Source organism: Cyprinodon tularosa, unplaced genomic scaffold (genome assembly GCF_016077235.1).
Source record: "Cyprinodon tularosa strain WSP-4 unplaced genomic scaffold, ASM1607723v1 ctg252, whole genome shotgun sequence".
Classification (NCBI taxonomy): Eukaryota; Metazoa; Chordata; class Actinopteri; order Cyprinodontiformes; family Cyprinodontidae; genus Cyprinodon; species Cyprinodon tularosa.
The window spans coordinates 5,330-63,267 of record NW_024038939.1 but is presented as its reverse complement, the minus strand read 5'-3'; the positions used below and the strand labels follow the sequence as shown (position 1 = coordinate 63,267).

The 57,938-nt window shown below is 40.0% G+C and overlaps 3 protein-coding genes across 3 annotated transcripts; all 3 read left to right on the top strand.

Moving 5' to 3' along the window:
• The first annotated feature begins 15,195 nt into the window (after positions 1 to 15,195).
• Positions 15,196 to 26,174, top strand: LOC119785616 (adhesion G-protein coupled receptor G1-like). Its single transcript, XM_038288347.1, has 9 exons — positions 15,196 to 15,274; positions 15,368 to 15,509; positions 19,822 to 19,935; positions 21,782 to 21,913; positions 22,034 to 22,079; positions 22,171 to 22,259; positions 25,405 to 25,520; positions 25,735 to 26,003; positions 26,074 to 26,174. The coding sequence occupies exons 1-9, from the start codon at positions 15,222 to 15,224 to the stop codon at positions 26,172 to 26,174; spliced, it is 1,062 nt and encodes a 353-aa protein (XP_038144275.1). The 5' UTR covers positions 15,196 to 15,221.
• A 542-nt stretch (positions 26,175 to 26,716) lies between these two features.
• On the top strand, positions 26,717 to 30,768 carry LOC119785615 (adhesion G-protein coupled receptor G2-like). The gene is made up of 3 exons (XM_038288346.1): positions 26,717 to 26,838; positions 28,836 to 28,989; positions 30,665 to 30,768. Exons 1-3 carry the CDS (start codon positions 26,737 to 26,739, stop codon positions 30,760 to 30,762), a joined length of 354 nt encoding a protein of 117 aa, XP_038144274.1. The 5' UTR covers positions 26,717 to 26,736; the 3' UTR covers positions 30,763 to 30,768.
• Positions 30,769 to 40,903: 10,135 nt separating this feature from the next.
• On the top strand, positions 40,904 to 55,782 carry LOC119785612 (adhesion G-protein coupled receptor G1-like; the record flags this gene model as incomplete). Its single annotated transcript, XM_038288344.1, has 12 exons — positions 40,904 to 40,986; positions 45,570 to 45,703; positions 45,812 to 45,887; positions 45,976 to 46,135; positions 46,747 to 46,866; positions 49,303 to 49,428; positions 49,556 to 49,601; positions 49,853 to 49,944; positions 51,345 to 51,460; positions 52,314 to 52,582; positions 52,675 to 52,771; positions 55,653 to 55,782. Coding segments are annotated over exons 1-12 (1,374 nt in total), but the record flags the coding sequence as incomplete, so codon positions are not given.
• Positions 55,783 to 57,938: the final 2,156 nt, after the last annotated feature.

Below are 57,938 nucleotides of genomic sequence, written 5' to 3'. Positions count from 1 at the left end.
AGTTGAGGTGAGCAGATTCTGCTATTAGGTCTGTTCTAGAAGATATAGACAGCAAATTAATTTTAAAAGAGGAACAGAGAAACGCGATCAAGGCTCATCTTCTTATTCTAGGCGTGCAACTGCACGCTTTGATTTTTGTTGACAACAACTATGCGTCGCTTAACATACGTCACGCACTCCGTTGCTCTTATTGGTTGTAGGTCTATCCAATTGAGTGCAGAGGCATTTTTTTTTCCTGGTTCGTTCGAAACACGCCCCATAATCACAGCTCTATGGAGCAGCATCAGACTCATTCTGACTAGAATTGAGTAGGACTACGTCAGGCTACCAAAATGTATCACTGGTGGGATTTTTTGTTCTGACCTGTTAGGATGGTTCACTGCTGTTATTGGCTTTGGAACAAAACACGCTTCTTTCTCCCTGTTCTTTTTTAGTTGTTATGTGGACTCCACCATCCACCATCTGTATTTTATTTTACATGGAAAATCTGTTCATTGGTTTATTTGTCAATAGAAATTGGATTGGATTCTGTGTACTAACAGAGTACCAACACATTTCTGTGCTTAAATCTCACTGATCAGACAGAAACCCAAACTTATCCAGTAAAGAGATATGAAAACTCTCAAGACTTCAACTAAATTTTTACTGCTGGCTCCCTCCTGCTAAGACCTACAGTAGTAGCCATTCAAAATTTACCCACTTTACTTCATGGGCCCTTGGCTGGTCCCCTACAATTCCTTTTTAAACATCAATCTTTATACTAAAATATTCTTTCTGTCATGATTTGTGGACATTAAGACCAAAAAATAGCTCCATCTCCCTGTAATTCAATGAAAGGGTGGAGTCAGAGTAAAAAATATGCACGCCCAGGAGAAGGAAGGGGACACTCCAGTGGCTGGAAGTTGGAGGGGAAGTTGGTGGGAGTTTCAGGAGAGTCTGCTGCCATTCAGCTGGCGTCTGACTGGGAAGGGCCATTTTGATTGGCTGCAACTGTAAGGTCAGGTGGGGTCAGCAGGTAGGGGCCATGGTTCTCCGTGGCCTTAGGTATGTGTCAGTTTCACTATAGCTCTGGTGAATTTCAATGGTGAAGTCCTCTGGAAATCTTCAATAATTGTTGTTGATTGCAGATGTGTCTAGTAGTTCCCATTGATTTAGCTTGTAAAGCGGGGAGAATGGCGCTAGGCTTACCGCACCGTGACGTCACTGCTGGAAGATGGCAGGAGGGAGGGGCTACTATATCAAAAATGGCCGCTCCCAGACTCAGCGATCACAACGAAAATTATTACTTTTATTTTTTTACTGATTAGTGCTAAATTCATTAAATTGGTGACCGGACTTCTCCTTTAAGCTCTTTGGAAACCCAGAACGTATTTGTTCTTAACGCATCGTCAGAGGTTTTCGGACGTATTTTTGAAGCATCCGAGTGCCATTTGTGGAATTTACTACTACTCTCAAACCTAAGAATAAAATCTATTTATCAACTTTCTCAATTCAAAGAATCTCTCCTACTCCTCACAATATTTAGGAGACCTACAGACACGTCTAAAGTGGGTAGGAGTTGGCATTGCGGTGAGGGAGATGTGGACGACTTTCTAGAAGCTAAAGATGTTTTTCCTTTGAAGACAAGGCTAATCAAACATTATTATTTGAACAGAACGGGACCTAATATCATCATTAACGACATGCAGAAGAGATTCATGCAGGAAATAAAAGCTGATGCAATTCTCTAGCAGGAAATGGAGACCAAAGCGATGCTCTAACAGGAAATGGAGCATTTCTCATAAAAATAACATATGATAACATCAGTTAGAAAGAAAATTATCAGTGTCAATGCATCACTTATGGTTAGCCACATCTTATAGCGGCATTTACGTGTTGCATGGCTGAACATTAATAAATCATGATAAGACATTATCAATTTGTGGTTGTGTGTTGCAGATGTATAGAAAAAACATAAATAAATAAAAACTTGCCAGTACTAATGCATCATCTTACAGCATGTTGTTCAAAATGATCTCATCTAAGCTCATTTTTGGATTATTTTTAATAGTCCTGTATGTGACGGACTATTAAAAGATGGTAAACATCTCCTTTCCTCAAATTTTCTGAATGCAAAACACATGTTTTCAGTAGGTTACAGGTCTGGAAAAAAAACCTTTCTCAAAAGAGAACAATTATTTTTAGTGATATTTTGTTAAATTGAAGTGTTTCCAATATGTCTACCAGATGTTATTACAATATTTAGATTGTGTAATTCTGCAGATACTGCTGGGCCATAACAGCCATTAATAATCGCTTCTATTCAGCAATTATTAAATTAAATGCACTTAGAAGTTCATAGTCATTCCAAAGAAAGAAAATTAAAAACAATCTACGGGACTTTGTTTCCAAGTTTGAAGACGTTTTGCTTTCCGTTTTAGTTTCCTGGGAAGCGAAACGTCTTCAAACTTGGAAACAAAGTCCAGTAGATTGTATTTAATTTTCTTGTTTGGAGTACTTAGATGTTCAATTTACGGCACCAGGTGCAACCATAACTCCCTCTGCACTGCAAAAAATAGAAATCTAAGTAAGTCATTTTTTCTTAAAGTAAGTGGATTTTTTCTCCAATTGAGGACGAAAGTGAGACACTTTGCCAATGGAACAAGACAATTTACATTTAAAATAAGAAAAAACATTTGCATTGTCTTATTTCAAGTTCATATTATCTTATTATCTTATTTTAAGGGTAAAGATACTAATTTCATTGGCAAATCATCGCATTTAACTACTCAAATTAAGGGTAGATGCACCTGATTTAAGATTTTTTTTTACTTATTTCTAGATCGTTTTTGCAGTGTGAGATCTTATCTTAAACTTTGCTTAAAGTGTGAGTGAGACATTTAATAAATAACTTTTAAGTCCATCTTTTAAGTTTTTTTTTGTTTTGCTTTACCATTAGGAGTGATCTTAGGACTAATTCTAAATAAATAAATAAGATAAATATCTCCCAGGGGATCTGAAGAGTTTAAATGTTTGCTTAGGAGGAAATCCAAGCATTTGATTCAGGTGGGAAAGCAGAGACATGTCTAAAAAGCTGCAGAACAGCAGAACTTAATGAGCGGAATTAATTACCAACAGCTATTTAATTTTTGTTTTGGTAAAACCTCTACTTAAAATAAAATCAGATCTTTATATGTTCTTGCTGCGTAGAAAACTGAAAAAAAAAAAGAAGAAAAAAGCTTTCTTGGTCTAAAATAAAATGCAGCCCATTAATCAGCCTTTCCTGTTTGCTGAAATAAGCAACAGAAACTGCTGTGCTCTGATGTCAGCATAGAAAAAAAAATAAGATGAATGTTTGCATTTGAGCATAAAAATGATCATAGCTTACCTCTGCATGATGCTGAATTCTTCTTACTGTTTTATGTGAACATTTACAGAGTAGAGCAGCAGGAAGACGGACTGGAGCGGAAAGTGGGGGAATTTATCAGTTCTGAGTAAAGGTATTGCTGGAAACCCACCCACAAAGCACATTAACTATTCAGAGTGAAAATGAGGAACATGAAAGACTATCTTTTTATCTCATCCATCATTGTTGCCACAATGGCCCATTCACTGCAGTCATTTTAAAGTCTGCAGGCTGTTCATAATTTGTTTACAGATTCAGGAACCGTTTAGTGAGAACAAGTCTGCTTTTATTTTTGTGGCTGTTTTCTTGTAAGAATGAACTTGTAAAGTGACACATAGTTAGCGTAACATTAGAAGCATGAGCTTTTCAAACAGGAAATCCTGGATCCGCCATCTTTTTATGAAAATAATTAAATTCCTCTTGCCTTAGTTTTGATTAATGTCTTTTTTTTTTAAGAAAAAAATACAATTTCCCTGGGTCAATTTTAAGGTTTGGGCTTTACAACTTCAAAAAACGACAAAACTTTATCATGTCTTAAAAAGGAAGGTATGTGAGGATTTTCTTATATATATTATATTAAGAATAAACAGACAGTTTTCAAGCTAATGACAAGAAATATAGATCTAAAAAGGGCATTAGTGAGTTGGGATTTTTTTAAGTTGGCTATTTTATTGTAAAAGTCGAGTCGATGCATCGTTCTAGATGACATCACATGTTGCAGCTGAAAATAGGGTGACCAAACGTCCGTATTTTACGTCCTGTCCCGGGCGTCCCGGGTTTTTTTTTAGAAAATGAGGAAATGTCCTGATTTTTTAAATTACCTTAATTGGACCATTAAATTTACAGGCACTAGGGCACTGCGCACGGCGCTGCGTGTGACGTAATCCCTGAGCCGCGTCAGTGCGGGCAGCCCTGTTCTTAATCAGAATATAGATAGCTTGGCTGTCAGTACGCCAACAACATGCAAAAGCGCAAATGTATGTTTACCGACGATTTACAAAAGAGTTTCCCCGCTTTCAGAGCGGGTCGAGACAAACGGGAGGCCTTGTGCACAGCGTGCAAAGCAGGCACATATGTCTCGGTGTCCAATGGAGGTGCAAGGGATCTGAAAAGCCACCTGGACACCGAAAGTAAAGATAGTCTATTGATATGTTTGTTCGTTTTTGGTACATTTTGAATAATTCTTGCTACACAAGAGGTATTATTTGTTAATTAGCTCATTTGTTAATGTATTTTTTCCAATAGCCTACAGAACAGACATTATTTCGTTTCTTGCTGAGGCTGAGAATCATCTGTTATTGGGAGTTGAGAGTTATTGTTAACTTTTATTGTTAAGTGAGGGATGTTTAGATGAGACATTATTTCTTTCATTGTGCTTTTCATTCATTACAGGAATTGTTAAGCATTTTTAATAAATACATTTTGAATAAAATTATCGTTTGTTATTGGAGTTTTTGCTGTTGACTTTTACTGAAAAGCATTTTTAATAAATGAACTGTAAATATCATGTTATTGTAGGATTACGTAGATCTATGTTAAGTGAGTGCATGCCACACACATCTCTATGCGTCCTGGTTCTCACATCTGGACGACTGACTTCATTAGATGTGAGTCGACTCAGCTTAAAACCCTTTAAAGTCTGGACCATGAAATAATTCATAGAACATTTTGTCAATCAACTTTCTGACAAGTGAAATAAAATATACATGTTGTGTAACCTAAATTAGATAATTTATTTGCATCAATTTTGTTACATTAGGCATTTCTGTTTAATCTTCTACATGTGTATGATTGTTTAATTCAGGGTTTTCAAGAACAAAAATACCACATTGATGATGCAGAGGTCTAAAATAAAAAAAAGTCCCATATCAAATATGGTACACTTGACTTTAAAGCGTTAAGGTCGATTTTTAGCTGAATGCTGTAATATAAAAACACATTTCTGCTTCTTTAAATTCATTCTGTGAAGAAGATTAAATTCTAAAGTTCTTTAAAAACCCGGTAAGGCTTCAATAATATAATAAATTCAAAAGCATTAAGTTGAATATTTGATAATTTTCAGCCAAGTGTCACTGTAGAGTTTCCAAAGCTTTACTTGTGGCTCCGTAGCCGCAGGTTGCAGGTCGCCGGCGACCCGGTGGATGTTAAGGGGAAAACAATTCCACCAGTAACATTTTTACCTTTATAGACATGTTAGGCATCGTTAGAAAGCTTAGATTCCTCACAAATCAACCACCAAGATGATTTTATGGACACAGCGAACACCAAAGCACAATTAGCACAGATATATAGCAGCATGTGAAAATGTAAAGATGACACCATCATCCCTTTGAAGGCGTCCAGAAGCCGTTTTATAAATCCAGCCTTCAATGGTTTATTCTCCATTCGTCCATCAGGTTCCACAGATTAAAAGTAACCCAGAATATTCATAATAATAATATTCCATGATGAGAAAATCGCCCATAACGTCCGGTTGTTTACATCAGAAAATTCAGCTGTTCATACACTAAAAAAAAAGAACTGCAACTGTTTCTGGTATCAATTTAATCACATTTACTTTAACACAATTGTTTCACATTAGCAGGGTAGGAAATAAAACAGATTAATTAAATGCCAGAAATGGTTGTATTTTTTTTTTTTCAGTGTAGCTAACTTTTAGCATCTTGCTAATATTTACTTTCTAATAATTATTTCCTCGTTTGTTAGCCTGGAATGTTTGGTGTTGTTCTTTAGATCGTCTTCTTATCTAAAAAACACAAGAGTCTGTATATTTTTATGACGTGATTTGATCCAAATATAGTCCCAGAAATCTCACTTCCGTCACAGCCGGTGACGCGCCATATTACGCTTCATAATTTTCTGCTGTTATTGGTTAAGACCACCTGGGCTGTGAGATAAGGCCTCAAACGAGCCTACATGTGCCGATGGTATTAAAGGGATACCGTGTTACAGGCTTGAGTTGGAGAGACACAGACAGCGGCGGCTGGAGCCATGAGCTCCAAGCTGAGTCACACAGCGGTCCGATCTTTTTTTTATTTGGACCCTGATTTTGTTTTATTACTATGCCTAAGGCTGAAAAAAATTAAATAAAATACAGCTCAGAAAAGGCACTGGGGCTGATTTTAGCTTGAAAAGCAGCAGTTTCACTATCTTTTATAGACTTTTATGTTATTAAAGTTGTAAATATTCTACATTTTGTTATATACACTGATTCTGAAAAAAAAGTGGAAAAAACTTGCTTCATAAATGTTTTGTGGCCATAAAAATGCTTCAGTGTTATTCTATAGGTCAAATAGTAAAACAAAGAATTAGGGATGCACGATATTGGGATTTTGGCCGATATGCCGATATTTTAAAACTCATGTAGCCGATAACCGATATCGATACCGATGTTAAAGCTGGAAAAAAATAAGTAGTCATTGAAAATAGCAGTTTTGTTATCCATTTCTGACACTTTGAAAAATAATAAACTCAAATATATTTTCATATGCTGATATCAAATAGATTTTTAAAAACGCGGTATCGATCTATTTTACTTTCAAAATCATCGTTCTGTTACAAACTCTCGTGATATTTTGCAAATTCTGGTGAGATTTTGTTAGTAAAATAGATCGATACCGCGTCAATATATCAACATGTAAAAATATGGCAACATTTGGTGAATTTTCGGGGGATTTCGTAGCATAACGATGACATATAGCAATATTTCATTAGTAAAAGAGATTGATATGGTGTTTTTAAATGGCAATATATCAGCATATGAAGATATTGGGATATTTTAATGGATCAATATTTTTTCCCTCGTCTTTAGAAGTTTTTAAGTCTGTAAAAAAGAAGTTTTTGAGGAAGAAGAAGAAGTAGTATTTTTATTTTTTTTTTAGACTTTAGAAACTCAGAAGCTGATCAAATATCGGGTTAAATATCGGTAGTAAAAGCATTTGGCACATTTGGAGAGAAAAGTTCAAAACCCAACAGCTCTGGAACTGTTGTAGCTAGAGGTCTGATTTTTTGCATTTGTGGTTGAAATTATGTAAAACAAATGTAATAAATGAAAACCGCCTTTATTCAAGCATGACTTTATTACTGCTGTTCAAAAAAGACTTATATTTCCCGAGAATAAAAAAGCAACAACTTTGAGTCATGTTGGAACTGATGCGGCTTAGGCTGCGTTCTACTCACCCAATTTTATTTATATATTCAGAAACTAGAGGCTGTTAGCTTTCAAATAATGTATTCAATGCACATGTAATTTGGGCTTACAGTTCCTAAGTTATTTGCTTTTCCATTTTCTAAATGAATTTATCCTTATTAGTCATTATATGTTTCCACCAATTCCATTATTCTTCAGTTTCTATAGAAATATAGAGCTCTTTATATTAAAAGATAGAAAGTGAGGCATTATAGCCTTAGATTGGCAATCAATTTTTGAACTGGTAAGATGATTTAGCTTGAAGTTACTCATTCCAGCTATATTAGATAGAGTTTTACATACCAAGATCCCTTTTTAGAAATATTTGTTTTCCAACTTTCACAACTAGTTCTTCAGCATTGAAATATTTTATTCCCCACATATTACTCTACTATTAATAACTTTTAACAGAAAAGACATTTTTAAAAATAGATTTTTCCAAAGGACATGCTATTTGTTAATTACCTGTTGGATCAAAGCCATAGCATGTATTTGCAGGGACTGTGTGAATAAATCTAACCTAAATAAGCCAAGGTTTGTAAAGCTGTTGCACCTCTAAGTGAAAGTCCTCGAAAAGCAGCAGATATCTATGGTCGGTTCCTGTAGATCTGTATGATGCGCTATGGAGAGATTGCTGGATCCAGCTTGTATTTTTTGTGTTTCACTAAAAAGACATGCAGCTATGCAGCAATGGTAGAGATTCTGAAAATAGAGACAGGAATATTGAATTGATGGGTCCTGGAAAGAGGAAAATAAACCAACAGAAATACGGCTACCTGACAGCTCCTCTCCTCCTTCCTGCTCAGATTAATCTAAACCATTCAAAGCTCTTTCACCTGCAGGCTGGCAGTGTGCCAACGCCCCTGCAACAACCTATACTCTCCACACGAGGGCAGCAGACACTCTCATACAGATTCTGCTTTTTCTCACTAAGTTACATTTCTTCTAGACAAAAAACATAATTTTCCTCCTTTTTCAGTTAATTCAGAACAAAATGATTATACAATAATGTTAAAACTAGAAAACCAAAATTTAGAGTCATGAATTTCAACTTAACTGACAAAGAAATTAATATCAAAACTGATCAACACTGTTATAAGGTAAAACTAAATATAAACTCAACAAAATTATTTAAAGTATTCAACAATATTTTGACTGAAAACTACAGTAATAAATCTTATCATAATATGAAATTCAACTTAATGGAGCCGAGGCAGAAGTCCAACTGAATAAACTGATTAGTCGCCTTCGTCCTTCAGCCAATCAGCTTTGAACCACGCCTCCAAAAAAGCCAATCAGCACCCAAAGTTCATCTTTAAAGACCTCCGCTCTGCATCTTGTCTGCTACCTAGTGCGCAGGCAATGGTTGCGCTGTGACATCATTCAGATGACCCTGTTTCCACCCCCCTCCAGCCCCTCCTCCACCATCGTAGCTAAAGCTTCATCAGAGCGTCATTCCTCCCGGACTCTTACTGCGTTCCGCGTCTCATCTCAACCGGTCCGGCAGAAGGCCGCCATGTTTAGCCTGGTTCTGCCAGAGGTTTCTTCCCAACGGGGAGTTTTTTCTCTCCACTGTCGCTCCTTGCTTGCTCATCATGGACAGGTTCTCTCAACCTGTGTTATCAAAGCTGGACTTCCATGTTCCAGGTCCCTGAGTGAAGCTCTAGTATCAGCTCACGCAGTCCACTGGATCTTCCCATAAAGCTCAGCAGACCGTCTCTCCAACCAGCAGTCTACAGACTGACCAACTCCATCTATCTCCACTCCACCACCAGTTTCAGGCCTGGGGGGGAAACAGCCCTATTCTTTACTCCTGTTCATGCATATCTATCAAAATTAAATGCTAATGTTTCCTGCCGAGGTCTGAGCGCCGAACACTAAAGTAAGTGTATCAATAAACAGGGGTTAGACAATGAAACACCTCTCATTTTAGTGTGGGAGGTTTCGTGGCTAAACTGGACCAGCCTGGTGGCCAATCTTCATTAATTGCACATTGAACCAATAGGAGCAGAGTGTGAAGGTCCAATTAGCAGGGTAAGAGCACAGTTTTGCTCAAAATATTGCAATGCACTAAACATTATGGGTAACATACCAGATTCAAAAGAGGACAAATTGTTGGTGCACGTCTTGCTGGCGCTTCTGTGACCAAGACAGCAAGTCTTTGCGACGTATCAAGAGCCACGGTATCTATGGTAATGTCAGCAATCCACCAAGAAGGATGAACCACATCCAACAGGATTAACTGTGGATGCAAGAGGAAGCTGTCTGAAAGGGATGTTCGGGTGCTAACCCGGATTGTATCCAAAAAACATGAAACCACGGCGGCCCAAATCACGGCAGAATTAAATGTGCACCTCAACTCTCCTGTTTCCACCAAAACAGTCCATCGGGAGCTCCACAGGGTCAGTATACACAGCAGGGCTGCTATCGCCAAACCTTTGGTCACTCGCGCCAATGCCAAACGTCGGTAAACGAGGTACTGCATGGGGGTCACAAAACAGGGGGGATGGCCGGTTGGAAAGAGCTTTGACTCCGTCTGAGTTTGGCAAATGAATCAAACCGAAATCCGGGATTATTCTTATTCTCATCCTTGTTTTACGAAGGGTCATTTTAAACAGCAGTAAACAGATTTACCAGACTAAGTAGGATTTCTTTAGTTATGTAGAATACAGTTTTCCAAGCATTTTGGCTTCAAAGTACACTGTTCTAAATGAAACCAAGGAGCCAGCCTTCTATTAATAGACTCCTCCTTTTTTAAAAGGGGGTAATGTTAGGATTATTTTCATTGATGATGTGTGAGTCTGTTAAACCTTAAACCCAGTGATCTATTCTCAGGAAAGAATCAGGGAGAGAAAGCTGAAAGGTGTAAACACAGAGCTGTCTAAAGCAGCCTGCAGAGCAGAAGTAACCCAATCAATAAAATCATTGTTTGTGAAGAGAGCAACTGATTGCCTCTGCAAAATTGTGAAGTGATACAGAGGAGATAAGAAATGCAATGCAAAGTGAAACCTTATATACAAACTCAGATCATTTAGAGCCTGTTTGTTCTTTGTACTACTTATTGTCTGCAATTCCCACGAATTATATTTTACTATAACAATATAAATGTGTGCAGGATTTACTGACATGAACTTGTAACCTTCAGAATGCATTTACTTCTTTATACAACAGATGAAGTATATTTGCAGGTAATTCCAACTGTTTATTAAAATTCTTCTTCCATAGTTTTTCTTTGTTTTTCTGTTTTTTGTTGGAACTGAACCAACATTGCAGGTTACTGCTTTGGATAGGAAGTCTGCTTTTGTGATTACCAGTGAAACCAAAATAACAGAGACACATGCAATATCTGTTTCATGAACAAATATTTGAATTAACCAAATCCAGTCTTACAGCACAGGCACATCCCTGTTTGAAATGAAGTATCCCACCAAGTGCTCAGTCAGTTGCAGCTCTTTTGGTTCCATTGGTTCCAACTAAAAGTGTTATTCAGACTTCTGAAATCTGAGCAAATATTTAAGAGGGCTTACAGTAACCCATTAAAAACATTTGTTATAAATTCTAAAAATAGATTCTGACAGAAACAGAGCTCCTCAAATCTGTGAGTCAAATAGAGCTGTCTGATCTAGATCCTTTTTGGAAACAGCCAGAAAGTCAGTATTACTAAGGAAGACAATGAGAAATATTTAAAGCATAATCATGGAAACAGTTTTATTGTGAAATTATTCAGAAAAAAAGATGCAAAAACCAACATTCACAGACAGAATCACTGGGCTAAGTCTATAAAGTCAAAATGACTCACAAAACCATTCATAAAATTCACTTAACACAAAGTTGCTCTTCATTTTGAGGTGAAATAATTGTGCAAAACAAATGGACCGCCCTTAAATGTGAGCACAAGAAGGATTTTTCTTTGGAACAATAATTTCTAACATCATCATCAGTTACCCGTGTAATGTCCGTCTCCTAGTTTGCATCCTGTATTCTCTCTAGAGTCTAATTTACTTATGATTTAAATCTGGCTTCCAGTGAAGATGAGTTCTTCTCCTGCTGTAACACGAGTTGTTTTTATCTGCTTCACATCACCTTAAATGATTGAATTACCCACTGAAGCGCAGGTAAGCTTTCCTTTTCTATAGGTTTTTCCAGCAGATGCTAATATTAGTCTGGCTAATATAAAATGGCGCGTTGAAAAGAGCAAAGCTAATCAGTTAAACAGAAAGGTTTAAAAAGTATTATCTCACTAATGTGTTAATTAAGAGTTTGTATTCTTTAAGCGTGTTGAAGTTCCAGCTATAATTTCAGGAAATCTAACATGTTGACAGCGGTGCCTTCAAATACTGGAGCCCTCCTAAAAAGTCCCTCCTAAAAAGAGGCAAAGATATGTAATTTTAAATCCATAATAATACAACTCTTACTGTATAATTTGTTATTGTTTTTGTTAATAAATTGGAATTTCAATTCCTTAAGTCTATTGGCCCAGTACCCAGACAAAGAGGCAACTTCTGTAAAAGTAAGTCAAAAAGTATAACTTTTTTTCCTTAAATACCTCAAAGGAGAGGGCTTTAATGTATATAAAAAAGTGGATGAAATATTATTCAGTATCAATATCAAGGAAAACCCATTGGGTGCATCTAGTTACAATAAAAGTTGGGTCTCCAAACTATGTTCAGAGCAGAAAAAAATATTTTTTGTATCCTATAGTTTTTTTTCCATAAAATTGCATTCCAATTAAACCAAATTAAGACAATAATCAGGAATTAAAAACCTTCTTTCAATGTACTGTATCAAGTATTAAATATACACTCACCGGCCACTTTATTAGGTACCCCATGCTAGTAACGGGTTGGACCCCCTTTTGCCTTCAGAACTGCCTCAATTCTTGGTGGCATAGATTCAACAAGGTGCTGGAAGCATTCCTCAGGGAGTTTGGTCCATATTGACATGATGGCATCACACAGTTGCCGCAGATTTGTCGGCTGCACATCCATGATGCGAATCTCCCGTTCCACCACATCCCAAAGATGCTCTATTGGATTGAGATCTGGTGACTGTGGAGGCCATTTGAGTACAGTGAACTCATTGTCATGTTCAAGAAACCAGTCTGAGACGATTCCAGCTTTATGACATGGCGCATTATCCTGCTGAAAGTAGCCATCAGAAGTTGGGTACATTGTGGTCATAAAGGGATGGACATGGTCAGCAACAATACTCAGGTAGGCTGTGGCGTTGCAACGATGCTCAATTGGTACCAAGGGGCCCAAAGAGTGCCAAGAAAATATTCCTCACACCATGACACCACCACCACCAGCCTGAACCGTTGATACAAGGCAGGATGGATCCATGCTTTCATGTTGTAGACGCCAAATTCTGACCCTACCATCCGAATGTCGCAGCAGAAATCGAGACTCATCAGACCAGGCAACGTTTTTCCAATCTTCTATTGTCCAATTTCCATGAGCTTGTGCAAATTGTAGCCTCAGTTTCCTGTTCTTAGCTGAAAGGAGTGGCACCCGGTGTGGTCTTCTGCTGCTGGCCATTCTCCTCTGACCTCTGGCATCAACAAGGCATTTCCGCCCACAGAACTGCCGCTCACTGGATGTTTTTTCTTTTTCGGACCATTCTCTGTAAACCCTAGAGATGGTTGTGCGTGAAAATCCCAGTAGATCAGCAGTTTCTGAAATACTCAGACCAGCCCTTCTGGCACCAACAACCATGCCACGTTCAAAGTCACTCAAATCACCTTTCTTCCCCATACTGATGCTCGCTTTGAACTGCAGGAGATGGTCTTGACCATGTCTACATGCCTAAATGCACTGAGTTGCCGCCATGTGATTGGCTGCTTAGAAATTAAGTGTTAACGAGCAGTTGGACAGGTGTACCTTATAAAGTGGCCGGTGAGTGTATATCCAAGGGCCTCTGAGAGCCAAAGTAGGTAGAAAGATCTAGACAGTAAATATACGTGGGAAAAACAAAGATGTTGTGGAAGATCATTTAAATCTAAGATGGTTTATGAACTCTTTGGATAAAAAATGTATATACATATCCCAACTTACTTCTCTATGCCAAGGTACTCCACCATAACTCATTCCAAAAAAGTTAAAAAATAATCCACTGAACTTGGTTTCCCAGTTTGAAGATGTTTCACTTCCCATCCAGGAAGGTTTTACAATTGAAAAAGGTGATGATCTCCTCCCCAATATCCTAACTGTGTGGTGGAGTGATAGATCAGGTGAGGGGATGCAAAAAACTGGGAATTATGGTTCTCCAAGGGAACCAGCTTCCCCCACTGACCCTGAGAAGCACCCTGTTCTCAACCCTCTACCAGGAAAGCAGGGCGCCAAACATCGGGGGTAAACCACAACCCAGCCCCCCACCACCACTCCCCAACCCCCAACTGCAGGTTCAATGCCCCTCCCCCACCTGAAAAAGGGAGGGGCAGTCCCCAGTAACCTGACTCCGCCAGATGGATTTGCTCCGCATATCCATCTGGAAAACCTTACGTAGAAGTAATTTTGGGAAGGGGCGACAATACTGGTTAGCTGATTGGCCTATGTTGGTGATAGACGGGCCAAATAAACCAATCAGATAAATGAAGCATATGACGTACTAACAGAGCGACGACTAAGAGGAGCCAATTGATAGATCAAACTCTTGCTGAAACCAGTCGGGAGAAGAGCAAAAACATCTTTTCCTCTGAGAAAAGCCTCCAGAGCAGTGTTTAGCTCTTCTTTCAGGGAAGAAATACTCTGTAATTCCGATAAAACTTGCTTGATAGCCACGCTAACGCTAGTTTCATCGGCTGAAGCCGCCATGTTCTTTAGACTGAACTGTCGCGCTTCTCGTTGTGTCACACCTCAACCCGCCTCAAAGCCAACGCTGATTGGACGTTCGTTTGGTGAATGGCTCCAAATTTTCTTCAACGGAGAGTCTCCAGACTGATTAGCGAGTGAAACCTTGAAAGCTCGTGAGATCAGGATGGTCTCACGAGGCTAAGTCCCCGGAAAAGGAGAGGCTAGGTACGGGGAGTAGAGCAGATATAGAACAGTGCCCCCTCCCCCCGTGCAGAGAGCCCACCGCTCAGCGGGACATAATCTTACCAGAGGGCGCCCTGCCCTGATGACCCCCCAGCCCGGGTACAACTTCCAACCCAAACCCCAGCCCAAATAAGGCCCCGCCACAGCCAGAACAGGAAACAACCAGAGCGAGGCCAACACCCACGCCAAGGTGGATGGCACACCCCAGCCGACCTAAGACTTCTGCCCAGTGCGACTCCCAGCAGCCACACACATCCTGGAATACTTTTTCTTACTAATTAATGACTCTTACAGAACAGAAGGCTACTTTGTAACTGGATTTACTGTTTGATTTATAGGATGAAGAGTGGGACTCAGTGGATTGTGATCATGTATTTTATGTTGCGTCAAACTGTGAAAACAAGTAATGAACAAGAAGAAAATCCTGCTGGATCTCTGGGTTGCTGTGAAAAACTGGACTATTTCAACTGTGAAAGCAGGAGTCGTCATCCAGGTATGTTTTAACCCTAACTGGTACTACAAGGCATTTATTTTTCTCTTTTTCATTTCACATGAGAATCACGCATTGATTAAATCGACAGAAACAAACAACGCTGATCATGAAAAATGTTGCATGGAAACACTCAGCAACATTTTGCAAAATGTTCCGGAAGAAGACGCTGTTAGGTAAATGTTCTAATTTATATTAGATCAATGACCTGTGTCATAATGAAAGGATGCTGATCCACTTTGTCTCATTCTCTTTTGTTTCTTCACAAGAACACTCGAAATCCTACAAGAAACTTTGGATGAAACGGAGGTGACAGAAACTACAACCATCATCACGGACAACAGTGTGGCTTTACTTTACAAACCCACCGATGACTTCAAAGGTCTTGAAATCTTTGCCACTGACAATGAGGTAGCATAATGTTTTATAGCGCTTGAGTGGCTTAATTGACCATGAAGTGTATCTTAATTAATTTGGAAAAACTACCAAACTTTTGAGATATGACACAAATGCACCTCTTTTCCAAAAATTAAAGGTATACTATGCAACCTGTGTTGATTTTCCAGCGAGGCTCCCCCCAGAGGGCGAAAGTAAAAGTGCACTGTCGTAAATATGCTCAGCTGTTCTCCTGGTTTCTCCGTCAAGCCAGGCGCGGCTGTTTTGAGCTTAGCAGACAGGCGAACGCAACGAATGACTAACACAGTGAAAGTATGAACATGCACACAGAGAGAGAGAAACCATTCCAATGTTACTTACAATCGCATCAGCAGAAACGCGAGGTTGGCGTCAGCCTTGCAGCCTTCTTTTTATTTTAGCTCTCGTCATTCGGAAAAAGCTTGCCCGATGTTCACCCGTGTACGACTCCTCTCTCTGTCCGGAGCCTTTTCCTCTTTCTTGCCTGCGCCGACATGGGCTTTCGCTGTTTTCACGCTGGTTCCGCCATGATAACTGCACAAAGATCGCCACTGTGCTAGCAACGAGCATGCTTTTAACTGGGGGCGTGTAGCAGTTCTCGCCGTAAAGCAAGACCAACTCTCGCGAGACTTCTGAGCCTGTGGGTGCGGGCCGAGGGCTCCTGCAATTGCAAATGCGGTATTTCCCCCACAGACCACCAGGGCGGCCGAGAATACCTTTGTTCAACCTGAAATGACTCATTTAATCATCCAAAACGTTATGGAACACATTAATTAACTGAAAAATGTTGCATAGTGTGCCTTTAAGAAATCCAAACATGGCATGTCAGCAAAAATGGAATATTCCTCCTGCTTCTAAATATACAGAAGGAATTTTCATCACAATCAGAAAGCATGAATAAAAAAGATGCCATGAGAGTGAGAGCATGGGAGTATAGTAGTGTTAGTTTTTTCTTTTGTTGGGGTGTATGTATGGAACAAACTGTCGGGGTTTGTGGAGGTTTGTAGAAGGACCCAAAACATGGAGGCAGAGGAATGTTTCTATTTCAGGGAGTTCAGCTTCCCACTTAACTTCTGTCTGACCAGGACCCCGAACTGTTTTCTGCTTTGGGGAGGATCACCCGGACCTAAAGCAAGGAGGTACTCTGGAGCTCAGAATAGAGCAGGCAAAGAGACCGGACAAGGAGAGCAGCAGATGTCATAAACCGAGGACAGATGGACCCAGTATTCAAGGACAGACAGTCAGTGGGAAAGTTCAAAAACTTTATTAAATAAAGAAAACTGAAGTGGAGCTGTGGCTTGCGGATTCTGCAGGAGGCGGGCGGGGCACCGCCCAATCTCAGACACTCTGTGGGAGAAAGACAGGTAAGTGACCACGATCATATGACTGAAGATGATGATCTACGTGAGTCACTTACCTGGTTTAGCAGTTCAGTCCATACCCCTTGAGGGGGTGCAATCCAGCTGATGGGCTGACAGCTGACACGGCTTGCGTCACCCAGAGTGTCCTCGGAGCTGCAGCTCCGGAGGAGTTTCAGGAAGCCGATCCAGGGCAGGGATACAGGGCAGACAGGAACAGACAGGTGACAGGATCCAGGCTTCCAGGCAAAAACAAGCTCCCAGACAGGTTCAGAGTTTGACAGAGTTCAGAAGCATGGCCAGACGGTCACGCACAGGAGTAGACAGGATGAGGTGCAGATGAGCAGGCTCAGTGGAAGAGGGAAGCTGAGACAGGACGTGGAACCAGAACTTGATGCAGGAACTTTAAACTGGTCTACTCCCTGGAGCCAGGCTTACTGGGATAAAAACTGAACCTCCCCACATAAAGAGCCAAAAACCCAGAGGACTCCGTGGGGGAGGAACAGTGGACGATCAGGAGACGAGACAAACACAAAACCCTCTTTCCACTGGCCGGCAGGATCTAAAACATTAACCAAGGAATCAATATTACAGACTAACAGAGAAGGAAATAATGATCTGGCCCCAAATGCTCAGGCTGAATAGAATATAACCCCGAAGAAACAGGTGAGAGGAATGAATTATAATTGAGGCAGGGAGGGAAAACGAGTGGGTGAAAGGAATTACTAATTAAGGAGGAGCAAACAGGCCAGATCATGACAGCAGAGGCTGCGACAAGACAGGGCCAGCTCTGGAGCTCAGAGCAGACGATGGGAATATAGTGCAAGAAGTTGCGCAGTGAGAGCACCAGAACCAGGCAGATAATACGGGTGCCCTAAACCAGCTCTGAAGCTGCAAGAGGAGGATAAAATAAAAGATTTGTTTCAAATGCCACCCACAGACCTCTAAAGATCATTCCTTGTCAACATTGATTTCTCAAATCTAAATGAAAAAAAGATTTGTCTCCACTTTACTAGTTGACCCTACATCTCATCATCCCGTTGTTGACTAGTTGATGCCACGTGAATTGACAGAAAAGTATGGATACTTGATTTCCAACAAAATCCAGCACCTTGATATCAATTCTCAGTAATACTTTGGCAAACAAAACAAACAAACACAAACTGAAAACGGGTAGGTTCAACCGGATGTGCTGAGAATCAGGTGCAGGGATGATAAACCTCCATTATTGACCAACGGTTGCCAAGGCAACATTGCTCTGTGTGTGCAGAAAGCTCTGAAAAACACTTAACCTCTTTTAAAATGAAGTGAAATAAACACTGAAAGCATATGTCACTTTCAATTATGATTTGTGCCACCATTATCAGCCATTACGTCTAGAGCTTAACCATTCCACTTTGACCCACAATCAAACAGGAAATGCTCGACCATGAAGGATACATCAGACCCAAACCTCAAAACTAGGGAGAGGAGAAAACATTTGTTGGTTGATTTGTGAAGAGGTCTCATTACTATGTAGTGACTTAATTGGTCCACAAGTATGGCCTTCAAAGGATGCTGTCAAGATTTGACTAAAGATCTGACCCAAATGTAGATAAACCATTCCAGAGAGACCAGGGAAAAAGTTTAACAGGTTTATTGAGAAGCTTGTGGAGATTCCAGTGTGGCTCTGAACACTGCTCAACCGGAACTCAAAGGTGAGGGGAAGACACTGCGGTTAGTTCAGGTTCAGTGGGAAAATTGATTCTCGAACTTGAAGAGGAGAAAAGGTTTGCAGACTCACGTTTCCAGAAAAGTGGTTGACTCTTTGACTAAAATTGGTGTGGGGTGTTCCAGGGTTTGCTCATTCGGTGGAGGGCGGACAGGGTTTACCCAGAATGTGGTTGTTTGTAGGAGAACGGAGAAACTGACTGCCACTCAGATTTCCTGCGGTACTTGAACGGACTGTGGTGCAGATGAATCCCTTGCTCAGTGAGAAACTCAAACGATCCCTTGGAGAAAAGTGGATCCAAACCTCCAGTTTGAATCCTCAGCTCAGTTTGAGGCTCAGTTGATCCTTCCAGGGACAGAAGGTCCGAAACGTCCAGTTTGCAGGATGACTTCCTGCCGAGAGGCAAAGACAAAAGTAGCAAGATTAAAACTCAGGTTGACAAAAACTCAGTTTGACTCAGCAAAACTCAGCTTGGTACCCAAAACTGGCAAACACTCTGGCGCCGAGGTATTGGCAGTCAGCAGCTTAAGAGCACTGTGTTAAGGAGGTAACCCTTTGTAGGTGTGTGAGGAGGTGAATCAGGACTAGGCGCTGCCTGGTGGAGGAAGGAAGACAAACACACAAAACACAAACCACACAGACAGGAGTCCTAATAGATGCAGCCCCTAAATTCAGACACAGATAAAGTTATCTGTGGGGCGTGTGTTTGAGTCGTTTCAGACCTAAACATTGGGCTATGATGATGACAGTGTTTACTGGCAGCTGTACCAGCATGTCCTGTTTGAACCAATATAATAATTCAACTGGAAAAACAACCATTCAATCACTCAGGGCTGCAAATGGTTAGTTTTAGAACAAATACTGTAGAACCAAATAAGCTCATATTGAAATATAAAAACATGTTTATTTTGGTGTGAGTTACACCTAAATGACGCACATCCTTCGTTTTCTGGGGCAATATCAGTCAGCATATCTTTTTACTGACATGAAATGATCTTTAAAAAAAGGTATTTTTGTTTTTTCTCACATTATCTTTGATGATTTAAAAAAATATTATTAAGAGGGAAATATATGTTTTTTTTCACACTGTACAAGTCTGTGCTTGTCTGCAGATACAATTTTCTTTTAATCTCAGGGTTTTAATTTAAGATATAATTGCACTCAGGCCATAGTAGTTGCTAAATGTACTCCTTTGACACATGCTTTTATTTATCCTTATCTCTTTCTGACACCCTTCTAGATAAGTTTAGGTCCAGGTGTGAACAAAAGCATAATGAAAGTTCACCTGCCAAGTAAGCTGAATCTTGGGAGGGATGACATAATTAGTTTCTTCATGATTCAGCTACCGAGCAAGGTCAGTAACTATCTATTTCTATCAACCTAGAAAGTTCTCAATGAACCTTTGGACAGCGGTACCTTGGTTATGATGTCTTCTTTAGTTTTGAAAGAGTGTTATGCTATAGAATTTAGAAAAGTTTTTTTAAGACTCAAGCTACACTCAACAAAAATATAAATGCAACTCTTTTGGTTTTGCTCCCAGTTTTTATGAGACGAAGTGAAAGATCCTAAACTTTTTCCACATACACAATATCAGCATTTCCCTCAAATATTGTTCACAAACCAGTCTAAATCTGTGATAGTGAGCACTTCTACTTTGCTGAGACAATCCACCTCAGCAAAGGCCACAATGAAAGGTGCAGTTTATGAGGTGGGGTAGGGGGATGGGGGACTCGGAAAATGTTGGAATAATTATGTGTAAGATACTTAATGTTTGTTCTTATGATGTATAATGTGTGACATATTACTATTCCAGAGAGGTGTTGCACAAGCAGTATAGGTCAACTCTCAGGAAGTATTGCTCAAGCTTAACGAAACCAGGAGGTTCTCGGACCATTGGACGCAAGACATTTAAATGCAAACTGACCTGTTCACTGAGGCTGCTAATCGAATTGTATTTCTTGTTTCCTATTCCTTTAGCGCAACCTCAGCTTGTGTAACTAGGGACCCCCCCCTCTGACTTTAATAAATGGGGAGGAGAAAGCTGAAGACCGGCAGAGTGGGTTGGAGATTTGTGAACTCCATAGGTCTCTTCCTACTCTCCTCGCGAGTAAAACTAAATTAATTGTCTCTGTGCCTTCTTTCTTTCCCTGTATGTATGTATGTATGATGTTTTAGGTGCTTAGACCTGACACAAAACCAGTCAGTATCTGGTGTTGCCACCATTTGCCTCAATCAGTGCAATATATCTACTTTGCCTCTAGCCCACACGACCCTGTCTGCCGTCTGCCTGAACAGAGTAAACCGGGATTATCCTTGGAAAAAAACACCTCTAAACGTGCCAGAAGCCAATGAATGCGAGCGTTTTACCCACTCAAGTCGGTTACGACGAAAAACTGAAGTCGGGTGGAAACCGCGATGAGGGTAGCGAGCATGCAGATGAGCTTCCCTGAGATGGTTTCAGGTCTGCGGTGATGAGGCCGGTTGTTCCTTATTGCAGAACAAATGGACATTCACCACATGAGCAACACTCCTGCTGTCAGCGTGCCAGTTGCTCGCTCCCTCAAATCTTGCAACATCTCTGGCATTGTGCTGTGTGATAAAACTGCATCTTTTAGAGCGGCCTTTTATTGTGGGCAGTCTAAGGCACAACTGTGCACTAATCATGGTGTCTAATTAGCATCTTTATATGGCACACCTGTGAGGTGGGATGGATTATATCAGCAAAGGAGAAGTGTTCACTATCACAGGTTTATACTGGTTTGTGAGCAATATTTGGGGGAAATGCTGATATTCTTTATATGGAAAGATTTAGATCTTTGAGTTCATCTCATAAAAAAAGGGGAATGAATCCAAAAGTATTGCGTTTATATTTTTGTTGAGTGTAAATGTTGAAATCTTTTTTTTTAAATATACACTATAAACAACTATAATCATTTCTGGATGTTTAATAGGATCATCAATCAGACGCGTGAAACTGATATGAATGAGTAGATTTATAATAAAAATATATATGTCAAAAAGCTGATAAAAGATTATTATTTATCGATAATTGAGAGGGAAACTAAACCATTTCACCAACTAATAATGTTGTATTGTGATATTTAGTTGTTTGATTGGAGCTTTCCTTTTTTCATACATGTTTGCTAATTCACTTATTAAAACAGACTTGAAAATCAGCTGAATTTGCTTTTGTTCTGTAGATTGCTTTGGAAAACTCAGACAAACTGATTCGTCGCAGGATCATTTCCCTGAGTGTGCGTAACAAGAGAACTTCAGGACTTCCTGACCAGGATCGGGTCAAAATCACCATAAATATTGCCACAAAGATCAATGTAAATATAACTGTAGTTTTTAATCTCCTTAAAACAGTAAATTCTGAGGTTTTATGTTATCACAGACAGACATTATTCACTGATTAGATTGTAAAAGCTGGATTGTTGCTGTGTCCATAGGAAACTCTCAAGCCCCAATGTGTTTTCCTAAACACCAGAACAAACCGTAAGTATCCAAAGTAACTCCTCTGTAGTGCCTTAGTAACATGAAAGAGACCTAAAAACAAAAACAAGCTTCTCTGTCTCTGTCCCACCAGATTTCAGTACCAGTGGCTGTAAGACATATTGGGATGATGATGACGTCACCTGTTCCTGTAATCATCTCACATACTTTGGTGTGCTGATGGTAGGACCAGCTATTGATTACAACAGAATAATGTTAAAACATTGAAGTCTGAAGTTGTGTGTGTATGTATACACAGCTCAATTATAGGAACACTTTGAAAACACATCAGATCACAAAGGGGGGGAAATCCTGCTGTTTCTTTATACTGATATGGACTGGGTGATGTGTTAGGAACCAAAGGATGCCACATCATTTGATGGAAATGAAAATCATCAACCTACAGAGGGCTGAATTCAAAGACACCCCAAAAATTACAGTGAAAAAATGATGCGGCAGGCTAGTCCATTTGGTAAAATTTCATTGCAGCAACTCAAAATGTTATTCATTTGTATGGCCCCCACGTGCGTGTATGCATACCTGACAAGGCCGGGGCATGCTCCTAATGAGACGACGGATGGTGTCCTGGGATAACTCCTCCCAGATCTGGATCAGGTCATCACTGAACTCCTGGACAGTCTGAGGTGCAACCTGGTGGCGTCGGATGGATGGAAACATAATGTCCCAGTAGTGTTCTATTGAATTTAGGTCAGGCCAGCGTGGGGGCCAATCAATGGTATCAATTCCTTCATCCTCCAGGAACTGCCTGCATTCTCTCGCCACATGAGGCCGGGCATTGTCGTGCACCAGGATGAACCCAGGACCCACTGCACCAGCATAGGGTCTGACAATGGGTGCAAGGATTTCATCCCGATACCTAATGGCAGTCAGGGTGCCGTTGTCTTGCCTGTATAGGTCTGTGCGTCCCTTCATGGATATGCCTCCCCAGACCATCACTGACCACCACCAAACCGGTCGTGCTGAATAATGTTACAGGCAGCATAACGTTCTCCACGGCTTCTCCAGACTCTTTTACGTCTGTCACATGTGCTCAGGGGGAACCTGCTCTCATCTGTAAAAAGCACAGGGTGCCCGTGTTCTGTGGCAAATGCCAATCAAGCTCTACGGTCCCGGGCAGTGAGCACAGGGCCCACTAGAAGACGTGGGGCCCTCAGGCCACCCTCGTGAAGTCTGTTTCTGATTGTTTGGTCAGAGACATTCACACCAGCGGCCTGCTGGAGGTCATTTTGTAGGGCTCTGGCAGTGCTCCTCATGCTCCTCTTAGCACAAAGGAGCAGATAGTGCTCCAGCTATCCTGGAGTAACTGCCTGTCTCCTGGAATCTCCTACATGTTCTTGAGATTGTGCTGGGAGACACAGCACAATGCTATTTATGTTTTTTCAATTTATTTAATAAATTGCAATACCAATATTTGCACATAGCTGTGTCTGACTGAACAATCTCAAACAATAAATTAGCTTTTATTACTTAGTACCAAGTAGCCATTTTGAAGTTACTTGTTTTACTGTTAAGTAAATTATTGGATGGCTACCTCCACCTTTGACTTGAGTTAAATACATTTAAATTTGTGCAAGTCTTACTTGAATAAGAAATGCAGGGTACTCCCCACACCTTTGTTTATTGTTTGTTATTGGTACATTTAAAGTTATATTTACATTTTAAATCATTCTGGCTTAAACATGGATATAAATGTACTCTTTATCAGACCATATTGTCTGGGAAATGGGAAATTCCATTGGGACCAAGTAGCACCAATTTAGTGCTACTTGGTCCCAATGGAATTTCCCATTGGAACCTGCTAGCACTAAGTTGCTAACTGGTTAGCAAACCGGCCACAACCAAACTCGCTTGCAAACCTTCCACCACAACTATCCTGCTCTCTTGATAAACGACCAATCACATTCACTTTATTCACTCGTGTAAAGTTAGGCACCACTAAGTTGAATTTGGAAATGCAACGGTTGGAATGGCTGCTTCCCTACGACTTTAAAATTGTTTGAATGTCAAGTCTAACACTTTTCGTCACTTATCTCAGTGGTTAAGCTTAATTATTACTCATGGAATGAACTATTTCAAACACGAAAACCCCAACATTATGTCACCAAAAAAAAGGATACTACAAGATATAAATAAAAAAAGATATCAGAAATAATTTTCCAGCTGTTTAAAATGTTGATTTCTGTGTAGTCATACACAGGTTAGACCTTCATTTAAATACATTTTTGAAGTGTAAAGGAAACAGCTTGGATTATTGGGTCTAGTGTCTCATCCTTTTAATAATGCCACAATCACTGCATTGTGTAATAAAGGAAAGGGACCCAAGATACTACACAGACAAGACAGTGGAATGCAACGGACTTTATTAAAGAGAATGGGCTAAGTGTGGCACTGGGAGCGCACAGACAGTTCTCGGACTGGAAATCCCCTGTGGCAGAGACAATAGGTTGGTGATCAGCTAGAGCAGGGGTGTCAAACTGGTTCCAGAAAGGGCCGTGTGGCTGCAGGTTTTCTTTCCAACCAAGCAATAGCACACCAGACTCCATTCATCTTATGAAGGGAGTCCAATCTGAACATGATGACTTGATGATATGAATGGAGTCTGGTGTGCTATTGCTTGGTTGGAAAGAAAACCTGCAGCCACATGGCACTTTTTGGAACCAGTTTGACACCTGTGAGCTAGAGCAACAATTAGCAAGGGAGTGAGACTGGATCACTAACCTGTTAGTGGGTCTCAGAGTAGGTGGCTGGCTCTGTGACGAGTCCAGGATAGAGGTATGTTAAGAGACGGAGCTTGTGGGAGCAGGAGCCGCTGAGCGGCGGATTGTTTTCAGAGGACTTAGACTGATGAGCTCCAGAGACAGTCTGAGTACAGCATCCAGAGATAGGGTACAAGCAACGGTACAAGGGGGCAATCCGGAAGGAAGGTCCAGGTCTGATCCAGAGTCCGATTAATGGCAGCTTCAGAGAAGTAAAGGGGTTAGGCAGACTCTGTAACTCCCAGACCAGGTGGGGGTCAGGCTCACAGGCAGGCAATCCTCGGCAGAACTGATGCAGGAGTCCAGAGGTCAGGCAACAGATTGGGAGGCAAAAAGCTGGAATGCTGGAAAGTATTCAGTTGCTAGTCTGAGACGATCTGGCACTGGGAACTGATCCAAACGGGGAATATATGGAGGTGGAGACAGGTGGAACCACTTATTGTTAATAGCAGGCAGGGTGGAGTCGAGAAGGTGTGCTGAGTTGTGGATTAGGCCAGCACCAGTGCAGAGATCATCACACATTGTTATATAATACCCTACTTTATCCACAGGGGTCTGCAGACCTCTCGCCTAAAGACCAGGAGATTATGTCCTACATAACCATCATTGGCTGTAGTATTTCTCTTACTGCCCTGGCCATTGCTGTTTTGCTCTTTATCACAAACAGGTAATGTATTCTTCTCTTTGCCAAGTTTGACTTTAAACAGTGCTCACCTTTTTTCTACCACTTATGTTACTGCTTTTGTTCTGCATCCTTCAAACACCTCGCTCTAGATTAGTTAGCCAGTCCAACCCCTTTTGGTGAAATCTAGACTTTTTGTAAGCATTAAATCTTGGTAAACATCTTATTTACCTCAGTCCACATCTTCTGTGTCTGACAGAGAGGTCCGAGGGGATGATTCCAAGAAGATCCACATCAGCCTGGCAGTCGCTCTGATCCTCCTAAACGTTCACTTCCTCCCTAACCAGGCGGTGGCAGCAACATCATCCCCTGGTCTCTGTCTTTATGTAGCTGTTGTTCTTCACTACTCTCTGTTGGCCTCGTTCACCTGGATGGCCTTGGAGGGCTTCCACCTCTATCTCCTCCTGTTTAAAGTCTTCAACATCTATGTGAAGAGATACCTGTTGAAGCTCAGTGTGGTGGGGTGGGGTGAGTGGAATCACCTGAGCATGGAGCCAAATGTCTGCAGCCTTAAGTCAAGAACGTTGTTGTATTCCAGGTCTTCCGGCTCTCATTGTGTCGGTGGTGGTGATCGTTGACAAAAACCTGTATGGTTATACCCCTCTGATCTCTTCTGGACCCAATGAACTCGCAGTGTAAGTAAAACTCTAAAATGATGCACAATCCAGGCTAGTTCCTATTCCTAATAGACTGATTCCACTGTTAACTATGGCTTAGTATTTTTTTAGATTTATTTCTGTTCTCCAATGATCCGTTCAAGTTAAACACGCTTTGAGCATCAGAACATTTAGTTTACGTGCAAAGTCTGGGAGACAGGATGAAGGAGTGTCAAAAGGTTGAGCTGCACAATTGGACCGTCAGGAACGGTGAGTCTTGCAGCGGTTCTGGATCAGCATTGAGAGCAGTGTGTTTTTAGCAGACAAGCTGGAACGCTAGTTGGAAAATCTGAACTTTTGCAGCTGGATGCTAAGTGTCAACCAATCAGACCGCCTTGTTCATTTCATCCAGCGTTCAGAACATTAGGCGTTAAAATGCACAAATGTCCAAGTTGATGCATTGGATGCATTTTTGTCTCTTAAAATGCATTTACTGTGAACATATGATTATTATTATAGATTCTTATTTCCTTGTCATATGATAATAACTAGCTTCCTTTGCTTCCTTTCTGCATAGATGCTACATAACCAATGACAAAGTGAAGATGGGGACGACACTGGGCCTCTTCAGGGTTGTGTTCCTGTTTAACCTGATTGTGTTTGGGGGGATAGCTAAATGGCTTGTGTGTGACAACATGATCAAACAGGTATGTTGAAGGGCTATATTTGTGAAATAAATGTAAAAATAAATAAGAGAGTAAGAAAAGCTTTGTCTCAAGGCTGCGGAACAAATATCTTCAGCAGTTTATAATTTTGTAAAAGAAAAACTGAAAGAAATAAAAGTATTCTTCAAAAGAACATTAAAAAAATCCACTGGACTTTTTTTCAAAGTTTGAAGACGTTTTGCTTCCCATCCAGGAAGCTTTTTCAATTCAAAATGTTCAGAAATAGCATTGAGTTCCAGGTTTTATACAACAGCCCAACAAAGCCTGTTTTTTGTTTAGAAAACATGCAAATAGAGACGGATGAACGGGTCCACCCCTTTGAAAGGGGGGTCATTTAGCTTCTTTTGTTAGCCTGCAATGTCCCATACCCGTCTAAGTGGCTAAAAGGGGGGGGGGGGGGTGTCGTTAAAGGGAATTGTGTTCCTGGCTGAATAGGTGAGGTCCTCCTCTATCTTGTACAGGGCCTGGGGCTGCGATGATAGATACAGTAGCGATGGGCTACTGTTCATTCCAAGGCCTAAAAAACAGCTGATGGGACCAAATTTAAAGCTGGCTAGTAGGTGATAGTAGATTAATAACATACAATAAAGAATAGACAAACGCGGTCAATACTTGGGGTGCTTCTTATGATTTATTTTCTTTTATAAAGAAGACAAGGCCACTCAGGCTGCAAATGACTTTGCGTGCAACGAAGTGGCTGGTGAGCCGTGAGTTGAATGGCCCAGGTTCAAAGGAACTTAAAGTTGTTTTCCAATGTTAGACACGTTCTTTTGGTCATGACCCAAAGCTCATGACCATAGAATAGAAGAGGAACATAGCCCAACTGGTAAATCGAGAGCTTTGCTTTTTTCTCTCATCTATGGTCATGAGCTTTGGGTCATGACTGAAAGAATAAGATCCCGGATACAAGCGGCTGAAATGAGTTTCCTCCGTAGGGTGGCTGGGCTCTCCCTTAGAGATAGGGTGAGGAGCTCAACCATCCGGGGAGGACTCAGAGTAGAGCCGCTGCTCCTCCACATCGAGAGGAGACAGTTGAGGTGGCTCTGGCATCTGATTAGGATGCCTCCTGGACGTCTCCCTGGTGAGGTGTTCCAGGCAGGTCCCACCGGGAGGAGGCCCAGGGGGAGACCCAGGACACTCTGGAGGGACTATTACCTCACTTACACTACCCTTAAAAAACCGATCCATGCTGAGACCGGTCCGAGATCGGATCAGTTAACCAGGCCGAGCTCGGTTCTGACGACCATTTACACATCACGCTATCTCGGTTCCTCGACTCCTCGCCTCCTAGTGACGATCTGCAGTATTACTGCCAGTATTGAAGGAGGAAATCAAGCAGTTGGTGGCAGTAATGCACCAAAAGTTGTTTGCCAACTGCCATAAAAAAGAAGAAGAAGACAAAGAAGGAGGGAATCAAGCAAATCAAAATGGCAGCGCCCGTCACATTGAGAAAGTTATGCTTGATTATTATTACTGTACCTTGGTGGTATTATTTAAAATGCCATTTTTTAAAATGTTGCGTGGAGAAGATTTCGATTGTTGTTTATAGTTCTTCTTCTTCTGTTTTGTGTTGGTTGGAAAGCAACTTCCGGAGGGGCATTAGCGCTAACTACTGGAATGGAGTATGAATCACGATGTGCAGCCAGACGGAGATGACGCGTTCTGCTCATGCGCTCTTGTTATCAGAGAACCAAGTCAGGGAAAAACCGAGCCAAGCCCACCTCTGGAACTGGTCTGCAGTTAGCGCTGTCCGGTTGTGTCTAGCTCGGTTCAGTTCAGTTTTCTTTTCATTTACACACGATAAGTTACCTCAGTTACTGGGCTCGGACCGGTCTCGGCACAGTTTTGTCAAAGGTAGTGTTTGTAAATTACCTTTGGCTACTTTTATTAATAAAGCCTTGTAGTATTTACATAAGGGTCTCCATTTTTAGGATATACAATAACCTGCCTGTGTTTTGATTTCCTGTTTGGTGAACCAGATTGGGCGTAAGAAAAACAAAGCTAAGGGAGAGATTTTCACCCTGGTGGCCCTCATGGTGTTGCTGGGACTCACCTGGGGCTTCATCTTCTTCTCATTTGGCCAGCTGACCACACCTGGCCTTTACGCCTTCTGCATTCTCAACCCTTTGCAAGGTCTGAAAACTTTTCTATATAGTCATCTGCTATGCATTGTGGTTTTACAATGCTTAAACATGCCGTTATAATGTCTTGACATAATATAAATATATATATATATATATACACTCACCGGCCACTTTATTAGATACCCCATGCTAGTAACGGGTTGGACCCCCTTTTGCCTTCAGAACTGCCTCAATTCTTGGTGGCATAGATTCAACAAGGTGCTGGAAGCATTCCTCAGGGAGTTTGGTCCATATTGACATGATGGCATCACACAGTTGCCGCAGATTTGTCGGCTGCACATCCATGATGCGAATCTCCCGTTCCACCACATCCCAAAGATGCTCTATTGGATTGAGATCTGGTGACTGTGGAGGCCATTTGAGTACAGTGAACTCATTGTCATGTTCAAGAAACCAGTCTGAGATGATTCCAGCTTTATGACATGGCACATTATCCTGCTGAAAGTAGCCATCAGAAGTTGGGTACATTGTGGTCATAAAGGGATGGACATGATCAGCAACAATACTCAGGCAGGCTGTGGCTTTGCAACGATGCTCAATTGGTACCAAGGGGCCCAAAGAGTGCCAAGAAAATATTACCACACCATGACACCACCACCACCAGCCTGAACCGTTGATACAAGGCAGGATGGATCCATGCTTTCATGTTGTAGACGCCAAATTCTGACCCTACCATCCGAATGTCGCAGCAGAAATCGAGACTCATCAGACCAGGCAACGTTTTTCCAATCTTCTATTGTCCAATTTCCATGAGCTTGTGCAAATTGTAGCCTCAGTTTCCTGTTCTTAGCTGAAAGGAGTGGCACCCGGTGTGGTCTTCTGCTGCTGTAGCCCATCTGCCTCAAAGTTCCACGTACTGTGCGTTCAGAGATGCTCTTCTGCCCACCTTGGTTGTAACGGGTGGTTATTTGAGTCACTGTTGCCCTTCTATCAGCTCCAACCAGTCTGGCCATTCTCCTCTGACCTCTGGCATCAACAAGGCATTTCCGCCCACAGAACTGCCGCTCACTGGATGTTTTTTTCTTTTTCGGACCATTCTCTGTAAACCCTAGAGATGGTTGTGCGTGAAAATCCCAGTAGATCAGCAGTTTCTGAAATACTCAGACCAGCCCTTCTGGCACCAACAATCATGCCACGTTCAAAGTCACTCAAATCACCTTTCTTCCCCATACTGATGCTCGGTTTGAACTGCAGGAGATTGTCTTGACCATGTCTACATGCCTAAATGCACTGAGTTGCCGCCATGTGATTGGCTGCTTAGAAATTAAGTGTTAAAGAGCAGCTGGACAGGTGTACCTAATAAAGTGGCCGGTTAGTGTATATGTATATAATTTTCCCTTTAGACAAATTATTTTAAAACATTAAATCATTTTTCTAAATGTTTTTTGGAAATACTTCTAAGATATTATACTGTAATAATTTCTGTTTGTGGTAAATAACATTGGACATTAACAATTACATAATTATAACCATGTTATAAATGTAAAGTTGCAGCATAACTGAATCCCTGTCAGTAGTCTGGTTGCAGATCTTTTTCAAGATGAATGATGAATTAAATCTAAAATAACGCTGAGGTTTCGAAGCTAAGACATTTGTTTCCTATTATTCTTCCTCCCTACTTATTGTCGAAGGCATTAAATACATTTATTTTCTGTCTTTTGCAGGTTTCTTCTTCCTCGTCTATTTTGTCCTGTCTGTAAGAAATACCAAAACCTCATCTTTTCAGCCGAGATCAACAACATTTACTACGAGGTCTTCTTGAAGCGGTTTCACACTCAAACTGTCAGATGTTCAGGGGTGGAAAGTAATGAATTACATTTTCTCAAGTTACTGTAATTGAGTACTTTTTATGAGTAATTTGTAATTTTCTGAGTAGTTTTTGAAATATGTAATTTTTACTTTTACTCGAGTAAATTTTAACCTAAGTAGTTTTACTTTGCTACATTTAAAACCTCCTCACGTTACTGAGTAAAAAAATAAATAAATAAAAAATACTGATGGTGAAAAAATTTAATGTGGGCTTGCCTTGTAATTACCCTTTGTATCGTCTCATAGGAAGATGGTAGTTGCTAATCACAACTTAGGGAGGATGGATGAGGAAAGGCCTGTAGAGGAAACATATTCTGGAGACGAAAGCCAGAAAAACCCTCGGCCATATTTGGAAGGATAATTTGTTTTCAAATGCACAAAAGGGAACAATGTGATAATGCAGTGCAACATGTGCCTGCCCAGCAAAACGGTAGCCTGGGTGCCATTCCGAACTTAGTCCCGCCCACAACGTTTGAGGTCGGGAAGTTCGGTCTGTCATTGCTCAATAGTAGCGCGAGTATGCTCGCACAATATCTGGCGGGCCAATCAAATTGTCAGGGCGGGCTTTATACGATGATGGACAGATGATCAACAGTAACGTTATCAACCACGTGACCAAAGCGCGCTTGGGTGACAACAATAATGGCTGCCGCTGGAGAGTTGAGGTGAGTAGATTCTGCTATTAGGTCTGTTCTAGAAGATATCGACAGCAAATTAATTTTAAAAGAGGAACAGAGAAACGCGATCAAGGCTCATCTTCTTATTCTAGGCGTGCAACTGCACGCTTTGATTTTTGTTGACAACAACTATGCGTGGCTTAACATACGTCACGCACTCCGTTGCTCTTATTGGTTGTAGGTCTATCCAATTGAGTGCAGAGGCATTTTTTTCCCTGGTTCGTTCGAAACACGCCCCATAATCACAGCTCTATGGAGCAGCATCAGACTCATTCTGACTAGAATTGAGTAGGACTACGTCAGGCTAGCAAAACGGAGCTTTCGGCTTTTAAAACATCAACATCCAATGTACGTAAAAATGAGGCGGTAAGTTAGTTATCATGGTGTTGTCTGTTGGAAAGTAGGATTGAAAATAGTTTGCACTTTATGGTTCAGGTTGTGTCTGTCCTTGTGCTGTGAGGAAGTATGTTCTTTAGCCCAGCTGATCTTTTGCAGTGTGATGTCCACTGAAATACGCCTTGAACTCGATTAAAACACCTTGTGCTCAATTCGATTCATGACTCATCCTTTTTTTGCATTAAATAACTCAAAGTAACTAAGATACATTTTAAATGAAGTAATTTTGTACTTTTACTTGAGTAAATTTTGAGATGGGTAATTTTACTTTTACTCTGAGTAGAATTTAGGCAAAGTAAAGATACTTTTACTAAATTACAATTTTTCAGTACTCTTTCCACCTCTGTAGATGCTGTCTTTGAAGAAAATAATGCTCCATTGAAGTAGGCATTCCAGACGAGAACCTGCTGAACAAATATAAAAAGAAGAATCTCACCAAAACATTTTTAATACCGTGATACTTGGCATCAGATGTACAAATCTAGATAATCCAACTTTAAATATAGAGACCCTGTTGGTGAAGGTTCTCAGTAATCCAGGTCATAGTCATTAAAAAAAAAAAAAAAAGAAAATTAAAAACAATCCACTAGACTTTGTTTCCAAGTTTAAAGACGCGGAGGCCCTCGTCTATTCAGCCAGGCCAACAATCCCCTTTAACGACCAACCTATCAGACACCTAGATGGGTATGGGATATTGCTGTCCAGTGTTGGGCACGTTACTTTGAAAAAGTAATTAGTTATAGTTACTAGTTACTTCTTCCAAAAAGTAACTGAGTTACTAAGTTACTCCATAATAAAAGTAACTAGTTACTAGTAAAAGTAACTATTGCGTTACTTTTGCGTTTCTCGCCCCCGTAACCCTCACCACCCAGCCCCCACCTTCTCGCCGTGTGTTTCCAAAGCTGAATAGAGCGGACGACAAAGACAAGAACCTGCAGAGAGTTTAGCATTTATTGCAACTCAACGTAAATGACATCGGGGGGGAACGCTATCTGATGGGCCTATAAACCCCGTCAGATGGTCCCACTGCTTAACATGGGGGGAACGCTATCTGACGCGGTGTAAATATCATCAGGATGCATTACCTCTACTCATGGGCGTTCAGATCTGGTGAGTGTATGACATTAAACTATTACTATAGTGCAGCACGTTTTTGAAACACGCCGGGCACTCGAACCAAGCCGTCAGCTCCGGGGCTGGTCCGGGAACCCCGGCGGACGGGGGCAGGGAGCCAGCAGGGGACGGAGCAACCAAACCTGACCCGGTGGCGGTAGCCTGGACGCCGGCGGCCCCATGCTTCCCCCCACCTGCCTTGCCAGCCCCCAGCCCCACTCCTCCTCTGGCTGAGGTCCGGTCCAGTCAGCGGCGCAGCAGTCATACCCCCCCTCCCTTGTGCCAGTGAACCAGTGGGCTGGTCTGTATGTCAATTTCAGGGTGTGACAAAAGTCCAGGTCAGAACCAAATAAGGCAACATCCCCGAGTTTACTTCAACTTGGGGCTTTGTTTGATTTCGCCTTTTTTATGGTGGAAGTTTAGAATAGTGAGATTTGCAGAGAAATGAGGAGTTGATGGGGTTTGAACTTCTCTGTACGTCCATTTCACCCCCTGAACTATCGTTATTCATCTATGACAATAGAAACCCTGCATTCTATGACCCCTTTTATAGTAACTGGTGATGCTGTGAATCACATTAAACGCTTCTGCAACAAGAAGACCACAGAACATTGAGAAGCAGCATTTTGTTCCTTTGCTCCTTGATCAATCTGCTCAGCAGGAAGAGTCTGCTCTGACCCTTCTTATAGAGAGCCTCAGTGTTGTGAGTCGAGTCCAGTTTATTGCTCAGGTGTAACACCCAGGTACTTATAAGGTTACACTATCTCAATGTGCGTTCCATGGATGTTCACCCGTGTAAGTGGGATGAATCTGCTTCTGCGAAAGTCTACCACTAGCTCCTTGGTTTTCCTGCATTAATGAGAATGTGGTTCTGCTGGCACCAGACCACGAAGTCCAGGGTCCACAGTCTGTCCTCTGAGTCCTCCCCACCTGTGATGAGGCAGATTGTTGTGTAGTCTGTTGCTAACAACTAAAGTTCAACTCAATGCTTTGCTGAATAACGTTTGTTAACAATGGCAGACATCAAATGTTTCCTGTATTTCTTTGCAAGGTTTGCACAAACAGTAGCTGGTATTTTGGCCCATTCCTCCATGCAAATATCTTCTAGAGCAGTGATGTTTTGGGGTTTTAACACCCACCACAGGTTTCTATGGGGTAAAGGTCTGGAAACTGGCTAGACCACTCCTGTTTTTGTGGAGACACTCCTTTGTTGCCCGAGTTGTGTGTCTGGATCATGCTAGAAGAGCCAGCCATGTTTCATCTTCAACGCTCTCACTGATGGAAGGAGGTTTTGGGATAAATTCTCACAATACATGGCCCTCTTCATTTTTGCCTCAACACGGATCAGGTGTCTCATTCCCTTTGCAGAAAAGCAGTCCCAAAGCGGGATGTTTCCATCCCATGTTTCACAGTAGCTCATTCTGGGGAAGAAACTTCTTCCACCAAACTCGTGAATTAAGTTTGTGCCAAAAAAATTCTATTTTGGTTTCATGTGACCACATGATCTTCTCCCAAACCTCTGTTGGATCATCCATATGTTCTCTGGCAATCTTCAGATGGGCCTGGACATGTACTGACTTTCAGAGGCGTGCACACACATTTTGGGGGGCAGGTGCTCAGGAGGTGGGGGAGGGCACTTTTTAGCGCATGTGGAACACTTAATTATAGAAAAAATACACGCGCATGTTGAATGAAATTTGATTTTTATTTGTAACATTCTCTAAACGTGAGTTTTCAATGGAAAATATTCACACCACCAACAGAACAGACTAAAGCGTACTACTTTCAAGTAGTACGCTTGCTCATCTTTCTTCTTCTTTCATCTGGCTCATCTCCCTGTTTTCCCTCACCCATCTGCTCTCCCTCATCCTGGTCTTTTTCTGTCTCTGTGTCTTCCCTGAACTCTTCCTCATCTCCTGTCCTGTTATATGTTGATGGTATAGAGCTTCCCTGCTGTGACTGGCTACAATATAATAATAATAACCATCATGACAATAATAATGATAATAATAATAATAATAATAGCTTTAACAAATATGCCACATTAGTTTAAATATTGGGCTATTAGGGCAACATGACTGGAAGTCTTGTCACGTGGATATGACTTATGGTAGCCTACAAAATAATAACTATTTTAATACCTGCTGATTTTGTACAAACCACTTAAAAATAAAATGTGAACAGCTTTTAAGATTTTTCAATATGATTAACCCTCCTTTCTTGGCATTGTGCTGCAGTTACTAAATCAATATACAATTAAGACAATAAAGAGACCAAAATATGTTAATTTATGTTGCCTAACAAAACCTATACAACAGAAAACGTTTGTCTTAACACATAGATTTGCAATTGCAAACTCTACCGAAATTATTTGTAGCCTATGTGGTCGTCCTCACGTTATCTGTCATTGACTTGGGCTACAGTGTAAAACTTTATCTAGCCTAACTAGTTTATCAGGTGACCAGTCGGCAAAATTGCTTGTTTGGTGCTGCTGAATGAGACATTTTAATGCACAACAAAATGATTCTGCTTGATCTGTATATTACCTGGCTAATGGGGCACGGGAGAAGCAGCCTGTCAGCGACCGTCCCTGCTATCTGAAGACGCTTACTGAACTGCTATGATGCTGCGCATCTGGCATGCCCTGCGGGCGACCGCGCGAGGTCACATGACAAAGGAAGAGAGATAGGCTGGTCGGGTGCGCGCAAGGAGGTGGCTCATTTCGGGGCATTGTTTCAGTCGTTTTTAATGGCTCAGGTTTTCAAAAGATAATTTCAAAACCGACCTCAGTAAAATCTTAATAATATTAATAATAATAATAACAAAAAAAAAGAGTTTCAAAAGGGCATTTTCTTTGATAAAGGGCAAACTTCCTAGTGCTTTAGCACCACCTAGTATCTATGTATGCACGCCCCTGCTGACTTTAGCAGGGAGAAGACCTTGCTTTGCAGGATGTGAGTCCCTCTCCTCATGTTGTATTGCTGATTTTAGCCTTTGGTACTTTTGGTCCCAGCTCCCTGTAGGTTTCCCAGGACTACTGCAAAAACCTAATCCAATGGTCAATCAGTGAAAAGCAGTCTGTTCAAGCCACATTTTGCACAAAAATTTTACCTGCACCTGAGAACAACAAAAGCAAGTCCTGCACAGAATTTAAAAATAATAATGAAAACTCGTTTCTAAAAAGAGCCTGTGAAAATTGGGCATTACTGTAAGGTTCTATAACTTACAGGTTGTGGGATGTTTTTTTTTTTTCTTCAGAATATTGTCTATTGTTAAATCACTTTTACTGATGTCCCTGCAATTATAATCAATGTCAAGGCTCATTTCATTCATGGAGAAAGTTTCATTTTTATTTTGTATGAATGTAAATGCAAATATATAAATGAAAAATTTTGCACAATGAGTATCATGCTGGTTTTGTTTTTGATGCAAATTCAAAAATAAAGAAAAGCAAAAGTCGACATATTTTCTGCCATCAGCTATAACACAAGCTGAATTTTTTTAAGCCAAGGAGAAAATGTTCTAAAGGAGGTGAGAGGGATTGCTGCTGAGTTAAGAAGTCGATGCAATCAGCTAGTTTTCCTTAGATTGAAAACTTTGAACCAATCTGACTGTAGGAGTGTGAATTGGGGAAATATAAATAAACTGAACTGAAATTAACTGAATTAATCTCCATGGGGATAGATGGTAGTATAATAATAGTTGTATGTAATTACACACCTCAATCCTCCTCCCAGTATTTTGACATTCTGATGATCAGCACATGTTGTACATATTTGTAATTTTAGACCTGTAATTCAATTTGGAATCAGGATGGTGAATATAAAAATCCACAATGCTCAGAGATCTAGTTTTTCAAACCTGCAAAAACAAAATATGACACCTAAAACTTGCGTACGCAACTTTCAAGTCAAAGATCAAGATTATATTCTCCCAGATGTTCAATTGTACTTCTCTTAGCAGTTAAACCAGCTACGTGTAATAAGCCGATATAGCTGCCATTTTTGGTCCCTGTTCGTAATAGTTGAGCAGCTTATCCAGATTTTCTGGATAATAAAATATTTGATTTAATTTATTAATTACAGGGGCTAATCTACGGTGGCTGAGAAGTGCAAAACACATTTACAATTCAAAAACACATTAACAAATAAAAAACAAAATAACATTTGAAGAAACAAAATTATATTTTATGAAACAAATGTATTTTTGAAAAAAAAGTTTAAATTTTTAAAAACAAATTTACATTTTAGGAAACAAATTCACATTTTAAATAAGTTAGATTTTAGGTGAGAGAAAGTTTCATTTTAGAGAAAAAAAAATACATTATAGGGAAATAAATTTACATCTAAAAAAAAACTGACCGTTCGGAAACACTTGTACAAGTGCAAAGACAAAACTGCAAGCGGCAAAACACAGTTCCATAGCCAAAAACAAATGAACAAAAGACGGCTACACGGAAAGGGAATGTCCCAGTGGCCGGATGTGACGTCTCCATTACCCTGACTTGTAGTAGAAACAGCTCAATCTGTAGTCCTCCTGCTTCACGTGAAAAGTCAGCGGTGATTTTAGATGGAAAGAATTGCACTGAAGCTGTTTTTCTTAAGTTTACGCTAAACGAACAATGTTTTGCCCTTATTGTGGTCTCTGGAACTTTTACGGGACACGGACCAGGTGGCAGGACCAAGCAGCAGGGCCGAGCTCAATTCGTGGCAGTGGCTGCGTTGCAGCAGTTCCGGTGGTCCTGCCACCTGGTCCGTGTCCCGTAAAAGTTCCAGAGACTGTCCGCACGAAGAACAAAATGGTGTAAATTGGCTGAAATTTGCTCCACAATAATAAAATCACCGCTGACTTTTCACGTGAAGCTGGAGGACTACAGATTGAGCTGTTTGTACTACAAGTCAGGGTAATGGTGACGTCACATCCGGCCACTGGGACATTCCCTTTCCGTGTAGCCGTCTTTTGTTCATTTGTTTTTGGCTATGGAACTGTGTTTTGCCGCTTGCAGTTTTGTCTTTGCACTTGTACAAGTGTTTCCGAACGGTCAATCTTTTTTTTAGATGTAAATTTGTTTCCCTATAATGTATTTTTTTTCTCTAAATGAAACTTGCTCAATCTAACTTGTTTAAAATGTAAATTTGTTTTTAAAAATGTAAAAAAAAATTTCAAAAATACATTTGTTTCATAAAATATAATTTAGTTTCTTCAAATGTTATTTTGTTTTTTATTTGTTAATGTGTTTTTGAATTGTAAATGTGTTTTGCACTTCTCAGCCACCGTAGTTATCCCTCGATGGTTCCTAGCTGCAGGCTGTTAAAGCACAAATTCCACCACAGGTGTTAAACATAATCAACAGTAAGTTACGCCCTCAGCTTAACCTACTTTTACGAATAAACATTAGCATTGAGATATCCCAGCCAGCGGAAAGCACAACACCGCATATTGTTAACATGATCAATCACACATTAGATTTTCAATGTATTTCCATTTTGCAGAAAAAACTAAATGTATGCTTGTCACAGACCTTCAGAACAGGTCACTGAATGTTCCTGCAGTGGTTACTCTTGATGGTCGTGAAATACAGATTGTTTCAACTTATAAGTATCTTGGTATTGTCATTGATGACAACCTATCATTTAAGCCTCATGTTCACTGTCTAGTGAGAAAGTTGAGACTAAAATTGGGTTTTTACTTTCGAAATAAGCTGTGCTTTTCTTTTAATGTAAAAAACGGTTGGTGGCATCCACTTTTTTAACTGTGCTGGACTATGGTGATATATTATATATGCATTCATCTGCTCAATGCCTGCAGATGATTGACGCAGCCTATCACGCATCATTGAGATTTATTACTAATTGTAAAGCTCGCACCCATCACTGTGAGCTGTATTCTCGTGTAGGGTGGTCTGCCTTGGCTACACGGAGGCTTTGTCATTGGTATATATTTATATATAAGGCTATTCTTGGTGCGCTTCCATCTTATTTATCTTTGCTTCTTATGAAAAAAAAGTACTGGTCATTACTCTCTCCGTTCTCAGGCTGTTGTCTTGTTATTGTCCCACGTGTCAGTACTGAGCTGGCTAAAAAGGCCTTTGCTTACTCTGCTCCATTTACATGGAATTTGCTGCAAAATAACTTGAAACTTAGTAAATTGGTTCCTTTGAATACTTTTAAGCTGAGAATGAGATGTTTTGAGTTGGACTCCCTCACATGTCAATGTTTTAAATTGAAATTTTATTGTAAGTGCATATTTGGCTTTTATGTGTGTGTCTATGTACACATGTAATGATGTGATGTAATTTTGATGCCTATCTTGGCCAGGTCTCCCTTGCAAAAGAGATTTTTAATCTCAATGGGTATTACCTGGTTAAATAAAGGATAGAAAAAAAATGTATGATCTTTTTATTTGTTAAACTTCAACTATGACTACCAAACAACTGACTCACCACCTCACTCAGCAACGCCATCCATCAATCCATCCATCTTCTTCCTCTTATCCGGGGTCGGGTTGCGGGGGTAGCAGCTTCAGCAGGGAGGCCCAGACGTCCCTCACCCCAGCCAATAGATCCAGCTCCTCCAGGGGAATCCCAAGGCGTTCCCAGGCCAGCAGAGAAACATAGTCCCTCCAGCATGTCCTGGGCCTCCTCCCGGTGAGACGTCCCACCTGGGACCAAAGGGGCCAAAGGGGTCTGGTCCAATGTGTGATGGGTGGCAGTCAAGGGCGTTCTGATCCTCAGCTGAAGAATCTGGCTCTTGGGACTCAGCAACACATTTAAGTTAAACTATACGTCTTCCTCCCTTCCCTGCGGCTGCCATTGGTAACCATAGAAACGAGGTGTACACACACTGTTAGTATGGATCCCACACAACATTTGATAAAATAAATTCAATTAAATTCAATTCAGTTTATTTATATAGCGCCAAATTCACAACACATGTCATCTCAAGGCACTTTCCAGTTCACCAGATCATCCAGTCAGATTGATTCAAAGTTTTCTATCTAAGGAAAACCAGCTGATTGCATCGACTCATTGACTCTTCAGCAATCCCTCACACTAAGCATGCTTGTAGCGACAGTGGAGAGGAAAAACTCCCTTTGAACAGGAAGAAACCTCCAGCAGAACCAGGCTCAGTGTGAGCGGCCATCTGCTGAGGCCCACTGGGGTTCAAGGAGACAGAAGCAGACATAGAAAAAGAAGCAGAGATACAAAAGGCAACTGTCAACCAGCTCCACAGGCGGCCCCGTCCAGGAAACACACAGCCAGGCAGACGAGCTCCGAGCCAGCTCCCATGTCAGAGGATGAAGAGAGCACATCCAGTTAGTCACAGTCAGAGAAACAGGACTACACTGGAAAACAGGCCAAGCTCCAACATCTAGAAACAAAGGTGTTGATGGCAGCAGCACAGCTGATATTTCTCTCCAGGATGGAGTCACAGCCAAACAGGAACAGACCAGATGAAGCTACTATGAGAAAAAGCAGAGAGAGCAGAACGTTAGAGATTGAACTAACAGATTCTGCAGAGTGGGAGAATAGAGATAGAATGAAGCAGAATGATGAAAAAGGGGTCCCTATGTCCTCCAGCAGTCTAAGCCTATAGCAGCAGAACTATAGAGATAGCTCAGGATAACCTGAGCCACTCTAACTAGAAGCTTTATCAAAAAGGAAAGTTTTAAGCCTAGCCTTAAACGTAGACAGGTGTTACTGCAGACAGTAACCTCTACTAAAATAAAATAACATAACAGCAGGAGTTTGAGAAAGAATAGAGTTTTTAAGATAATTTTTACATGAACCCTTTGGTAGTAGATGTTATGACAAATGAGCAGAGGAAACATATTTGCAGCACTTCCTCTTCTCATACAATGAGAATAATATACAATACCCTTTCAACTAACTTCCCACAGAGATTCTTATATCCAGCTGCTCTCAGCACTAGTTTTTCTACATGGTTTTACATCTTTTATGAACATCGTCGAGGATTCTACATTATGCAGAGGTAGGTCTTTATCTTTATGTCTTTAGCTGGAGGATTTGGACGCTAGCAACAGAAGTAAACTAATATCTAACTATAGTTTAGCTCTTTTACTTTTAATCCTAAAAACACGATACCTATAAACTCAAAGACTTGAATCAGAATGTAATCAAACTCTAAGAAATCTTAACACCTGTCCAGGTGACTTTGACTCAAGCCAAAAGCTTCTCTGGTGAAATCAAAGCTCTCACAGATTCCCAAAAAGTTTTTTTGTCTTAGTCAACCTAGTATTTGCTTAACCAGCAGCAAAAGACCAGAACAACCACTAGAATATGAAAAACGTAAAGTAAAAACATTCTTAACTTGATTTTATTTGGTCCATATACCAACTCCATCACAACCCACCCATTTTTGTCTCTGACAAAAAAACTCGTTCTCTTCCAGTCGGTGATTAGTAGCTTTGACATAATGGTGTTTTATATTACTTAATTCTACATACAGTAATGGTGAAACCAATGGAACCACCAGCTATACTTCTGGCAGGCAGCTTGTATGCTTTACACATCACATCTATCTGTCCCTAGTTTACTTTGCTTGTTATATTATTGTGGTTTGAGCCAAAAATCATCCCTAAAAACAGGCTATGCTGCAGAGAGAGCATTAAAGCTCCCTTCTAAGGACTTACCAACGTCAGCCTAATACCCATCTGGGATTTTGTTAATATTCTTAGTATATTCTACATCTGTAGAACCTCTTATATTTCGATTTCATCAGCTAAATTATAACAGCCCTCTTCTGCACATAACAGATTATTTAAATCCTTTGAGCAATTCCAGGAAAACCAACCTTTTGTTTAACCAGAAGCTTCCTCTGGAACTAGTTGCTTCCCCTAAGTTGCTCTACTGGGACCAATGACCAGGTATTACCCAATGTGAATTAACTGTTAAATGATGTTTTACATGCTCTGTGTAAATAGTTTGCATTCTTATCCCTCTATTACCAGCTCCTTTTTATGGTCAAATGACTGACTTCTATAATCTAGAACGCTTCATCCTTGTTCAGTAGTAACAGTAATATTTTGCTAATATTTAGTTTTTGTTGAAGCTCGTATTTAGTCAGAGATGCAAACATGGTTTCTCCAGAGACCCAAAAGCTCAGGTGGGAGATTTTTTTTCACATAACAACTATAAATCATATTCTTTATAGGACTATTAATAATTTTGCAGTGTAGAGTGGAAGAGGAAGTGACTAATGTAACAGAAAAGACAAGAGTTCACTGGGAAAAACCAGACCAGTCTTAAAGGTACCGAGGACGATCTTTTAGTTCTGGGTGGATCATCTCAATAAGTCATCCTCCTAATTGTCAATCATTAATATATAATATAATCAAATATATTAAGAGAGCTGCATGAACTGAAATTTCTATTTAATTATGTTTAATTAAAATTTTATGTCCTGTTAGATCAATATACATTCGGAATTTAGGAAATTTACATATTTCTGACTTAATTTAATTTAAAATAACTGTTTTCTATAAAATCTGAATTAGAACTCAAGAAAAACAGATAAATCCAGCTTTAAAAATTGGAGTATTTTTAAAATTTGTTTAAAAAAAAAAACATTTAGTAGATGAAAACCGGGATCCTATCTCAGTACGAATGAAGCTATCACCTTATTGTTTTAAAATAATTAGTAAAACAGAATTTGTAAAGAAAAAAATGAAATAGATCCAAAGGAGCTATCGGTAACCATTTCTGTTCCAGCAAAGATCATCATTAGAATTTCTTTTAAGTATTATGTCTTCAGTACAGGGGCCATAACAGGGACACTGGCCCCCGTTGGCCCCTGTCTAGAACCACTTATGCGAACAAAGATAAAACAGGCACCAGGAGGAGGTGAAATTACGTGACCAACAGGGAGCAAAAAGTAGTGATCGTCCGTCCGAAGGGTCAGTTCGCTATAAAGTCCACTCTATCGTCCCCGCCGTATGCGGACGCAGTACGCTTCTGTGAGCTGTGAGAACCGCACACTTTAAACAGGGCGTGCACGATGATAAATGGGTTACTGAATGCTTTTGCACATGCTTTTTTTTTTTTTTTATCTTCCACAATACCTTTAAAATTATGGAGGATAAAAAGTGCCAAAATTAAATAAATAAATACAGCATTAAATAAATAATTAAATGTGTCAACAATTAATTAAATGTGGAATTAAATAAATAAATGTGTCATTCATTAATTAAAACCACGTCACCATGTTCTTCTCTCCTAAAAAACAGAACAGAAAAGAGGATGGCCCGATGAGAGGAGGCATCTCTTCTGATCGCCTGTCAGCAGTTCCCTCTCAGCTTAGTGCTTTTTTAAGGTTCACATTCAGTTCTCAAAAATTAAATGTTGAACATGGGTCAATACTCATTAAAACCTTAAAGTAATCAAAAAGTAATCAAAAGTAATGAGTTACATTACTTTTTAAAAGTAATCGAAAAAGTTACACTACAATTACATTTTAAACAAGGTAACTTGTAACTGTAACTGATTACTATTTTAAAGTAACTTACCCAACACTGTATGTAGCATTCTTCTCTGAAGACAAAGCATGTCAAAATAATTTCCATATCAGGCCACTTCAGCATCTTTAAGACTTAAAAAAGCCAGGTTTCAGCTGTATAAATTACACTTTGATTTTATAATTTCCTTTACAAAGAGCAAATTACTTTACTACTATAGATTTACTTCCACTCTTTTACCAGATTTGGCCAATTTGTAACCTCTGGAAAAACACAAGCCTCCACCTTATAATATGATCGGCCGTCTTTGGCTATTAAAAGGGTCCGATAAAATGACTGGATGGGTTGGATTCAGATAGTTGGGGTTGATTTTGAAATGATCTACTCCCTTCTTTATATTTGATAACACTGAACATACACTCACCGGCCACTTTATTAGGTACCCCATGCTAGTAACGGGTTGGACCCCCTTTTGCCTTCAGAACTGCCTCAATTCTTGGTGGCATAGATTCAACAAGGTGCTGGAAGCATTCCTCAGGGAGTTTGGTCCATATTGACATGATGGCATCACACAGTTGCCGCAGATTTGTCGGCTGCACATCCATGATGCGAATCTCCCGTTCCACCACATCCCAAAGATGCTCTATTGGATTGAGATCTGGTGACTGTGGAGGCCATTTGAGTACAGTGAACTCATTGTCATGTTCAAGAAACCAGTCTGAGATGATTCCAGCTTTATGACATGGCGCATTATCCTGCTGAAAGTAGCCATCAGAAGTTGGGTACATTGTGGTCATAAAGGGATGGACATGGTCAGCAACAATACTCAGGCAGGCTGTGGCGTTGCAACGATGCTCAATTGGTACCAAGGGGCCCAAAGAGTGCCAAGAAAATATTATCACTAATATAAAGTGCCATAATTAGATAAATAAATACAGCGATAAACAATTAATTAAATAAATAAGGAATTGAATATATAAATGTGTCATTAATTTAATAAAATACGTCTTCATTTTATTAAAAAAATATATATAATTATTTCAGTGTGCATTTAATTATTTCATGGTCCTGTGTCGCAGTGCATCGAAACCATTAAAAGAATCTGTCAAACTCACCCATCAAAGTTAGGGGGCGGGGCTAACGCCAATCAAGTCTCTGTAATCGATTTGCTCCGCCTTAATGTGCAGGGTGACCAATCAGGTGTTAGATAACCGCCCCCTAACTTTGATGGGTGAGTTTGACAGATTCTTTTAATGGTTTCGATGCACTGCGACACAGGACCATGAAATAATTAAATGCACACTGAAATAATTATATATATTTTTTTAATAAAATGAAGACGTATTTTATTAAATTAATGACACATTTATATATTCAATTCCTTATTTATTTAATTAATTGTTTATCGCTGTATTTATTTATCTAATTATGGCACTTTATATTAGGGACGTGGTTTTAATTAATTAATGACACATTTATTTATTTATTTAATTCTGTATTTATTTATTTAATTTTGGCATTTTTTATCCTCCATATAAATCAGTGTATGATAGCCAATGTTTAGAAATCAGGTCAGAATAAATGCAAAAAAAAGAGAAAACCTGAGGCCCAGTGTTCATTCGGTTCTAAGTTAGACAAATATGGGTTAGATATTAGTTAAATCTTCTCTGATAATGCTTAGTAAAAATTTAATGATTGCAGGATAAGTATAATATATTAACACTCTAATTAATTTTTCCATTTACTCTCCTGCTTCCGACTGAATTTATCTTCTGAGTTTTCTTTATTGCTACTATGTAAATACACACATATATTTACAATATAATTGAAACGCTTTATTTTCTCTTTATGTTAGGAGTCTTTCTCCATATTTAACATTTATGACCCAAAGGGGAAATTCAAACCCTTATCCATCTGAGGATTAAGTTTCAAATACTTTTGAAACTAAGAGATTTTGTTTGAGGTCTAATCAAAGTTTTTGGAAAAATCCAGATTTGTTTTTATGGCTCTGTGGGGGGGGGGGGAATGCTGGGATCTGTTTTTTTTTTTTTTTTTGTGTGAAACCCAGGCTTTTGTGACACCAACTATTTTCAATTTACAGGTGGAAGCATTGGGCGTCTTTGTTGGGATTATTCTGTTTTCTATTTCATCCCACTAAAAATATGGGAGCCTGTAAAGGTCCAATAAAACCTGCAAAATGCTCCAAAAACCCAAGAATCTGTGAAAAGTTACCTGGTAAGATGCATTATATAAATAATAAACATAATGTAGAACTGCTTTCCAGAAATGGCATCATTTTAATGCTTCATTATTTAGTAAAACATTAATTAATTTACCCCACAGGACCTGAAAAGGCTGAAAGGTGTTTTGAACGTTTAAGTGAATTTCTGAAGAAAAACCCGCATTGTGACAAACTCCAGTAAACATTTCATTCTCTAGCAGATCATTTACATTTCATCTCTTTTGCACCAGAATTGTTGTGAAATAAATATTTTTCTCTCCACAAGAGCAATTAGACAGATGGAGGAAGTTTTGGAGGAAACAGAAGTAACCGAAACAAGATGGATCCATTCAAACTGTTCTGTAGCTGTGCTATATAAGCCAGCAGGCTCTGGCTGCAAGGGGCTAGAGATGGACGTCAGTGACTCTGAGGTGGGAGACATGCTGGTAATTCTTCATCGGGGGAGGGTCCTGCGTCTGTCTGATTTTGGAGAATTATCAGCTTTCAGATAAAACGATATCTGGAGTGCCAGGGTGATGTTTAAAACCTGCGAGCATCAGTGAAAGTTTTAAGTTGGAGTGAATTTTGTTCCATCATCGTTCTAAGCAAAGAAAAAAAAATTGTAAATGGTCATTTTAAATTAAAATACATGTTTTTCAAATAGAAATCTGAAGAAAATGCAATTCGGATATAAAAATTTGAAAAACTTCTTCACAACTTTTTTTTCTTTTTTTAACTTAATTTGATTTTTTTTTAATAAATCCTTTCTTTCTTTCTTTCTTAACATAACATAATACAAGTCAGCTCTAATTGCATTTATTTCTGAAAAATATATTGTATTTTCTTAAATGATTCAGGTGCTCATCCTCTGATACCATGTTAGCTTAACTTTTCCATAAATATACGGTGATCCATAAAATCAAAAGCTTTTTTTTAAGCTGCACAAAGAAATTTACAGAGCAACTTTTACAAGCTAATGTGTTGAATCTTTAATTGTGAAGTTTTGCTCCTAATTTTAACCATTAAATATGCATAACTATCTCCATATTCTGTATAGATGCTGGGAGCTGCAGATAAGGATGTTCCCAGAAGAAAAGCGAGATTTCAGCTGCCAGAAGAAGTCAAACTCGGACCTGATAATATAGTTGCATTCATGATGATTCAGCTTCCAGATGAGGTCAGAGAGAAAACACACGTTTTACTAAACCTAATAGAACAAAGACTATTGGAAGTTATGCAGGTTGTTTTTTAGAGTACATACATTTCAGAATTGCTTATGTTTATACAGTTGATGTTGAAAGTTTACATTTAAATTAAACTCAATGTATTTCTATAGCCAGAGTTCTGACTTTTTTCTCAGAATTCTGACTTTAATCTCAGAATTCTGACTGAATTCTGACAATAAAAAAAAGTCAGAATTCTGACCTTTTTCCCATGTTAAACTGAAATAAAATTTAAAAATCAGTTAACTTTTTTTTTTTTTTCAGTGGCCCTAATCCTCTTCCGTAGTGAACCCTCGCTATAACGCGGTTCACTTTTCACGGTCTCGCTGCTTCACGGATTTGCATCATGCATTGTTAAACTTTATTGTCGAACATATTAATGGTGGCATGTCGGTTTATAAGGATCTTTTGGCCCAGAAGAAAAAAAGAGCGACAACAACTACCGATAACTATGTTCTTCTCTCCTAAAAAACAGAACAGAAAAGAGGATGGCCCGATGAGAGGAGGCATCTCTTCTGATCGCCTGTCAGCAGTTCCCTCTCAGCTTAGTGCTTTTTTAAGGTTCACATTCAGTTCTCAAAAATTAAATGTTGAACATGGGTCAATACTCATTAAAACCTTAAAGTAATCAAAAAGTAATCAAAAGTAATGAGTTACATTACTTTTTAAAAGTAATCGAAAAAGTTACACTACAATTACATTTTAAACAAGGTAACTTGTAACTGTAACTGATTACTATTTTAAAGTAACTTACCCAACACTGTATGTAGCATTCTTCTCTGAAGACAAAGCATGTCAAAATAATTTCCATATCAGGCCACTTCAGCATCTTTAAGACTTAAAAAAGCCAGGTTTCAGCTGTATAAATTACACTTTGATTTTATAATTTCCTTTACAAAGAGCAAATTACTTTACTACTATAGATTTACTTCCACTCTTTTACCAGATTTGGCCAATTTGTAACCTCTGGAAAAACACAAGCCTCCACCTTATAATATGATCGGCCGTCTTTGGCTATTAAAAGGGTCCGATAAAATGACTGGATGGGTTGGATTCAGATAGTTGGGGTTGATTTTGAAATGATCTACTCCCTTCTTTATATTTGATAACACTGAACATACACTCACCGGCCACTTTATTAGGTACCCCATGCTAGTAATGGGTTGGACCCCCTTTTGCCTTCAGAACTGCCTCAATTCTTGGTGGCATAGATTCAACAAGGTGCTGGAAGCATTCCTCAGGGAGTTTGGTCCATATTGACATGATGGCATCACACAGTTGCCGCAGATTTGTCGGCTGCACATCCATGATGCGAATCTCCCGTTCCACCACATCCCAAAGATGCTCTATTGGATTGAGATCTGGTGACTGTGGAGGCCATTTGAGTACAGTGAACTCATTGTCATGTTCAAGAAACCAGTCTGAGATGATTCCAGCTTTATGACATGGCGCATTATCCTGCTGAAAGTAGCCATCAGAAGTTGGGTACATTGTGGTCATAAAGGGATGGACATGATCAGCAACAATACTCAGGTAGGCTGTGGCGTTGCAACGATGCTCAATTGGTACCAAGGGGCCCAAAGAGTGCCAAGAAAATATTCCCCACACCATGACACCACCACCACCAGCCTGAACCGTTGATACAAGGCAGGATGGATCCATGCTTTCATGTTGTAGACGCCAAATTCTGACCCTACCATCCGAATGTCGCAGCAGAAATCGAGACTCATCAGACCAGGCAACGTTTTTTCAATCTTCTATTGTCCAATTTCCATGAGCTTGTGCAAATTGTAGCCTCAGTTTCCTGTTCTTAGCTGAAAGGAGTGGCACCCGGTGTGGTCTTCTGCTGCTGTAGCCCATCTGCCTCAAAGTTCGACGTACTGTGCGTTCAGAGATGCTCTTCTGCCCACCTTGGTTGTAACGGGTGGTTATTTGAGTCACTGTTGCCCTTCTATCAGCTCCAACCAGTCTGGCCATTCTCCTCTGACCTCTGGCATCAACAAGGCATTTCCGCCCACAGAACTGCCGCTCACTGGATGTTTTTTCTTTTTCGGACCATTCTCTGTAAACCCTAGAGATGGTTGTGCGTGAAAATCCCAGTAGATCAGCAGTTTCTGAAATACTCAGACCAGCCCTTCTGGCACCAACAATCATGCCACGTTCAAAGTCACTCAAATCACCTTTCTTCCCCATACTGATGCTCGCTTTGAACTGCAGGAGATTGTCTTGACCAAGTCTACATGCCTAAATGCACTGAGTTGCTGCCATGTGATTGGCTGCTTAGAAATTAAGTGTTAACGAGCAGTTGGACAGGTGTACCTAATAAAGTGGCCGGTGAGTGTATATTCTACACCCTTTAAATGTATAACGTAGTTTGTTTTGTATTGCAGGTTGTTTGGGAAGGTTTGGAGAATCTCTATGATCACAGGTTAATTGCCCTGAGTGTCCGAGGAACGGAAGTTTCAGGACTTAAGGAACCAATCAAGATCACACTCAGCATTACTACAAGTATAAAAGTAAACAGATTTTCTCTTTATTGAGTTTTAACTACTTTAAACTTTTATTTGAACTATATAACACTAAAACTTGACTAAAAGTGTTTCAAGGATAAGAGAAAATCTAAAACAGGACTGTGCATCACAGGAACATCTGGAACCCATGTGTGTGTATTTAAATACTTCAACTAATGGTGAGTATAAAACAGCTGCTGGCTTTGATATTTATCAATCAGAAGGTCTCATTATGAGCCAGAGTCCTGCATGGGTCGGATTTTTCAAAACTGTATCCACCTGCAGCCTTAGAGTTCAGTACTGAGACCCGTTACCTGGGAACCCGACCCGGTGCAGGACTCTTTATGAGCTGCTGTTGCCTGAAAAGGAAAACATCACAAACCTTACTGGTGGTTATAAATGTTCGATTTTCATATCTTTGATTTACTAGATACGACCCCAGAGAAATGTGACGACACCACATCTAATCAGACCCACATCACCTGCTTCTCCAATCATCTCACCTACTTCGGAGTCCTTCTGGTATGACTGGCTTATTTTTTCTTTATCATGATTAAAATATTAAAAAAAGTAGAATTCTTTACATTTCCTCACCTTTAACAGTTAACTAGCCTGGCGTAGTCCGACTCAATTCTAGTCAGAATGAGTCTGATGCTGCTCCATAAGAGCAACGGAGTGCGTGACGTATGTTAAGCGACGCATAGTTGTTGTCAACAAAAATCAAAGCGTGCAGTTGCACGCCTGGAATAAGAAGATGAGCCTTGATCGAGTTTCTCTGTTCCTCTTTTAAAATTAATTTGCTGTCGATATCTTCTAGAACAGACCTAATAGCAGAATCTACTCACCTCAACTCTCCGGCGGCAGCCATTGTTGTTGTCACCCAAGCGCGCTTTGGTCACGTAGTTGATAACGTTACTGTTGGTCATCTGTCCATCATCGTATAAAGCCCGCCCTGACAATTAGATTGGCCCGCCAGATATTGTGCGAGGATACTCACGCTACTATTGAGCAATGCCAGACCGAACTTCCCGAACTACCTCAAACGTTGTGGGTGGGACTAAGTTCGGAATGGCACCCAGGCTAACAGTTGCTGACATGCTGGAGTGTGATTGATTGAGTGTGTGGACAGGTGTCTTTTATACAGGTAACCAGTTCAAACAGGTGCAGTTAATACAGGTAATGAGTGGAGAACAGGAGGGCTTCTTAAAGAAGAACTAACATGTCTGTGAGAGCCAAAATTCTACTTATTTCACACAATAAAATGGAAATGAATTATTTAAAAATCATACATTGTATTTTTCTGGATTTTTGTTTTAGATTCCATCACTCACAGTTGAAGAGTAGGCCTACCTATGATAACAATTACAGTCTTCTACAAGCTTTGCAAGTGGGAAACCTGAAAAATCAACAGTGTATCAAATACTTGTTCTCCCGACTTTATATGCAATTTTTTTTTCAATAAAATCTCTATATTTTTTTATTCTGAACCGATCTAGATATTCTTTTTTAATTAATGGTTTGGATGAAAATGTTTCATTTATGACCTTTAAGACAATATCAAAAGATATGAAACAATAGCAACAAAAAAAACATTGATGTCATTAATTTTTGTCTCTAAAACAACTTAGTTTCAACATAAAAAACTTGCTAAAGGTCCGCTGTCAGTGCGGTCAGCGAGGCCAGCAACGACCCTAACCACTCCTTTTTCAGAGGCATGGGCCAGTATCGGGTTTTTCAGGCCAACAAAACCTAAACGACACCCGATTAGTAAGAGTTCAGGCTCTGACTGGGAACCATTTCCAGCCCTGGCATTTTTCCATCTACATCGTTCCACTGATCCAGGAGTTTTTAGTTTTATTTCAAAAGCAGCAGATCAAAATAAACCCTCGATACAGATCAATGTAAGACTGTTTTCTCTAAAGGTGTCTGCAGAAATCTCAGCTAAAGACGAGGAGATCCTATTCTACATGACCTACATCGGCTGCAGTATCTCTCTCTTAGCTCTGCTCATCACTGTCGTCCTCTGCATCATAAAAAGGTACCGCGTTCATCAAAGGTCATGCAGGTTCAACCTTCTATCCTCTCTTTCTGTCATTCTTCTCTGTTTGACTTGTTACAGATTTGGTTTATATTTACATCCACTCCTCCATTTTGTAACCTTTTTTTAGAGATGCACGATATTGGGATTTTGGCCGATATCCGATATTTTAAAACTCATGCAGCCGATAACCGATATCGATACCGATGTTAAAGCTGGACAAAAATAAGTAGTCATTGAAAATAGCAGTTTTGTTATCCATTTCTGACACTTTGAAAAATAATATACTCAAATATATTTTCATTTGCTGATATCAAACAGATTTTTAAAAACGCGGTATCGATCTATTTTACTTTCAAAATCTGGTGAAATTTCATCGTTCTGTTACAAACTCTCGTGATATTTTGCAAATTCTTGTGATATTTTGTTAGTAAAATAGATCGATACCGCGTCAATATATCAACATATAAAAATATGGCAAAATTTCGTGAATTTTCGGGGGATTTCGTAGCATAACGATGACATATAGCAATATTTCATTAGTAAAAGAGATTGATATGGTGTTTTTAAATGGCAATATATCAGCATATGAAGATATTGGGATATTTTAAGGTATCAATATTTTTTCCCTCGTCTTTAGAAGTTTTTAAGTCTGTAAAAAAGAAGTTTTTGAGGAAGAAGAAGAAGTAGTATTTTTATTTTTGTTTTTAGACTTTAGAAACTCAGAAGCTGATCAAATATCGGGTTAAATATCGGTGGGGTGGCCGATGTCCCATATTCAGTTTTAAGGCCGATACCGATAGGGGGCCGATTATATCGTGCATCCCTAGAAATTTTGCTTTCTGGCTTCTAGGAAACTCCGAGGGGATGATTCCAAGAAGATCCACATCAGCCTGGCGGTCGCTCTAATCCTCCTAAACGTTCACTTCCTCCCCAGCCAGGCAGTGGCAGCAATGCCCTCTAGTGAGCTTTGTCTCTATGTGGCTCTTCTGCTTCATTATTCCTTGTTGGCCTCTTTTACCTGGATGGCCTTGGAGGGCTTCCACCTCTATCTTCTCCTGGTTAAAGTCTTTAACATCTATGTGAGGAGATACCTGCTGAAGCTCAGCGTGGTGGGATGGGGTGAGTGCCATCATCATCATCATCATCATCGTAATTAAAAGTCGGGAGATCAAATGTCTGCACCTTTAAGTGAAGCAACTGATATGTTTCAGGTCTTCCAGCTGTCGTTGTGTCAGTGGTTGTGATGGTTGATAAAAGCATGTATGGTCGAACCCCACTGATCGCATCTAGACCCAATGAAACCACAATGTAAGAAAGAAGACTGAAGCTCTTCAGTTAACATGCTGATGAAGTATTATTATCTCCCTTTTATCTCTTTATTTTTTATATTTTCTCCTTTTCTCTGTTTTTTCCTTTCATGTTCTACTTACATTGCAGTGTCCATATAATCTATAATACTCCCTGCATAATTATAATAAAGCTATTTATATGCATAAATCAAGCGGAACACTATGGCAATAGCCGTACTGCTCCACTGGTGAAAGTAAAATCTGTTGGGCTCTTTTTGGCATCAAGACTAGGGCTGTAACTAACGGTTATTTTAAAAATCGAAGAATCGGCCGATTATTTTTTCGATTAATCGATGAATCGGACAAAAAATATTTTTTTATATTAACCTCTTTATTCCAAAATAAACATTTTATTCAGAACAAACAAGCACACAAGTACAGGTTGCTCATTAACTGTCCTGGTGCAATATGAAAAATAAATGTTTGTGCTAAAACTACGCAACCTTACATGAGAAATGTGGCTGTACATCCACAAAATATAGGCTACTTTGTTTCATAAAGCGCAAAAAAAGACATTTTTGTTTTTAAAAACCCCTAAGGGGTTCAAACAATAGGCCCCCCCATTTCAACAAATGAGGTTTTTTAGACTAGAAGAGTTCTGCCTTTTAAGACAGGAAAGTATAGCAGTTAAAGTTGCTACTTGAGAAAATACTGAACCATAGAGATAAAAATAGCCCTGTGATTCAAATTATAAATTGTATTTGGAATAAAAATGAGAGAACTAGGGGTGCTAAAAAACACATCCTCCAAAGACAGATATTTACATGGGAATGTGGCAGATAATTAATTGACATATTACTGATCTTGCTGGATTTTATTCTGCTTTACTTCCATAAATTGCAGGATCTTCTTTACTTTATCTTTGCCAGAAGATTTAAACTTTAAAAGCCTTGCCCTCATAATTTGCAAGTTAATTTATTTATAAAGGCTATTTTAATTATTGTGATCAATTTGCGCCGTCAATCCCGGCGCATGCGCGCTTCATTTGCAGTCTGGACGCTGAGGGTAAACATCCTGCGGCTCTGACTGCAGCGCTGAGAGGGACTCCTGCGGGAGAACGGGGTTGGGATGGGGGAGGCGCCCCACGGCAGAGTAGGAACGATGCATGCTTTCACGTAAGAGTCTCCAAAAGCCGCCAGTGACACCGTAAAAAGTCGCCAGATTTGTCGCTAGTCGCTTTTTTTAAAAAATAGTCACTGGAGGGGTCTGAAAAGTCGCTAAATATAGCGACAAAGTCGCTGAGTTGGCAACACTGCACCTGCGGCGCTGCCTCGCTCTGCCGTATTTTTTCTTCCCCCGTTTCAGTCAAGTGGCAGCGATGATGGCGGCAGCGGATGACGCATTAATTGTGCGACACAACTAATGGATGATGAAATTCGTTGCCAACGCTTTTAAAAGTCGATTTTAATCGATTTTATCGATTCGTTGTTGCAGCCCTAATCAAGACAATTATTCCAATTGCCACATTGCCAGACAGGAAATTGTTATAAAATTAATTTAAAAAAAAAAAGTATTTTTCACACACATTTGAGTAGGGGTGGGTATTTGCAAAGAAGTCACGATTTGATTCGAATCGCGATTCACATGCCACGATGCAAATTCTATCACGATGCATCATGATAGTTGAAATATTGCGATGCATCGCGATGCGTTGCGATATTTTAACTGAACACTGTAAGAAAAAGATCCAGCCCTTACCAGTGGCTGACTGGCTGAGTGTGATCTGGATCGTGTCTTCAATTGATAAATAACTGAAAGCAACTGAATTCATACATAGCTGTATTTATTGAAACGACTTTTGGAGGTGTTGCCATGGAAACAAATACTGGACAGAAATATTACTATTACTGGCGTGGACACACTGACAAAAAGATCTTAGGAATAATCAAACTTAAAATAACAAAATAAGGATAATCAGTGCCGTTTACATGGCCTCAGTGGTCCTTTAAACCAATGAAATAAAAACATTCAAATGTACATTTCCCCTTTTGCAAATTACCTTCCTTGTTTTTAAAGCCTAAATGCATCCAAGCATCTGACTTGAAATGTGATGCGGGGCGAATTTTCTCAGTGTCCTCCATGTTTTGTTTACGAATGACTCGTCACAGTATCACAGAAATGCTTGTGACACAAGGCAGCGAGCGTCAACTCATCCGCAGCGACATCTGCTGGACTGGAAGTTGTATTACACTTGATTTGGCTGATGTGCGCCAACCATTCATGTATTTTATTTGTTCTTTTTTTAAATTAAGAATGGATACTTGGCGTCAAGAATCGATGCAGTAGATCACAAAAATTAGAATTGCGATGCATCGTCATGGCGATTATTTTGCACACCCCTACCTTTGAGTGTACTTCTGTGCTTGAACATAGTGTGCAAAACTATACACTGTGTTTAAATCTGTAAATTTGCTTTCATAATTGACATTTTCTTCTTTTCGCTTGCACCTTTTTTGGACGTGACGAAGCATTAAATGTCCGTTATTAGCAGTTATCAGTCCCATAGATTCCCTTTAGACTGCGCTTCCTCTAACTTCCAGTAGGTTTCTGATGGCTGATAATACGCAGCTTAGTATTGATAACGGCCGCTTCAGCCACATCTAAAACCCTAAAATTATTTACTATTTTATCTAGTTTATCTGTAGCCTACCTTCTTCACAAAGATTTAATGTGGTGTTTAAACAACTCAGCCATTCTATGGGACTGATAACCACTAATAACGATCGTTTAATGGGATGATAACATCCGGCCGTCACTTGATAAACATCCTTAGTGGTGTTATATGGAGAATACGCCATAAACGGACGTTAAGTTTCTGTCTGTGTTTCCTCTCTGTTTAGATGTTATATAACCAATAACACTGCAAAGACGGTGACCACAGTGGGATTGCTCAGCTTGGTGTTCATCTTTAATCTGATCATGTTTGGAGTTACAGTCAAATGGTTCATGAGGTCCCGCTTTAACAAAGAGGTAATTATGGCCTAACAATAGTGCACGATACTGTCAACCTTTTGTTTTTCTATGAATGCACAAAAGATGCACCTATAACTGTAATCAGTAGTCGAGTTGTATTTTTTAAGAAGCATACATAGCCTAATTAAAATAGTAAATGAACCTAAAGCATTATGCACGGTCTGGTAGTTCCATGTCCGGTACGTCGGTCATTAACCTTGATGAAGGAACCTTCCAGTAGAACTGCAGTCAGTCTCTGGACTGGCTGCATGGTTAGGGACTAATTTCCCACTGGGACACTTCTTTGAGTTCACCTTGGAAAAACTTTTGGCAATGAATGTATTGAGATTAGAATTATAAGGTTTTGGAACAAAACCTCACAAAATGTCAAGTAATTTTTTATTTAAATTCAATTCATTAAAACAGATGAAATAATTTTCTAAATCTGAAAAAAAAACTGCCAACAAATTGAAATACATTAGAATTAGCCTGAAAATTAAATAAGCCTATATAGAATCTCATAATTTTACTCACCTTTGAAATATTCATTTAGAGTATTTATTTTATAAAATAGACTGTTTATCAGAAAATCAGTATTGCTTCTATTTGCTAATTTAAGGTAAGCGAGGATAGATGCTGGCAATGAATGAGTTAACACTATCCTATCAGGCACAACAGGCACTCTGCAAGTCACAGAGGGACCTTGCAGTCAGATATCAACATTCATTTATGCCAGATTCTGAATGTTCAGTAGTGCCTGTTCACTCTAGACTAATTCTTGGTTGTTATGACAACTTTAAAGACAGAAAAATGTTTGCGCTTCAAACTAGTTTACCTAGTTGTGCGGCTATCGCTGCGACTAGAGATTAGAACTTCGGAAAAGACTTATAATAGGTAATGTGTTGTGACTCTGGACTTACCTGAAGCAGAGTTGGTTTTTTAAAAATGAAGTCCCTCAAATCTTGTCTTCTTTGCTGCTTGGCCGTGATGCTGTTCAGAACAGCACCACCTGCCTCGCTGGCTGCGCCACTGAGGTCAGTGAAATGGCCTGTGCCACTTTAATCTGGTCAGGCTACTCATAAGCGCACATGTTGAAAGGGCAATATTATTGCGATTACTGTTGATATATAATAGAAATGTACACATTCAGTGATGTCACAGGGGATGGTATGGGGGGGGGTCATTTAAGAAGGGTGATGCCATCCCCCATCATCCACCGTCGACTCGAGTACTGACTGTAATACTCAACATTATCCTCCCCAATAACATTGGCTGTAATAGGCTTCCTCTGATGCATTTCTGCAGTCTGAAAGAAATAACTTTTAGCTTGAATAAAAAAGTGGTGCCAACAAACTCCCAAGCAATCCTCAAAGTGGAAACACATGCAAGAAAAGGCAGCTGGAAGAAAACATTTCTCTTTGCATAACTTGATGCAAGAGGTTTTATCCTGCCAACATACAAGTGGAAATCCAATGAGCTGCCATCAGATGGATGGATGGATGGATGGATGGATGGATGGATGGATGGATGGATGGATGGATGGATGGATGGATGGATGGATGGATGGATGGATGGATGGATGGATGGATGGATGGATGGATGGATGGATGGATGGATGGATGGATGGATGGATGGATGGATGGATGGATGGATGGATGGATGGATGGATGGATGGAGATGGATGATGGTTGAATGGATGGTGGATGGAGATGGATGGATGGATGATGGATGGAGATGGATGATGGTTGGATGGATGATGGATGGATGGATGGATGATGGATGGAGATGGACGATGGTTGGATGGATGATGGATGGATGATGGATGGAGATGGATGATGGTTGGATGGATGGATGATGGTTGGATGGATGGATGGATGATGGATGGATGGATGAATGATGGTTGGATGGATGGATGGATGATGGATGGATGGATGAATGAATGGATGATGGTTGTATGGATGGATGGATGGATGATGAATGGATGGATGGATGGATGGATGATGGTTGGATGATGGATGGATGGATGATGGTTGGATGGATGATGGATGAGTGGATGATGGGTGGATGATGGATGGATGGATGGATGATGGTTGGATGGATGGATGGATGAATGGATGGATGGATGGTGGTTGGATGGATGAATGGATGGATGGATGGATGGATGGATGGATGGA

What these genes read in the sequence shown, in the direction of transcription:
- LOC119785616 (XM_038288347.1), top strand. Translation starts at nt 15,222, where the DNA reads ATGGAAACACTCAGCAACATTTTGCAAAATGTTCCGGAAGAAGACGCT. An exon ending in ATATTGCCACAAAGATCAAT is followed by an intron (nt 21,914 to 22,033) that starts GTAAATATAACT and finishes CTGTGTCCATAG; the next exon opens with GAAACTCTCAAGCCCCAATG. An exon ending in TTGCTCTTTATCACAAACAG is followed by an intron (nt 25,521 to 25,734) that starts GTAATGTATTCT and finishes TGTGTCTGACAG; the next exon opens with AGAGGTCCGAGGGGATGATT.
- LOC119785615 (XM_038288346.1), top strand. Translation starts at nt 26,737, where the DNA reads ATGGGGACGACACTGGGCCTCTTCAGGGTTGTGTTCCTGTTTAACCTG. An exon ending in GTGACAACATGATCAAACAG is followed by an intron (nt 26,839 to 28,835) that starts GTATGTTGAAGG and finishes TTGGTGAACCAG; the next exon opens with ATTGGGCGTAAGAAAAACAA. An exon ending in CATTCTCAACCCTTTGCAAG is followed by an intron (nt 28,990 to 30,664) that starts GTCTGAAAACTT and finishes TGTCTTTTGCAG; the next exon opens with GTTTCTTCTTCCTCGTCTAT.